This window comes from Periplaneta americana, chromosome 13, assembly GCF_040183065.1.
Source record: "Periplaneta americana isolate PAMFEO1 chromosome 13, P.americana_PAMFEO1_priV1, whole genome shotgun sequence".
In the NCBI taxonomy this organism is placed as follows: domain Eukaryota; kingdom Metazoa; phylum Arthropoda; class Insecta; order Blattodea; family Blattidae; genus Periplaneta; species Periplaneta americana.
In genome coordinates, this window is record NC_091129.1 from 148,513,264 (window position 1) to 148,581,114 (window position 67,851).

The 67,851-nt window shown below is 36.5% G+C and overlaps 3 protein-coding genes across 6 annotated transcripts in view; 2 read left to right on the forward strand and 1 right to left on the reverse strand.

Moving 5' to 3' along the window:
- Nucleotides 1–5,988, forward strand: part of Hr39 (Nuclear hormone receptor FTZ-F1 beta) — a 383,352-nt gene extending 377,364 nt beyond the window's left edge. For all 3 annotated transcript variants that reach the window (XM_069844467.1, XM_069844466.1, XM_069844465.1), the window contains one exon: nucleotides 1–5,988. This exon is cut by the window's left edge and continues 5,509 nt beyond it. The gene's annotated coding sequence lies outside the window, so the exon portion shown is untranslated.
- Nucleotides 5,989–13,613: 7,625 nt separating this feature from the next.
- On the reverse strand, nucleotides 13,614–15,523 carry Syx18 (syntaxin 18). 2 transcript variants are annotated; one of them, XM_069844476.1, is made up of 2 exons: nucleotides 15,393–15,523; nucleotides 13,614–15,082 (listed from the first exon to the last, which is right to left on the reverse strand). In XM_069844476.1, exon 2 carries the CDS (start codon nucleotides 15,058–15,060, stop codon nucleotides 14,074–14,076), a length of 987 nt encoding a protein of 328 aa, XP_069700577.1. In that variant the 5' UTR covers nucleotides 15,061–15,082; nucleotides 15,393–15,523; the 3' UTR covers nucleotides 13,614–14,073. The 2 variants fall into 2 exon arrangements, with proteins under 2 accessions (XP_069700577.1, XP_069700576.1); XM_069844475.1 differs by having other exon boundaries at nucleotides 15,236–15,412.
- A 77-nt stretch (nucleotides 15,524–15,600) lies between these two features.
- Nucleotides 15,601–43,668, forward strand: epsilonCOP (coatomer subunit epsilon). Its single transcript, XM_069844477.1, has 6 exons — nucleotides 15,601–15,760; nucleotides 16,203–16,366; nucleotides 20,186–20,338; nucleotides 24,355–24,490; nucleotides 39,776–40,000; nucleotides 43,437–43,668. The coding sequence occupies exons 1-6, from the start codon at nucleotides 15,659–15,661 to the stop codon at nucleotides 43,557–43,559; spliced, it is 903 nt and encodes a 300-aa protein (XP_069700578.1). The 5' UTR covers nucleotides 15,601–15,658; the 3' UTR covers nucleotides 43,560–43,668.
- The last annotated feature ends 24,183 nt before the right edge of the window (nucleotides 43,669–67,851 follow it).

Sequence of the window (67,851 nt, forward strand, 5' to 3'; positions counted from 1 at the left end):
ATGGCGGTAATAATTTCAGCTGAATTAAGGTCACAGACAAGTTACAGCAAATGACGAACATTTTTCCTTTTATAGTAATTTTACTATTCGCTACGACTAAGATCTAAGTTACGTAAAGTCGACCACATTCAGTTGGTGATGCCTGCTCGCTATACTGTAGATAGTACAAATAATTCGTACTGAAAAATAACAGATAGCGCTGTAACCTGTATAGTCGACATCTAGCAGCCTGCAGTGTCTATGCGAGAGCGGGAGAGAGGAGTCGGCTACATGACGCTACTCCCCGGTAACCATGACAACAGCAGTTCAACCAATAAGATAGCTGGTTAGAAGAGTGTTTAAACTTGACTAGAACGCGTGAGGGGAGCCGATTTGGAGACGTCCTACCCACCGCTGACAACTTACTGTAGCAGCCATGGCTGGTTTCGGCTGTATTGGGAAGCTCTCTCTCTTTCTCTCTTCTTGGTTTTAGAAAATTGAGTCACGTGTTGTTAGTTTTCCCTCCCTGCGTAAAAGTTTTCATTTATGTTGTTAGATTTTCTCTTGTTTGCGGGTGTTCCTACTATTTTATTCTTTTGTGTTACGAGATGTATTTAGTTATACAGTATTTTAAATATATCGAGAGTTTAGAAACAAATGCAGATTTGTCTCTAGCTTCTTCTAGTAGCAGTTATTCAGTATGTTGTGACCTAATTGATCGGTTTGTGAAGAAAGAGGATCGTCGAGTTAATTTGCTGTAAAATTAGACTGTGTAATGGTAATGAGCAAGCCTCGGATTCTTAGGTTCGAATAAATTTTGTTGCTATCTCGTTACTCTCGAAATATTGCTTTTCTTGTTCGTTTTATGTAGCAAAGAGTAACATTCTTAAATTCAGTATGACCTAAAAAGACTTAATTCGTAGGTTAGGACTTAGAGTGTCCTAAAGAGAGCCAATCTTTACCAAGCCGTTGTAATATATTATACCTGGTAAGGTTTATCTTGTCTCAGTAGCAATAAAACCAAGTCCCTTCAAATGAGGGTGGAGATTATAGGAGGGTTGTAAATTTTCAGGATTCCTTTCAAAACCTTGTTATTGTACAGGCTACCGGAACTCAATTTCTTGAAAGACAAGCTCAGTGACGGAACTACAAAGTACAAAGACAGATATTTTGTTATTTTATTTTGCGCTACAGAATGTATCAACTGGTCCCTTCCGCCACTGGATGGATGGACGGCATCGCTTCATTCCCCCATCGCCATAACAATACAGACGAAGTAAGACATATCTCCTTTCTCTCTCTTTTCACAGTGAGACAAGATACATCACACAAACTCTAACAGTATGTTTATTTTTATTTTTGTCCCGTAAAATCATATAAATTCCTAAACATAAGATTTAAAATCCTAAAACATAAATTGCAAAACCTAATTTTAGTTTCTTAATATCTATAAATTCTATAAATTAAGGTACGTCACAGGCCTTATATTTTTATATTCTCATCATTCACGTCTTGGCCTCCTCAACTTTCAAACCCACCGTCCGCTACTGTTAAAATCATCTGAGAAAGTTCTCTCCCTTTCCAGCCAGTACTGTGTCTGAGCAGACACTTGATCTGAGAACAAATTAGGAAAGAGAGAAAGAACTTGTACTATGTTCAATAATTTAAAATTGAATCTCGTTTCATATCAAAATTTTTTTATATGTAACCATTATGTTACGAGCCCCGGTATGTAATAAAGAATAAAGTTTTTATTTTTGACTCTTGGAAAATTAGGGTAGATCTTACATGCATTGGAATGGTGTATTTTATGAGTGAATACGGTATTTGACAAATATGGGATTACTGTGAAAAGAAACATGTAGGTATTGTATTGTATTGTAGTGAAACATACTCGTCATTAATGTTCAGGTTTTCAGCCCTGCACCAAATTCCAATATAGTATTTCGAAGTAGACATCTGTTTCCGAGTTGGTCCCACACACTATATCCTTCATAATTTAAATAATTTCAATGTTTGTTTACCTTTTCATAAATGGGATAACATGTGTATTAAGGATTCATCTCTCATGGTTCATTTGATGATTGTGTATGTAAATAATTTATTTGTTACACTATGAGGAAAATATGAAAGTTTAAGTTTTTTTCACGGTGTCTTCCCATTTCATCTTTCCAATTAAAATCTATATAAAATTAAATAATCTTTGTAATTCAATATTTTTAACTATATGATTTAAATCCAATGGAACAGGAAACCTATTTAGTGATATTCACTGCTACATCTTTTTCCTCATAGTTTAAGGAATAATTTTAATTTATACAATTAATGTATTCTGCAATTTTTTCATCAACAAATGTTGAATCTCCAAAGGAAGGTCAACAGTGATTAATTTCTACATAAGTAAGTGGAACAGAGCTTCATTTTATATTAAATATATTGTCATGAAAGATGAATTGGACTCTGCTTACAGCCCTCAGACAAATTCCTTTACAAAGTAGGTATATATGAATTTCAGTGCAATTGTAATATGTTATATTGAGAGAGTTTAAGTAACTATTTCACTTGTTTATACCTAAAAGCAAGAAACGCCATTGACTAATGGAAAAGTATTTTTTAAACATATCCACAGAAAGATATAAATTTATATGATAAAATAAAAATGATCAATAATATTTAGCCAGTATAGTAGGCTGACTATGTTATGTGCCACTTTTAATAGCACAAATGCATTTTTGTTATTTTTATCCATGTAATTGAAAATGTGTGAAATTAAAATAGCCACTCCTATCAGCATATAAACACTTGTCACTTGTCCAGATAAATGTGAACAAAAGGAATTAATGTAACGAGCAAATCGCCAACTCTATGTACGAGATATTGACCAATGAGGATTACAGTTTGGGTACAAGAACTGAGAAGCAGCAGTGCCACCGATTTTCTATGTAATAATATTAATATGTTCATATATGTATGATGTAAAATGTTGAAAACACAAGATCACGTTGAAGTATGTGGATGTTCAAAGGTGAAACACATGGCTACAGCAGAGAAGGTGTTGTCCATTGTTTGCTTCTCTGTCTCTTTCTTTTGCTTCACATAATGTATTTGTTTCCTTTTTAAATAAGATGATTCAGGCAGTGCTTTTTTTTCTGGTAATAGTGATGGTATAGGCATTTTTTGTGATAAATGTTGCAGGTAAAATTTAATTCAGCTACAATATCAGTGCATTATTCATTGTGCTCTTCAGTGTACTGTAATTTTATCCTTTACATAACTTTAAGATTAGTTGGAAGATCGCTATGTTCTTACTACATGAAACCATTTATGTATACTTGTCACACAAATGTCAAAGATTGCACTAAAATGCAGAGAAGGGAATTTTCATAATCATATACAATCTGTAAAAATTAAATATGAATTATTATGATGATATTTATTTTTTTAATGTATTGTAATGATTTCCCGTAAAATTTAAATCATGAAAATATCTTTAATAAAGATCAGTAGGTTGCCATTTACTGACATACATGGTGTGGACAAATTAATCTTTACAACTTCGACTCTAATTCATTTTTTTCTGATAAATAGATGACATATGTTTGTGCAATTCAAGGGAACTAGCTTAGTCTCCTAAGGCTAGCTCAGAACTTTATCAATTTTCTCGGTATTGTATATGGTTTTTTTCTAATAACATTTGGAAGTGCTGTGAAGTAATTAAAATAATACATTCCATTTTGAAAGTGTGTTTGCATTATCTATTCTTTTTAACAATTTTGTGCGATCAAAATATTACTCCTACATGTTTACATTAATATTTTAACACATTGTTTGCGTTGCTATCATTATCACAAACATGTTGCGTTGATCTGAGTATGTTAATAGATATCATTTTCTTCACCACTTCTAAAATGACTCAGTCACTGAATTTATTAAAAGTTCGTGTTCGTTTATTCAATAGTACGTGAAACTTTCTGAGGGATAGGAAGAAGGGGGGGACAAAGGAGAGGAAGTAAAAAAAAAATACTTGGGTACATGATCACTCAATCATCATTACATTCTATACATTTTTAAACTGACACACCAAATACCTCCTGTGACAGACAGAGATGGTGTTTGGGGCAGGTTTTCTCTTCGTATAATTCCACCTTTCACCCCTTAATCATCTCTAGATCATAATCTCTGTGTGTTGTTGATCCATCTCTATGTGGCATATAATGAGTAACATCTAAGACGGAGAAAAGTGATCTCTAGTTTCATGTAACTTGAATCAAGATTATCAGTAAAGTATTCACTATTGGATAGATAAAAAATAAATCCATTCATTTTGTAACTATCGATATACGATAATGTGTACACACTTGTTACATATTTGGTTCATAAACTGCATCTTGGAACCTGTTTCTAGGTTATCAGAGTTACTAGTTTGATGTATTCTGCTTCTATAATTGCAATATTTTATAGACTTTTTTTAATAATTCTAACCTTTTCTATGTGTGTTTTATCAGAGAACCAGAACTTTCTCCAGAAAAATAAGCACTCAACATAAGTTATTAGAGAGTTACCGTACGCTAAATGGTAACGCTGTGTTGACGTCATTGATGAAAGAGCCAATAAGAGCCATTCATCTCACGTTATTTCAATAGCAGACCCGCTATCTCTAGGCTGATAACGTGGACTTGAAGTTTACTGTAAGCCTAATTCGGTGTTAAAACATGGCATCTCATTTGAGATTTACCACTGTGAATGATATTCATCTACTTAGAACAGCTCAAAATGGATGAATTATTCAGGCTGAAGTAGAAGTAGGCTCAGAAAAGCATTTTTCGTTAAAATTTCAACAGATAAAAAGGTTCATTCATGAGTATGTCACCAAGCAAAAATGCTCCTTGCCGTAACTCTGAAACCAGTAAAGATTTCGAGTAACGACCACTTTTAAAAGTGACTTCCATTTTTTCTCAACATTTCTCTCATTTTGATTCCCCATGTAACGCAAAAAACAAAAAAGATTATCGCTTACCAACTTTTGAATGTGTAGATGTCTATTCTGAACAGATCACGTCGAACTTAGTATTCTTATTTTCTTATTCTTTAAAAAAAGATTTTCATCTCAAACTTTTTTTCTATGCCTATCAATTGAAAAAAAAATTACAGCGCGCTTGATTATCATAGGCGCTATGACATGATAAATGTTAATGGAGTGGGAAATATCGTATAACGATTCTTTCCAAAGTTCTACAAACGTCAACATACAGCGTTAACAGTTTAGCAGACCAAGAGGCTGCGAAAACACTCTAATGTCTTATTTATTTAAAATTATAACTTTATAAAGTAAATGCCATGAACGTTGTGTTTCATAATTAATGTGCTACTATTTCATGAACAGGACATGTAAGTAATGTAGTAACTGTATAATTTTACAATTCGATTGCTTTATATTGCTGGTCCTGCTCTTTATATTAATCTATTTACATATTTATGGACGGCTGATAACTTTTTTTTTTTTTTAGATTGTTAATGAGCCTATTTTGATGCTCAATGGTACTTAAAAATGTTGAAGTGACCGTGATAAATCTTCATGTTTGTCGAGAAATATGTATAATGTATCGCGTTCATTTTAATCATATTTCTGCCATATTCATGTGCTGACAATACCCCGACTGGTTTGGTTTCATTTTTCTCCCCTAAGAATGAATGATTTTGATACTTTATGTGCGAACCAATAATAATTATATTAAGGAGGCTGACAGGGCCTAATCAAACATCAATAGTCATCCAAAGCAGTATTTTGGAGATGTTTTGTAATATTAGGTGACATGACGATGCTGGCTCGGAGGAGGGGGGGGTACTTGCAGTAAGGAGAGAATTATTGTACTCCGTTAACTAATGATTTGAATATATTTCAACCCAACGAATAATGATTCTCTGTAATTTTGAAAAGACATTGCCATGATGCCCATGAGCTTGCAAAGGAAACATTGCTCTTATAACAGAAATAAAATGTTTTCAGCATTTTGTCTATTTGATGATTATTTTTGGTACCCAGTCTAATGATTTTCACGTGTTTTCCTCTCCTGTTTCCTTTTTCTGCTGTCATATACGAGGGGGATCCAGGAAATAACGACCGTTTTGTTGTAATAATTAAAAAAATATATATTTATTTGAAAAAACAAAGTCTGTTACATAACTGAAGCTTCCTTTACTTCTCTACATAATCACCACCTACATTTAAACATTTGTCGTATCTGTTCACTAGCTTTAGAATTCCCGTGTTATACTCCTCTGCCGCCAGTTCATTAAGCCAGATGTTCACTGTCTTCTTCAACTCTTCATCACTTCCAAAACACGTACCACCCAGATAGTCTTTCAGCTTAGTGAAAAGGTGAAAATCGCTAGGAGCAAGGTCTGGACTATAGAGCGGATGATCAAAGATTTCCCTACTGAATTGATCCAGCAATTCTCGAGTTGAAGCAGCAGTGTGCGGGCTGGCGTTGTCATGAAGAAGCACAACTCCTCTCGAAAGCATTCCTCTCCTCTTGTTTTGGATGGCTCGCCGTAGTTTTCGTAAAGTCTCACAATAACGATTTGCATTGATCGTAGTGCCTTTTGGCATGAAATCCAGCAAAAGAACACCTTTGCGATCCCAAAAGACAGTAGCCATGACTTTTTGTGTTGAGAGAGTCTGTTTGAATTTTCTCGGTTTCTTGGGTGATGAGGGATGATGCCACTGACGTGATTGGTGCTTGGTCTCTGGGGTGTTGTGAGACACCCAGGTCTCATCACCAATCACAATTTGATCAAGAAAGGCGTCTCCATCTGTGTGATATCGCATCAAGAATGTCAATGCTGAGGCCATTCTCTGAGTTTTGTGTTGGTCACTCAGTTGCTGTGGAACCCATCGTGCACAGATTTTGTGGTAGCCAAGATGTTGCGACACAATTTCACCAAGCAAAGAACGAGAAATGTCAGGAAAGGCAATATGCAATTCGTCGAGTGATGTGCGCCTGTCTTGCAAGATTCTGTCGTTCACTTTAGTCTTCAGGTCTTCTGTGATGAGTGATGGGCGTCCGGGTCGAGTTTCATCGTGGACATTTGTTCGCCCATTGTTGAACATTTCGCACCATTTTCTCACATTTCTTTCATTCATTACAGTATCACCATACACTTCTTTCAATTGCCGGTAAATGTCTGCAGGTTTCAAATGTCGGGCATTCAAAAATCGAATCACACTCCTCACCTCACAGTCGGCGGGATTATGAATCACGTCGTTCATTTTGAAGTAACACAAAATGCACAATGGCGACTTGTTGCAACCAGTACTCACAACATTATGAAAACACATGTTAAGGAAGCCAGTTGACCTTCAAACAAGGAAGGGGAGTCAGCTGCGCGGCGGGTATGCGCGAACGGTCGTTATTTCCTGGATCCCCCTCGTAGTTAATCAAGAGTGTTGAAAATGATTAATATAGCAATTGTTCTGTTCATATTTAGTAAAATCTCATTTTTAATTATTAACTGCGCAACTAGCTTTTTTCCTTCAGTGACCAGAACAAGATTTCAATAAAACTCCCCAATGAACTGAGTGCATTGCACACATTTAGCGCAATATTTTTATAGACTGGTGTTATTTTATTTACCAATTGTCTTACAAATGGCTTTTAGAGAACCCAGAGGTTCGTTGCCGCCCTCACATAAGCCAGCCATCAGTCCGTATTCTGAGCAAGATCAATCCAGTCCCTAGCATCACATCCCAACTCCCTCAAATCTATTTTAATATTATCCTCCCATCTACACCTCGGCCTCCCCAAAGGTCTTTTTCCCTCATATCTCCCAACTAACACACTATACTTTTCTTGATTCACCCATACATGCTACATGCCCTTCCCATCTCAAACGTCTGGATTTAATGTTCCTAAAAAGTATATAATTATGTCTCGTGACCAGATTATTGTACGAAATGGAAATATAAAAATTGGAGATTTATCCTTCGAAGAGGTGGAAAAATTCAAATATCTTGGAGCAACAGTAACAAATATAAATGACACTCGGGAGGAAATTAAATGCAGAATAAATATGGGAAATGCGTTTTATTATTCGGTTGAGAAGCTCTTATCATCCAGTCTGCTTTCCAAAAATCTGAAAGTTAGAATTTATAAAACAGTTATATTACCAGTTCTTCTGTATGGTTGTGAAACTTGGACTCTCACTCTGAGAGAGGAACATAGGTTAAGGGTGTTTGAGAATAAGGTGCTTAGGAAAATATTTGGGGCCAAGCGGGATGAAGTTACAGGAGAATGGAGAAAGTTACACAACACAGAACTGCACGCATTGTATTCTTCACCTGACATAATTAGGAACATTAAATCCAGACTTTGAGATGGGCAGGGCATGTAGCACGTATGGGCGAATCCAGAAATGCATATACAGTGTTAGTTGGGAGACCGGAGGGAAAAAGACCTTTAGGGAGGCCGAGACGTATATGGGAGGATAATATTAAAATGGATTTGAGGGAGGTGGGGTATGATGATAGAGACTGGATTAATCTTGCACAGGATAGGGACCGATGGCGGGCTTATGTGAGGGCGGCAATGAACCTTCGGGTTCCTTAAAAGCCATTTGTAAGTAAGTAAGTAATTATGTCAGGTGAAGAATACAATGCATGCAGTTACGGATTGTGTAACTTCCTCCATTCTTCTGTAACTTCATTCCTCTTAGCGTCAAATATTTTCCTAAGTACGGTACCTTATTCTCGAATACCCTTAACATCTGTGCCTCTCTCGAAGTAAGAGTCCAAGTTTCACAACCATACAGAACAACCGGTAATATAACTGTTTTATAAATTCCAACTTTCAGTTTTTTTAAAACGTAGTAATGACAAAAGCTGCTCAACCGAATAATAACAGGCATTACCAATATTTATTCTGCATTTAATTTCTTCTCGAGCGTCATTTATATTTGTTACTGTTGCTCCAAGATTTTTTAATTTTTTCACTTCTTCAAAGGATAAATATTAACTTTCAATTTTTTGAAAACATAGTAGGTGACAAAAGCTGCTCAACCGAATAATAACAGGCGTTTAATTTCCTCTCGAGCATCATTTATATTTGCTACTGTTGCTCCAAGATATCTGAATTTTCCCACCTCTTTAAAGGATAAATTTCCAATTTTTTACATTTCAATTTCGTACAATGTTCTTGTCATGAGACATCAGTGTCTATATGAAGCAACTGCTAAAATAAACAAAACTTTAAATTGTACAGCTAATAAGTCAGTTATAGATTCTAAGAGTAAAATATAATGCATCTATATTTTGCTACTCTAGTTCAGGCATGGGTAGGCTTTGCCCATAGAGCAATGAATCTATTGGCCTTCCTCTTCATCTCAGGCGAGCTTCAGGCTGGCAAGGAGATGGTTGTCTAGAATAGGTCAGTGGCATCTTAAGGGTATGCAGCAGTGAGTTTCGGTGAAATATTTCAATTTCTACCATTTTTTTCAATTTTCCCACAAAAAAAATAATTTGATCTATGAAAAATATTTGTGCAGTTTAATTTCATTATTCGAAATGTAGGTGACCTAAAATTATTTTAAAGGGCTGTAAGCTAACCAGACTGTGAGGTATTTACCTTTAAATGCAGTTTCGCAGATATGAATTTTTTTTACATTTTTTCAATTTAGGAAATCAGTTCTCAAAAGCTAAGCAAGATAATGCAATGACATTTTTACCATACATTTTAAACGCTGTATCCTATGGAAATGTGTATTTTTGTAGCCACTTGAAAATGTAGCCAGTATAGTTTTTATGCATGACCTTATGAAAAAAAAATTCAACAATAACATTTTTAATTGCAAAAAAAAAAAAAAAAATGTTCAATTACTCGATTCAGCTACATGTTAAGCCATGAAACTAGAGAAAGTCTTTATTCAGTCATAAGTAATCTAAAATTTTATTTATTGCTAAAATATGTATTTTCTGTTTAATTTTTATGGACCAAATTTACAAACAAAAAATCTGAAAAACATCACCTAATGTTAATGAAAGGAATTGATGATTAAAATTGCATCGAAATCAGATAAAAACTGTGGAAGTTTTAAAACTCTGTAACACATACCCTTAAAATCAACCAATACCCCTGCTGTCCTTCCCATGGGGGAAATTTCGGCCAGTGTATGAGACCGGTGCCCACCCAGCATCGTGATGCACTCTGGAAGCTATGCTTGGTAGCAAAAATCCGGTTTCACAAACCAGTTATAATGCCTGGTGAATCATTGTGCTAACCACACGATACCGCCAAACTGTTGGATGATCGTCCACCTCTGCTTCAGCATGTGGACGTGAAGCCAGCAGCTGGCTGGTGGGTCTTGGCACTTCAGGGCTGTAGCGCCATGGATTTACTTTACTTACCCCTGCTGTCTGAATTATGTCCATGTATAAAGGCTGACTCCAAGAAATCCGTCACTTGAATTCACATAACCTATATTCCATTGCGATGACAGCTGTAGACCAGTGGTTCTCAACCTTTCACAGACTGTGGCCCTGTAAATTCCTTTTCTAGAAGACGAGGCCTTGCTCACAACAAATTTACTGGAGTTTAGAGACAATGGAACTGTGCTTTTCGACATAACCACAAAAATGATTATCCTAAAATATTTCCACTATAAAATATTTATTCGTTAAAAGTGGTTAGAAAAGTAAAATGACAAATTCCAGAAGAATATATCGTAGCCCAGTATAATTGATGCCAGGACCAGTACTGGACCATGGCCTGGCGGTTGAGAAACACTACTGTAGACTTTACATTCAACTTCTTTCAAACAATTTCCTTCTTTCTTTTTACAAAATGGCATTCGCAAGAGAAAACTTTTGATGTTTTCTAATTTCATTATGTAAGAAGTTTCCGATAAGCAAGTTATCTTAAGAGTACTGAATAAATTAATACAGGTAATACAAAACCTACATTACGTACAACATATCTAATGGGAAATAATGCAACATATAGCATATATGAACATAAATGAACATTAATACTACTCAACTAGACTACAGTGTTTTATAGTGATTATCAGTGCAAGTTAATTTTAACATTTACCATTCTATTGGACATTTTATAATATTTAACCACGATGATCCACATTAAGAGAAGACTACTCTAACAACATGTCATCGATATGATCACGTGAACTATTGTTAACATACGTATTTTATATATTTTATCCTTAAGTTGTGTTATATGTAATTTTATTAACAGCAACCATAATGTTCATGAATGTTCCAATCCCACAGTTATGCAGACCTATTTAAATGTAACAGGCATTCGCATTTGAAAATGGTACACACATACTGAAAACGTTAATGCTATATATGTAATACTAGATAAGCACAGAGTGTTTAATTTATTCAATACTCTTTTGATGTTGTTTATAATTAATTTCTATATATTTGTACAGCATAATTTATAATAACTGAAATACATCAACACTTCTACTTAATTCGCAATAAACTTGCAACTTGGTTTTGTGGGCCCTTGCTAAGTAATTGCATTCAGCAGTTTGCAGTCCATCTACAATGGCTCATTTAAACTGTTTCAACGTATCTGGACAAAATTTTTCTGTCATTTCTTAATGACATCTTCTTCTAAGAGACCTCATAACATTTACAGAATTTCTATGCTAGCAACTGACTTATTTTTCATAATGTCTTTATAAAAAAAAAAATATATATATTTTTTTATATAAATTAATTGATACGTTTGTAGTTAAGATACTTTAATTTTGTATGCTTCCCAGTATTTTGATACAAAATCATGTGTATTTGAAGAGCCTGGCAGGTCTCTATGTGCCTCATATCCATCTCTACTTTTTGATAACATAGGGCACAATTCGGTGTGGTTGTTATATCAATTCTATAGAAATGTTTACCTAAGCAATCATGTCCAGTAATCAATCTAAACATAGCTAGCTACTGCTGATTTTCGCTGTGTTTCAGATATCAGTTCAGGATCTTTGAGAAGTTATAGGCAAAGCTATCCTGTGAGAGGCTCTTAAAGGGTGACAGGATGTTAAGGCTGCCAACTCATGACTTGAGACATTCAAGTGCTCAGTATTTCTATCTGCTGGCCACCTTTGCCTTCAAGGAAATACCTGTTTTAAATTTTATCGGATATCCATATTGAAAGATCCATCTAAATTCGTCCCCAGTTTTAGAGGAACTTCTGTTACCATACATGTTTTTTCTGATGTCAAAGATAAAATAAGACATGAAATTAATTTGACCTACAATTATTTTCCATGTACAATATATGATTAATGACAAATTCGTTTTTCTTGATTTCGATTCAGTTTGTAACACTTTCAGTATTTAAAATATGATGATAAACTCTTAAGTTTAAAAGCTTTAAAACTTCAATGTTAAAATGTATTATATTGAAATTGCAGATAAATAGGACAAACTTATGGCGGAGCTTTGGTGATGCATAGTTATGTGACTTATACAAATGTTCTTGCATCATATTTGAAGACTATCTTCGCATACTCTTATGCTCATGCTTTAAACCTGGGTTTACAGCAATAAGTGTGTCCAATTTTTTTTCAAATACTAAATGACATATTTTTTTACTTGGTTATTTAATGATGCTGTATCAACTATTGGGTTATTTAGTGTCGATGAAATTGGTGATAGCAAGACAAGGCCGAGAATTCGCCACAGATTACCTGACATTCACTTTACGGTTGGAGAAAACCTCAGAAAAAACCCAACCAGGCAATAGCTCAAGCGGGAATTGAGTGCAACTCCAGATCAGTAGGCGAACGTGCTACCGTGTAAGATACATTGGTGGCTTTGTTAATGTTGCAGAACATCCAGATAACTAGGACAGTGATGCAACAATAAAATTTCGTGGCAGTCTTTCTTTTAGTTTTTGTTTTCGAAGTTTTCAGTTACACTGATATATTGTAGTAATAAACTAGGAGACATTAAGTGATCAATTATTATCATGATAAATGATAGAGGACAATCATTTCCATTAATATGAGTCAGTGCTTTGACACAGAATAATAAGGGCCAACAAAGATCTAACAACTCTGCCCCAATGAGAATGAATTCTTTTTCATAATGAAAAGTTATTTGTTAAAATCAAATTTTTGCACATTTAAAGAACAAAATTAAAATTCTTTCAATTATTTATTATCATATCGCACTGCTCTCTTCAATTGATCGAGCATATTGAAAATTAAATCAATGACTTTCCCAAAACATGATATGAATTATTTCATATGAAACAATTTTTATCTTGAAAAGGAAGCAAAAACGAGCAAGATTGTATTTAACTTTTTTTGTTTGAAATATATAAAACAATAACCCCATGAAATTGATGACATTATGATTCACCCTGTGTAATTATTAGTCAATGCATGATAGTAAACTGATTTTGACTACATTGTATTTCTACATTAAGGGATATGCCATTACACAATATTATTCGTTTACAGACTAATGCTCGAAGATTAAGGAGTAATTAAACCATGTTTCTTGAGGACAGTACACACTTTATCTAATCTTTCTGTTAAGGAAGACATGGAGTATATTACAATTTAATCTCCATTGAAAACACTCTGGATAGGTACATTATGCGAGTAAACAATTTCTGTTAATCTTTTAATGAGACAATATTTGGTAAGGCGGTTTTACTGAGAATTTACTCTACAATCTGAATATCTTTCCTTTCGGTTAGCAAGTCTTGTGTTTTTCTTGCACAGAACCATTTATGCATTTGCCATGTGTAATGGAATGCTGAAATAACATTTTGAAAAAAAAACTGTTACCGTACATTCCTCATAAGAAGGTTACTAAGCACTTAATGAAGCTCTAATATAAACTAACAAAAGTAACAAATACTTATAGCAAAACTCATGATTTAAATGTAAATATAAAATCATTGTAGACTGCACAAATTTTTCATATTAAATTTTGCTATATGAGATGGCGTGCAATGTTCACAAGTGACTACCGACCGCAAGGTTTAAAGCCATTTTTGACAGAAATAAAACATTCATATTCTCACAACACATATTTCATATATATTAAAAATTTACACATACTCCTTAATCATTATACCAATCCAAGAACAGCAAAGCAAATGACATAACAAGTAAAAAGAATAGTATCCACACCCTAAGCCCAGCGTTCCTTTGTATGGCCTGTCGAATTTGTTCATTAGCATCCTTAACATTCTCGGTCGTTCCTATCACTGTACTTGCAATCCTGTCGACATCTTTTTCCTGCTGTAGGACTTTTTCTGTAAAAATCTCCTGAAGCTCAGCAATACGAACTACTTTACTTTCAATCTGTTTTACTTCCTCTGTCAAACTATTCAGTTCATTATATAATTGTGCATTTTCTGATTCGAACATCTGCATCTCCTCTGAAGATAATTGATCGTCATCGGTATAAAATGGTGAAACCTCAGTATTATGTCCCACTCCAAGCACTTTTCTTGGACTTGTATCTCTATTATTCTTGATTTCACCATCTTTAATTTCATCTGAAGCAACTTTTGAATTCAAAGCGTACACTGATGCACTATCAGAATTTCTCTTAGAATCAGTTTCTAACTTGAACATTTTTTGCAATTCTAGAGCCCTCTTCACTCTAATGGCTCTCTGTTCTGAGTAAATTTTGCACACTGACTTCAAATAACTTTCAACTAAATCCAGAACTGCTTGTCTATGTTCCAAAAGTTGTGGTGAGCCATCCAGTTTCTGAGAAGCTTTCTTAAATTCTTGAATTAGATGAGAACACGTATTCATTATTCGTTGTGCTCCAGAATCTATTTTGTCTCGTTCTATATCTGACATCTGAGGAGTATCTGACAAATGGCTCGCAAAATTTAAATAGGCTTTCCTATGCTCCAATATGAAATCTCTCAGACGTGTTATTTGTCCCAGCACTTCCTTTGCACGAATTGTAAATTCACTTTTCTGCGTTCTCGTTCCAAATATTCTGGATTTGTCGCCATCTCCTACTCCAAAAGCTTTGTTACGAGTGCGAATAGTCTTTACGCAGGCTTTAAATAATGTGGTTATATCCATTTTACTGCGAAGTATACCAACACTGTAACATAAAGAATAAAACCCATGAGTAATTCTGTTATAATTAGGTATAACTTAGTTGGATTAAAATAAAGTACTGTACGAACAAAACATGAAATTTACAGAATTAGGTTATACAATAATATTAATCAACCATAACCAAACTATGTCTAACCTCGACAGTGATTAATTAATAATGTTGACTGATTAATTTCGGTCGTTACGATGCTTTTTTACAACACTTAGAACATACTACTAGTGTTTTATACAATTCTTAGGCTTTTACTATCAATATTTATAAAGTGGTACGCAAACATACACACGTCACTTACTTCAACTTGTGCTCGAATAGGATATCTCAGTGTCGCCAACATATCTCTCCTGATTTTTTGTTTTATATATTTAATTGCTGTTATAGTTTGAAGTGTAAACGCAGAACCACGCTTCTTAAGAAATTTAATTTAGAAATTGAATTCATTTTTTTTGCGCTTTCTATCAAATTAACTAATTTTATAAATTTTATTGAGGGAAATTTACAATATCTGAACAGCAATAAACAGCACAGCAGCGTAGCCCGCACAGACAGTCATTCGTAAAGATGGCACGTCAGCAAGGTGAAGTTGACGAGTTATTTGACGTTAAAAATGCATTTTATATTGGAAATTATCAACAGTGCATCAATGAAGCCCAGAAACTCAAAGTAAGATTAAGATAATAAGTACTTTGACACATTTTTCTTTCATATAATTTACTGCTTTTGGAATGTTCTTAACGCAAGACGACAGCAATATCAATTAACCTCAAAAGATAGACTTATGTTTTTCAAAGTACATTAGATTTTATGTATGGTAATAATTCATCATTTATCTTCTCAGCTTTATTCCCTGACTATATACTGATTTAGTGTAAAATCAAGGGTGACTGAATATAGAAGGCGGGGCTTGTCATTGATTTGTAAAAATTAATGATTGTGTGGGCCTATTGTTATTTTAAAATATGTCGTATTCGGGTGCCCTTCCGAACAGGGGCAGCAGTATTTCCCCCTAAGGTTAGAGCCCAGTTTAGGTGTGTGTATTCATCTTTAATATGGATGTACGAATATTTACGTATTTGGCAATATATAGTATGTGATTGTGTTGCAGCCGAGCAGCCCAGCTCTCCAGACTGAAAGAGATGCATTCCTCTACAGGGCATATATCGCTCAGAGGAAGTATCGAGTAGTTCTTGATGAAATTGGTGGAGCTTCTCCCCCTGAATTGCAGCCCCTTAGACTCTTCGCCGAATATTTGTCTAATCCATCAAAAAGGTAAAACCCATTTTTATATTTATCTCGACAGGGTTCTTCTAGGCATTTTGATTTAGGGCAATTATCTAGATTACATAGCTCAATATGACTGACCTATAGCTAATAATGCCAGGGTTTATCTAGTCTAGATTGGATGGAATTCTTAGGTCAGTTCGGTAGTTTCTTGTTGTGTATAGTTAAAAGGGATTAAGCCTTCAAGATTTATCTATAAATTGGTCGGTCATATTAAGCCGCATATTTTGGGAATATAGAACATAATGCAATACGTTTTCCACCGTGGCATTCTGAAGCTGTTCTATGGAGCATTTTTATATTTCAATTGTCGTTTGGAATTTAAATACAGTAATCATGCAATAATTATGAATTTCTGCCAGTGAAATTTCGTTTAATTTGACTATGAGGATATTGAATGTGAGCAAAATCTGACAGTTGTATAGGTGCTAGTTTTGTGAATGTGTAGGGTATTGTATTTTTATATGTATACAAAAATTCATGTAAAGTTGCCTCTTCCGTTTGATTATAGTCCCGACGCTGTTATTTCCGGCGTGACTCCGCCCCTTTGCTTACGTCTTAGGGTACGTACACGTTGGAGCAACGATAAATGATAAAAGAAACGATCTAGCGACGCTTTGGTATTATCAAAGAATCAAGTGTTCATATCGGAGCAACGAGGACGCGGGAAGCAAACATCTTGATTTATCAGTAGAAGATATTCTATGCATTCACTTAATGAAAGAAGATACATAGGAAATATCAGCTGCTAAGTTCAAGGTTAATATAACTTAAATACGTACAAAATTCAACCAGTTTCTCATCCCAAAGATAGTATAAATTCGTTGTGTTGTGATTGGTTCTTGTGATCACATAACATATGACCAATAAATACACAACTGATCAATTTGCCAATATCTACAATAATTAATTTAATATGCCGAAATAATAATAAATCGATAAATATTCGGATATATTGACAACCACCGGTAATTATACAGATTAATATTATCTTAATCAGAGATCATATAAACGACAAGAGCGAAGAAAATGGTACTTTTCTTTTTTGTCGCTTTTATCGTGTATCTTCGCTTTTATCATTACTCCAATATGCATACCTCAATGACAATGCATACTTCAATTCTCCCTGATATAGCATCGCTGCTTCCTTTATCATTTATCGTCGCTCCAACATGTACATACCCTTAGAAAGTAAAGGCTCTATGAAGTCTAGGTAGGTAGTATCGTTCGCCATTTTTGTTCTCACATTGCCGAGCTACCATACGAGGAATCTATTTGCCACACCGTTAAACATTATCATGTCGTAGCTCCTATGATAATAAATCAAACTCAATGTAATTCAGCAAATAATTGAGCGGCAAATAACGTCTTCGTGTGTTTTCTGCGAACGCCAAAAAAAGAGCTAAAATGGCGGGCAATTATATTAAGTATTTATCCAGCCTTAAGAAATGAATCAGCGAATCACAACACACACACATTTAAATGTGGTCGACCTGCAACGCGATTGGCTGCCGGAAATTAGAGCGACGGGACTATACCAAGGAGTACTCATCAAAGTGATTGGAATATCTTTGAAGCATGCTACTGTACAATAAATTAATGAACTGTTGAAGGTTTGCTTATTGTTAGTATGTTGCCCAAAACAGCAATGCTGCAAAATGTATGCTCTTTGTTACTGCATTTTGGCTAATTGGGCAGTTCGTATGTGTATAGAAGTTCCTCCTCTTCTTACTTACAGCTTTCAGAGAACCTGGAGGTTCATTGCCGCCCTTACATGTGTCCACCATCAGTCCCTGCCCTGAGCAAGATTAATCGAGTCCCTACCATCATATCCCATCTCCCTCAAATCCATTTTAATATTTCCCTCCTATCTACTTCTTGGCCTCCTCAAAGGTCTTTTTCCCTCTGGCCTTCCAACTGACACTCTGTATGCATTCCTGGATTTGCCCATATGTGCTACATGCCCTGCCCATCTTAAACGTCTGGATTTAATGTTCCTAATTACGTAGGTGAAGTCGACCTGGTTGGCAAGTTGGTATAGCGCTGGCCTTCTATGCCCAAGGTTGCGAGTTCGATCCCAGGCCAGGTCGATGGCATTTAAGTGTGCTTAAATGGGACAGGCTCATGTCAGCAGATTTACTGGCATGTAAAAGAACTCCTGCGGGACAAAATTCCGGCACATCCGGCGACGCTGATATAACCTCTGCAGTTGCGAGCGTCGTTAAATAAAACATAACATTTTTTAACGTAGGTGAGGAATACAATGCATGGAGTTCTGTGTTGTGTAACTTTCTCCATCCTCCCGTGTAACTTCATCCCTCTTAGCCCCAAATATTTTCCTAAGCACCTTATTCTCAAACACCCTTAACCTATGTTCCTCTCTCAAAGTGAGAGTCCAAGCTTCACAGCCATACAGAACAACCGGTAATATAACTGTTTTATAAATTCTGACTTTCAGGTTTTTTGAGAGCAGACTAGATGATAAAAGCTTCTCAATCGAATAATAACAGAGGTTTCCCATATTTATTCTGCATTCAATTTCCTCCCGAGTGTCATTTATATTTGTTACTGTTGCTCCAAGATATTTAAATTTTTCCACCTCTTCAAAGGATAAATTTCCAATTTTTATATTTCCATTTCGTACAATATTCTGATCACGATTCATAATCATATACTTTGTCTTTTCGAGATTTACTTCCAAACCTATCTCTTTATTTGCTTCAAGTAAAATTCTTGTGTTTTCCTTAATATTTTGTGGATTTTCTCCTAACATATTCACGTCAGCTGCATAGACAAGCAGCTGATGTAACACATTCAATTCCTTACCCTCTCTGTTATCCTGGACTTTTCTAATCTTTTTTTCTACCTAGGATAATTACATCTTTGTGATATTATATAACCCTGTTAACACTCTCGTCATGGAGCTGGGGCTGTAGCCTTCAAGTGAAATGGCGCTATAGACGGAAAATTATTTATGTAATGGGGAAACATATTTTATTGTGCATTAGTTAGAGTGCCAAATGCAAATAAGATCTCATTTCGTATGAAAAAAAAATCTTTGATTGTTGTTTGCCGTATGTTTTTACTATTATTCTGAATCATAACATTTTCTGTATGGTTCAAGGAACTATGGTACAGATAACTTCACTTGATATATTGCTAGAAACAGCACAAATGTATTTTCGAAACACATTTACTGGAGATTCAATTTCCTATTCACTGTTTTCATCTTGGGTGTAGTGGCAGCATCGTCAACACTGGGGATTTTTGAGGTCACAAGACCATTGTCAACTGACATAAAATCCTCCATGTTAACTTCCGCCAACTTCTCGTGTATAGGAGCCCAATCCTCGTCATCATCCATTTTTAAAGGTGCACTCATTTCACAGATTCTTGTACCATTTTGCATTATGAAACTTACCGCACACTCCACGGAATTCAAAGGATGACTAAATTTTACGGGAATGCATTAAAAGGGAGACTTTTGAGTGTTAAAATACTTTCATACAAAGGAGAGTACCAATAAATGGAACTTCTACAGTGCCCATATGAGGGTTTTTTCAGGTAGAGGGTGAAATTTCTTTTGTGCACTCGTGATGCAATGATCCTCAGTATAGTCACAGCAACAAATTTTTTTCACCATGCTTTTATAATATTACAAGTTTGCAATTTACGAGTAATTATAAACAATTTTTTACTAAAACACTAGAAAGTAAAGCATTGAAACTTACTGAAAACTATGACAATATGACTTTGTGAGCATAACTGATAATAACATTTAGCTAATACTCGTTTTTTACTTTTCAGGGAAAATATTGTTTCAAACTTGGACCAGAAAGTATCTGGTAATGTGGATGTCAGCAATCATACCTTCATCATTGTTGCAGCATCTATCTATTACCTAGAACGTAATTACGATTCTGCGTTAAGAATTCTGAATGAAGGAGATCATCTTGAATGGTAAGAAGAATTATATTTTTCTGTATATGTGAGACATTATGAAAGATTTGTGCTTTCTGAAATTCCTTTATTGTGAAGTATCATGTAGGCTACATTTGTTTTTATAATTTCTTCTGTGACTGGTAACCAGTCTTGTGTTTTATATGCGGAGGGTACAGCATTGAGTGTCTTTTGTTTGCCATTGTGTCCTCAGGAAACAAGAGGCTGGAGCATAATAGCAAAATTGACTTGTTTATTTTATTTATACCGTAGCAGTAGCGGCTGGTGGTCAAAATAATGAGTGTGTTACAATCTCTATATCTGCCTATTATATACACTTATATGTATTTATCTTAATTTGAGACTCGCCTAGTGACAAAATATGAAGTCCATACGATGTTCCTTCCTACTGCAGAACTTGTCAGTTACCCTGGAGTTAAACCCCTCCATCTTGGACATCATACTCTTTTCTGTTGACAGTATTGTAAGAGCAGTGAGACAATCCTGGGACATAGTGTTCCTTTAAAACCGTTTTTATGCATTTCAAGCAAGAAAAACATCTTTCTGGCTCAGCAGTGGCCATTGGTGTTGTAACCAAAATATTTAACAACTTCGGTACTTCACAGAATGGATCCTGTAAATTGTTAGAGATGTATTGTAACAATTGAACAGACATCTATATTTGGAAGTCGGGTTTTCCGTATAGAACTCCAAGTTGTGTCTTTAACACTCTTTTGTTCAGTATAGTATAGCTGTTGACCAGGGGCGTGCGGTGTAATTTTTGTGTGGGTAAGCTCTGAAGTTTACTTAATGACATTTCTTTATACATATTAATCATGACTTATGAAACTTTCAGCTTTTCTCAAAACATATATATATATATATATATATATATATATATATATATATATATATATATATATATATATAGGGTGATTCACGAGAATTTACCGCCCCTTACGGAGCTTATTTTTAGCTTCACAAAAATAGCCAATTAAAGAAATGGCAGTTCTGAATAGTTCATTCTCTATTTGTAATATTTTTTACCCGTAAAACTAAAGAAAAAAGGTATTTTACTAAAAACTTCAAATGAATGTAACTCTGAAAATATTGCGAATAGAACAAACGTTTATATGACTTTTTTCTCAGAATGTCTTCGGAAATATGCTCCGTCATATTTTTCAAGGTAATTGAGCACACCTAAATATACTCCTTTGTTAACTGCCTCTTCTGACTCACAATGACCACGAAATGGCAATTAATGCATGGCTAGAAAACAGACGGTATCAATTAACCTCTCCAATATTTCCTGTTCTTTCGCACCATTTCATTGTGTTGCTCGACACTGACACGAAATTGTGAATCTAACTGTACGTCTATTCGAGATGATCCAAATTACTTAAATTGTAAAACACTAAAAATATGAGCCTGTGACTTTTCATGTTTATTAATGGCATTGTGCAGATTGTTCAGATTATCATAACCATTTTTAGACCAAACTGTTTCTTCTTTAGAAAACATAAGACAGGGCCAGCAAAAGAGTTTATTTAATTTCGCACTTCCTGAAACCTACTGAGTTTTCTGATATTGGGACGCTTGAAAATGTCGAGTATATTCTTTTCCTTTGTCTTTATGAGCTGCAAAAAGCGTTGGCATTTCAGGACATGGTCGATCACTTTGTATTATGTTTAATTTTTCTTGTAAAGAATGTAGTCGAAATGTGTGTTTCAATAATTGTTCGATAGGACATAACGAATAGCCCATTCTTAATCAATACCGTATTTAGTTTATACACAGAAAACTACGACATAAATTGAGGGGTTTGCCGGAAAAAAGGCGTATACGTCAATATGGCGAATTGTGATATATGCAATCTAAGATTTTAAAACGCACCTGAATAAAATGTTATACACGCACGCAGCCCTGTCCTGCAGGTATGTACAGTACAATCAAAACAAAATTTCGCTACTATAATTAGCGGATTATTCACTACATTTTAAACCGTTTTCCCGAAGAAGGGCGTAGAGGTCTATCCGCCTTTCTTCCGGCAAAATCCTCAATTGTCACTCACAAAGAAACAAAATCTTCAAATAACTGAGAGATCCTTAACACTATCTCAATTGACAAACAAATCGCATGTTTCATACACACTGCCAAATTCAACAATCAACACTGGTATTCTTCTGCAGGAACTTAACAAGCCAGGACAAGCGATAATTCTAGCGCTTATTCTTGCTGTGTACGTGCGTATAGGCAATACAGTCGTATACTAGGAAATTTTCCCTCCTTGTCTACTGTCCACGCATGCGCCAGCACTGTAAAATGAGGCTTTAGGCAAGCTGTGAACGAAGAGCTGCCTTACTGCAGAAATGTAGTTAATGCAGGACATTTATATATGAAGTGCAGAATACACTTCATTAAAAATGTTCATCTATAAGTTGAATGAGATAAAATTGATACATTAATTTGAAGTGTGTCTACTAGGGTATGCGGCGCTTACCCCGCTTGCCCTAAATGCACGCCCCTGCTGTTGACAGCAACTTCAAGTTCGCGTTCACGAAAATTATACGAAAAATTCTAAAAAATTTTGCTGTTTAACAATTTTGTTGTGTCTAGGTAGCTTAAAGACTGGAAACGGTGAGTAGTTTCCTGAATTATACAGTCACATATTTCCTTGGCTTCAATTTTCTAGGATTCCATTTTCCGTCGCTTGCTAGCTGATTCAGGAGGAACCTCATAGGCCTGCAGGTAGATGGCAGCAGCAGTCTGATATTTGAATTACCAAATACATTGTAAATAGTTCCGAGTTCTTCCACAAACAAGCATTCTTTCGTTACGCTTTACTTTTGCAATCTCCAAGCTGTGTTGTGCTGAAGCTGACTACAGCACTTTCCCGCGTAAAAATAGCCAATCAGAGCAGTGATTTCAGCTTCGTACATGCGCATAAATGTCTACATTCTCATATGAAGTTTAGAGTAGCACAACGAACCCCCTGAGGCACCAAAGAGCGAAGAGCAAAGACTAAACACTCGATAATGCGTCATGAATATAACCACGGGAAATTGTTAAATGATAGATCAGATACTGTGGTGTTACAAATACATTATTTGAGCAAAAATTATCACTGTACTGTAGCACATAGGGATGGGCCGCCCCTATACTGTAGTAACATGAAAAGAACAAAGGATAGATTCAATTATGAAGATGGAGGAAAATATGAATATGCAGAATAGACTTGCCTTGCAGATTCATTTTTCTTCTTCTTCTTCTTCTTCTTCTTCTTCTTCTTCTTCTTCCGCTCCTCCTCCTCCATCATCATCATCATCATCATCATCATCATCATCATCTTCAATCAGTTTACTGTTTTTTATTATTTTTTTTTTAAATTGAGTAAATAATCAAATGGGGGATGAAGTTACAGGAGAATGGAGAAAGTTACACAACGCAGAGCTGCACGCATTGTATCCTTCACCTGACATAATTAGGAACATTAAATCCAGGCGTTTGAGATGGGCAGGGCATGTAGCACATATGGGCGAATCCAGAAATGCATATAGAGTGTTAGTTGGGAGGCCAGAGGGGAAAAGACCTTTGGGGAGGCCGAGACGTAGATGGGAAGATAATATTAAAATGGATTTGAGGGAGGTGGGATATGATGGTAGGGACTGGATTAATCTTGCTCAGGATAGGGACCGATGGCGGGCTTATGTGAGGGCGGCAATGAACCTCCAGGTTCCTTAAAAGCCAGTAAGTAAGTAAATAATCAAATGAAACTGTTGTCAAGTCTACGAAAAGTGTTTCTTTGTTAAAAAGTTTGAAATTTTACTTGGTTGTAGGCTACCATGTTTTTATACCTGACACATCTTTATTATATTTTACAACAAAAAGAGTGCAGTGAAGATTTGCGGTAGTATTGCATAAATATGGATATGGGGCAATTTTTAATGAACCTGCATCTTAAACTTAGAGATTTTTGGAGGTTTTGTTTAGTGGTACCTCTTGTGAATTAATTCAACTTCGACATTTTTTCTCCCCAGTTCTGCTCTTTCGTTGCAAATCTACTTGAAAATGGACCGAGTAGACCTGGCTTGGAAGGAACTTAAGTCCATGCAGGAGAAGGATGATGATGCCACTCTGACGCAGCTTGCCCAAGCTTGGGTCAACATTATGATGGTATATATTTTTGGTAAAGTTATGTAGAAGATAGAGAATTTAGGATATAAAATTAAAATAGAGAAATTAGAATGCGAAATTAAAATATCGAAATACATCCATCACAAGGCTCTCTATGTGATCTAATTACATTACTTCAGGGTATATGTGTGTGACGACCATAAATATTATCAGAAAATGCAGGCTCTAAATTTCTAAAATTTTATAAGAAAATGAACTTATAATTGGACAAAACTTACTAGGTACCAAAACAAGACTTATTAGAACTTAAATATCTGATAAAAGTATTTAAAAAAGATTACTAATAATATTTTTCAAATCAGTTTTATCAAAGTATGAAAAAAAAAATCTGCAGTTACATCATTTGGTAACCATAACATTGTTACGGTGTATCTGACATCCTTAATATTTTTCCTGCATATAATAATCACTTATTTCTGAAAAGTAGACTACTCTCAGACATGTAGAGTTGTTTCTTTTAATACAATTAATTTTTGTTTGATATAGGACAAATATATTAAAATTTACATAATGATTTGTGACCTAATTTTTCTATTTTCAAAGAAATGGGCATTATTTTAGTCTACCTTTTGCATAAATGCATGTTAAATTAGTGTACAAAATTTCAGAATTCTATCTCTAATGGTTGTGGAGTTATGAAAAAATATATGTGGAAATTTTAAAATTTCTGATAATGTTTACAGTCGTTCACGTACATATACCCTTAAGCAAAATTTATGCCATATGCCCTTTTTTATATGTAATGGGCTCTTCCACTCACTGAATACAATTAACTCATTGTAGATAGATAGATAGATTTATTCGTTACATAATATTCTTACATTTACTTTATAGCATAGAATAAAGAACATGTCCAATTCTTACGTTTAACAATAAAATGCAATACATATAAAATGCAAATATGAAATATGTTCAGAATTAATACCTTAATAACAATAATATTTTATACAATGTAATATGTTTACCATTTAATAGTATTATATTATTTACACAGTACTGTGAAATGTCAAGAATTCATGTACAGAATAGAAAGTGTGAGATGTTAAGTAATTTTTTAGTTTTACCTTAAATAATGCAGGGTTTTGGCTATGATTCTTAATGTCTTCAGGGAGACTATTGAACATATTTATCGCCATGTAACATACTCCCCTTTGAAAGTATGATAAATTTGATGATGGCGTATGAAAACCATTCCTTCTGCAGGTATTTGTACTATGTATGGCTGAGTTGGAAAATTTTCTTTATTACGTAAGAGGAAATTTATTGTAGAGTATATGTATTGATCTGTTAAAGTTAGAATCTCTAATTTTTTAAAAAATAATCTACATGATTCTCTAGCCTTTGCTCCAACTATTATTCTAATGGCTCTTTTTTGTAATAAGAATATATTTTTACTATCTGCAGAATTTCCCCAAAATATTATTCCGTAGGACATAATGGAATGAAAATAGGCAAAATATATTGTCTTTAAGATACTGCTGTTTAGAAATTGTTGTAATGACCTAATTGCGAAGCATGCTGAGCTAAGTTTGGGGGTTATTTCTTTGATATGATTTTTCCAATTTATGTATTATTAATATGCAAACTAAGAAATTTGGTTGTTGATGTTTCTAGTAGAGGTATATTGTTGATAGTTGTGTCCAATGTTTCAGGGATTAAATTTGAAGTGGCTTTAAATTGAATTATGTTAGTTTTATTAATGTTTAATGCTAGTTTATTGGTTGTAAACCAGTCATAAATTTTAAGGAGAATTATTTCTGTTTTATATTTGAATGTGGCAAAGTTCTTGTCTGTAATTATGATACTTGTGTCATCTGCAAATAGTATAGGATAACCTATTCCTTTTATTATGGGGCCAAGGTCATTTGTAAAAATTAGAAAAGGAAGAGGCCTTTTAAAGGAGTTATTAAATGCATTGATTTCAACTTTTTGTGTTCTGTATAGGAGATATGACTCAAACACTGATATGCTATGCCTTAAATACCATAGTATTCTAATTTTTGTAGTAGAATTTTATGGTTAATACAATCAAAAGCTTTGGAGAGATCACAGAATATCCCTCCTATTTGTAATTTTTTATTAATAGCTTCCACATTCATACTGTTCTCACAAGTTATCTTGTACTTAACATTCCCTAGGTCTTTCTTTTGAACTGCTCGGTGCGGCATGCACTCATTAACGTAAGAGCATTGTATGAATTCCCCTCCCTCAGGTAATGCGACTCTTTTCAGAAAACATTGGTCCTGTCACTGCATGGCTCTCGACTGTAAAGGAACTTGGTTCAACTAGTGGCAGTATGAAATTAGGTACCTTGTCACTACATGATTTCGTAGTAGGTAACGAGTGGTTTTAGGTGTAATAGATCGACTATTGATCAGATTTTTTTGTATTCAACAGACATTGGAGGAAAAAATGGCAGTATAAGGGCTTCCTTCTCTCTGTTCCTCTGCCCTCACTCAGGAAGTTTAAGAAAACTTGTGACAACAATATTTTTTTTATTGTTTTTCGTGCTTTGTTCTTCAGAAGCCATACTTCATAAGAATATTTGGCGTAATAAGTCACTCTAATAAATACAATAATAGTCTAGAAACAGGAACAGAATAATAGTAACACAATTAGATAAAAAAGAAAATTAATCGAAATGTATTTGTACAGATTTCAATTTTTTAATTGAGTATAAAATTATGTGGTCACATTAAAACGAAGCCTACACTAGACTCACACTGTGCTGTAAGTTCGTAATAACTAGATTTTTACAGGTATGAATTGAAACAATATTACGAATTACAGTAGAGCATCGATTATCCGAATACCGATCAATCCAAATATTGGTTAACCGAAAGCATTTCAGTTGGCAAATTCAAATTTGCGCGCGCACCATGCAGAAGTTCTGCTAGCTCTGTTTGCGAGACTTAGCAGCAAAAAAAAAACGAGTCTCACACCTCTGAAAAAAAAAAAAAAACAACTTGGACTTCTTTTCCTAAACTGTAGACTACTTTAATGGCCATTTTGAACTTTTCCAGCTAGGCTAGTCAGTTCTTAATGTTATTTGTATGACGTGTGATGATAAGAAATATATATGTACAATTTTGTGGTCAATATCAGTGTTTCTTTGTTTCATACCGCTCCTATGACACTGGTACAATTTGTTTTCGTAAATGGTCGGTTAAGAGAGAAGTTTTATATGATATTCTTATTGAATTTGGTATTCCGAAGAAACTAGTTCCATTAATTAAAATGTGTCTCTGTGAAACGTACAGCAGAGTTCGTATAGGTCAGATTCTGTCAGATGCTTTTCCAATTCACTGTGGGCTAAAGCAGGGAGATGCACTATCACCTTTACTTTTTAACTTTGCTCTAGAGTATGCCATTAGGAAAGTTCAGGATAACAGAGAGGGTTTGGAATTGAATGGGTTACATCAGCTGCTTGGCTATTAATATTATGTTAGGAGAAAGTCCACAAACGATTAGGGAAAATACGGGAATTTTACTGGTAGCAAGTAAAGAGATAGGTTTGGAAGTAAATCCCGAAAAGACAAAGTATATGATTATGTCTCGTGACCAGAATATTGTACGAAATGGAAATATAAGAATTGGAAATTTATCTTTTGAAGAGGTGGAGAAGTTCAATTATCTTGGAGCAACAGTAACAAATATAAATGATACTCGGGAGGAAATTAAACACAGAATAAATATGGGAAATGCATGTTATTATTCAGTTGAAAAGCTTTTATCATCCAGTCTGCTGTCAAAAAATCTGAAAGTTAGAATTTATAAAACAGTTATATTACCGGTTGTTCTTTATGGTTGTGAAACTTGGACTCTCACTTTGAGAGAGGAACATAGGTTAAGGGTGTTTGAGAATAAGGTGCTTAGGAAAATATTTGGGGCTAAGAGGGATGACGTTACAGGAGAATGGAGAAAGTTACACAACTGAGAACTGCACGCATTGTATTCTTCACCTGATGTAATTAGGAACATTAAATCCAGACGTTTGAGATGGGCAGGGCATGTACCACGTATGGGCGAATCCAGAAATGCATATAGAGTGTTAGTTGGGAGGCTGGAGGGAAAAAGACCTTTGGGGAGGCCGAGACGTAGGTGGGAAGATAATATTAAAATGGATTTGAGGGAGGTGGGATATGATGATAGAGAATGGATTAATCTTGCTCAGGATAGGGACCAATGGCGGGCTTATGTGAGGGTGGCAGTGAACCTCCGGGTTCCTTAAAAGCCAGTAAGTAAGTAAGTAAATGGTCGGTTATCCGAACACCCCTGTCCCCAGTTGTTTCGAATAATCGATGCTCTACTGTATAAGATAAAAGCGGTAAACTTAATATTTTATTATTTTCTATACACGCATAATTTTGCCCGAGGTTTTTGTTCTTCACTTCATAGAGTAAGCTTGCAGCCTGTTTCATCTTCATTTCACTCACCTTTTCTGGTTCATCGCGAAATAAAGAGCACGAGCGAAAATGTACAGTTTTAATAGAGAAAAAACTAGACGAAATTGCTGCAGATCTTGAACATATGCCAATAAAACCACCAACTTCAGGAAACAAATCCTCAAACATTGGAAGAACTAAAGGAAAACATTGAAAATTAAATCAGAGACATTACAGTCGCAGAGCATAAATATTTCGCACTTTCCAGTACTTTTCATATTTTCTTCCTCACCTAGAATCATTTCTATGGTCCTTAATATTGTGTTTGGTGCATCATGTCAGTCAGAATTTGTTTTTCCAATACAATGATTGTTTAGTCGCGTGAGGACGACATTTCCAGCATCTTCTGTGAAGTAAGATTTTATACAAGTTTCAGGAAGCAGAGTTGAAGCTTAGTAGATGAGATGTTGTTGTTGTTTGTTGTTGTTGTTTTCTAATGCCAGGCGCTTGACAAAGTCATTTGACCTCTTGCACTCCAATATTTTTCAAAGATATTATCATGACCAGCCACTGAAGCACAGATTTTGAGGTGTTCCGAATCCATTTCTTGGTTTGAGTTGCACAATGGGCAGTTAGGGGACTGATATATTCCAATTCTATGCAGGTGTTTGGCCAAACAATCATGGCCTGTTGCCAATCTAAATGCAGCTATAGACGATTTTCGTGGTAAATCGGGAATTAACTGTGGATTTTGATGCAGTGAGTTCCATTTTTTCCCTTGGGATTGTGTTATCAAATTTTGTTTGTTGAAGTCTAAGTATGTAATACGTAGATTTAGTAACAGGTCTGTAAGTAGCAGTGCTGCCCTTCTTTGCTAAAGCATCCGCATTCTCGTTTCCCAGGATTCCACAATGGGATGGTATCCATTAGAATACAATTCTTTTATTGAGTGATATTAATTGAGAGAGCATTTTAGTTATTTCTGCTGTTTGAGATGAAGGTGTGTGTTTAGAGACGATTGATAGAATAGCTGCTTTGGAGTTTGACAATATAACTGCATTCCTAAATTTATTGATGTGGCATAGAAGATTCCTGAGACATTCACTTATTGCAATGATTTCACCATCAAAACTTGTTGTTCCATATCCAAGAGATCTATAAAGTGAGAAGAGACAGCACGTAACACCTGCGCCGGCACCTTGTTCTCTGGAGATCAAGGATCCGTCGGTGTATAAATGAAGCCAGTTTTGTGGAGGGTATCTAATATTAATTGTCTCTAAAGACAATTGTTTCCGTATTTCAGTGTTTACTTCTGATTTCAGTATTTCTTCTGTTAAATTTAGATTATATTCTATATTTAATAGAGTTAACGGGTTTGGTTTAATTTGTAAGTTTTCTTTTAAATTCGAGATATTGATTTTCTGTTTTAATTCCTGAACAATGGATATGAAACTTTTTTGAGTTTTCAATCTACAGAGAGGACTGTATGAATGCCAATTGTTTCCTGGTAATCTGATAAGTTTTTCATATTGAATCAGTGCTTTTTCTTCTATTGTCATTTTGATGCTGTTAATATTAGTGAGGAATCTCATAGAATCTATTGGAGTTGTTTTGATTCCACCAGTAATGAGTCTGAGAGCTTGGTTTTGTACATATTCTATGTCGTTTATGAAAGGTGAAGTAATTAAAATTTCTCCGCAGAGTAGATGAGATGTAAAACACTGTGTGAGCAGTGAAATATTATAAATAAAGCCCTGTACTTGAATTTCGTGTAAAAAGTTGGTGGACTGTTAGATAAAATAATTTCTCGGGGAGAAGGTCAACAATACAAGAATTATTTAAGAAAAAGCTTTACAAACCAAGAAAGAAAACAGTAACAGTAAGTATGATTGTCTTAGCTAACATTGGTACAAAATAATGTTGTGTTCTTCTGTATGTATCCTTGTAAGGAAGCCAATAGTCTGTAGAACATTCCATTGTATTTTTCTAATTTAGTTCTTCAATCACACTTGGAATAATTTGAGGAATTGCATATTCCATCTACATATGATATACAGAGTGAACTCTAAGTAATGTAATTAATTTCAGGAGACTATTCTTTGAGATATTTCAAACAAAATAGTGGAATAGAATTTTGCTTGTTTTTGCTTCCTTTTCAGGATAAAAATTGTTTTATATCCAACATTTCATAGCATGTTTTGGGAAAACCATTGATTTAATTCCAAATATTCTCAGTCAGTGTAAGAAAGCAGGGTATAATAATAATAATAATAATAATAATAATAATAATAATAATGATAATAATAATAATAATAAATTATTGAAAGAATTTTAGTTTTGTCCTTTAACTATGCAGTTATTTGATTTGAACAATTATAACTTTCTTTCTGCAAAGGAATTTTAAAATGTTACATTTACTCAGATCAAATTTCTGCACATTTAAAGGACAAAACTAAAATTCTTTCAATCAAATTAATTGAGCATATTGGAAATTAAATCAATGGCTTTTCCAAAACACGCAACACTCCACATCTTGGGATTCTGCCAACACAGAACTCTCATCCGGAATACTAGACACCATGCAATATGAGGACTTATTGCTAGAAGTCTTCCTTCCTTCTATGAGTTCACCAAGAAGTCTACTTTCTTGCAAAAGATGGAAGTTACCGTCGAGTTGACATCATTGCCATTGATAGAGGAAATGACAGAGCAATTATTATCATCGATCCCACTGTGCACTTTAAAACTACAGTTGAGCAACCTGTAGCGATACATGAAGAAAAGAAGACCATCTATGAGCCTACGATTGAATACTTTAGGGATTAATGTCATATACAAGGACAGATTGAAGTCTTTCGGCTATTGTTAGAAGCAAGGGATCAATTCCAAAATTCTCAGTTAAATGTTTTAAGTCTTTTGAAATATCTTTAAAAATTTCGAAAATTATTATTGTAGATGTAATGAAATATTCTGTTCAGATTTTATATAATCACCTGTACTCCTTAATTACTTTATATTGTATCAGATTATTAATAATTATTAATTAAACTTACCTTCCCAAGGGTAGCTTCCTTTGGAAATAATAATAATATTGATAATAGAACTTTTTATTTTTACTTGTTTGTTGTTGTTATCTAATGCCGGGCTTTGGCAACGAAGCCATTAGCGTTCTTGCTCTCCAATATTTCTCTGTGGTGGATCCATCAGGTAGAACTTCACAGGTTTGTAGATGATCTTCAGTCATTTCTTCTTCTTTGTTGCATAGAGGGCAATTTGGATTTGTGTAAATTCCTATTTTATTCAAGTGTTTGGCCAAATAATCGTGTTCTGTAAGCAGTCTGAATTTTGCTACTGCAGATTTACGTGGGATTTCTGGAATAATTTCTGGTTTTTTTATTAAAATGCTCCATTTTTTATCTTTGGCTTTGGTACATAGTGCTTGGTTTTGCTTGATTTTATATTTATTTTTAATTAGTCTTTTGATGGATGTAAAAGGTAGGCTTGTATTTGTATTCTGAATTAAATTGGATCCTTTTTTGGCAAGAAAGTCAGCAGTTTCATTTCCAGCAATTCCGCAATGTGCAGGTATCCATTGCAATTGAATTCTTTTCTGTGGTTTTTGAAGTTGTTGGATCATTTTGTGACATTCTTTAATTTGGATTGACATCATTTTATATGAATTTATTGCATATAATGCTGCTTTAGAATCAGAGAGAATGACAGCATTTTGAAATTTATCTATTCTGTATAGTAGGTGTTGGAGTGAGATATGAATAGCCATTTTTTTCCGCATCAAAATTTGTTGTATGATGTCCTGCCGGTTGATAAAATGAGAATAACGCATACGTAATTCCTGATCCTGAGTTGTTATCGATAGTAGACCTATCTGTGTAGATATGTAACCATTCTTCTGGTGGGTATCTATTGTTCACAGCTTCTAATGCCAGCGCTTTTTGTACAGGTTTGGAAGTTTCAGATTTTGTAACTGGTTCTTCTAAATCTAGTTGAATGTTAATTGGTTCGAAGGTTAGAGGGTTTTCTCTGCTTAAAATGTTTTCTTTAGATTTAGGGAGATTCGATTCTGTTTTTATTTCCGTGACTTTGGACAGGAAACTTGTTTGTGTTTTCAACTTGTTTAGTATGCAAATTAAATTAAATACACATTTTTATTTTTATTTGTTTAGTATGCTGTCTTGTGGCAACCCTTACTGAAGAGCAGCTACCCTTGTGGGATTTACATATAAATCAATTTTTACCTCGAAAAGAAAGCAAAACCGAGAAAAAATGTATTAAACATTTTTGTTTGATATTGTGACAGCGACGTGAGAATCGAACTCACGACCAGCGTCCCGCAAGAAAGCAGATCGCACAGGCTCCACGGAACATTGAGTGACGTCGCGCGGTGGAGAGAAGAGAGAGGGTGTATTACGTCAACGCAACGAGTCTGCGCGCAGCTGCTACTTGACGCAGTGGATGTGGAACGACCTTCTCGACTATTCCAGACGTCTGTCGATGTAGAGATATTGAGATAATTCTCTACACACCTGTAGAAGGTTCTCGCAACTATGATTTTGCTATAAAAGAGCAGGCGCCAGCGAACTAGAGCAGAGTTTTCAGTTATTCAGTCAGTGAGAAAGCCAGAGCAAGCAAGCCAACCGGAGTTCGACTCGAGTGTGCGTCCGCATCTGCGTCAGCATCCGAAGGCCTGAGTTCGAGTGCAGTGGACCGCAGTTGGAGGGACCTGAGTTCGAGTGCAGTGGACCGCAGTTGGAGGGACCCGAGTTCGAGTACAGTGAACTGTCTCTGAAGGTCTGTGGTTCGAGATACTGTGAACTCGAGTGACTGAGATAGAAGAACTGTGAACTGAGAACTGATAGTTCTGATTTGTAAATAGTACTGTGTAAATATTAGTTAAGATTAACAGTTCATTGTTGTGCGTAATAGTCCAAGTAAATTGTCATTGTCGTCGGTGGAGTGCTATAACGAATACTGTGTTGAGTGAAGATCCAATTGTTGACGAGAGCGTTAAGGTGAATTGTAGAAAGGAATTATTGTTGTGACGAATAAATTACATTGTTGTTACTAATTAAATTCACACTGGTGTCAGAATCGGGACATTATCGACAATGGAGAACCTACAGCAGATCCTGCAAGCCATCGCAGAAATGAAAGCAGAAATGAACATGCACATTAGTGAAGTAAAAGATAACATGAACAAGCACATCAGTGAGGTTAAGAACGACATAAGTGATGTGAAAACGGAGATGAAAAGCGACATAAGTGAAGTGAAGGGCGACATAAGTGAAGTGAAAACAGAGATGAAAAGTGACATAAGCGGAGTGAAAGATGACGTCACTACACAAATCGAAAGTGTTTCGGCCCACGTAGATGGAATTGTCGCCATTGTGAAAGACGAACTTAAGGCCGATCTGGATAAATTAAACCAGAATTTTACAACTATAAACGAGACAGTAGCCGAGTTGAGACAGGAGGTAGACCATTTCGACGGAAAAATCCGCGATCTCGAGCGTCGTCAAGAGCAGACGAGTGAGGTGATGGACCGACATGCTGAAGAAAACAAGCACATTCTCGCGTTGGTGGATCGCCAGGCTAGAGAACATAAACAGATAGTTGCCGAGGAAGTTCGACGTGCCATGCAAGAAGCGGCCACAGAGTTGAGGACTCCATATAGTGGCCCTGCGGAATCATCGCCTTCAGCCAGACATCACAACGTCAAGACGCCGAAGTTCGACGGTACGACGTCTTGGGCGATATTCCGTCGCCAGTTCGAGGCCACCGCAGCACATAATGGCTGGACCCCAGCGGAGAAGACTACTCAGTTGCTGACCGCGCTTCAAGGACAGGCGTCGGAGATTCTTCACAGCGTTCCAGAAGATGGGACAGCCGCTGAGATAATGGCGGCCCTGGAGGGACGTTATGGTGACCATCAACTTGCTGCAGCATTTAGGACCCAACTAAAAACGAGGGTCCAACAGTCAGGCGAGTCCCTGCAAGAATTCGCGATGGCGGTGGAACAACTGGCCCATAAGGCGCTCAGGGGCCTACCTAATGACTTCATCGCTGGAGAGGCGGCCTACACCTTCGGCAGCGGAGTTCGAGACCCAGAAATAAAGCAACAGCTACTCTTGGCAGAGCATCGCACCATCAATGCAGCTCTGGCGGCGGCCCTCAGGATGGAGGCAGCCAAGTTGACGGCGAACGTCTCGGCATCGCACCGGATTAGGAGCGTCGCGGCGGCCGACGTCGAGGAACGTCAACCGAAATCACCCGAGCGACGAAGACGAGGAGTGCCCACCTGCTGGTCCTGCGGCGAGCCTGGACACCTGAGGAGGGACTGTGACCGATCTGGTCACAAACAGGAAAACTAAAAGGGGCCGATGCGATGAGGGGCACGTCGGCGCCGTCATCACCATCCCCTCGGCTGATCTTGAAGACGGTTAACAGAAGATGTGACGATGGGCTGATTGCTGACGGATGGATAAGAGGCCGCCCATGCAGAGTACTGGTAGACACCGGGGCGTCGCTCACTATCGCCAGACCGGAAGTCGTGCGTGGACTACCTGGGAGGACGCCGCTGCGCCGGTATGAGCTACGTACTGCCTCAGGCGAGAACCTGCCCATCCAAAGAGAGGTTTTCCTGGACTTGACCTTGGGAAAGAGGAGACTGGAGATGTGGGTGTTCGTCGCCAACATCACTGAAGACGTCATCCTGGGACTCGACGCCATGCGGATCTTCGATGCAACGGTGGACGTCCGGCGCCGTATCCTCCGTTTTGGTCAGGATGAAGTGTTCCTGAGGGACGTCGAAGACCAACCCATGGCCAGCAGACTCACCTTGGAGAATCAAGTGACAATCCCAGCAGGCTGCGAGATGGTGGTGACGGCAAGACTGGACGGACAACCTAAGAGAAACCTGCTCCTCGATTCGCAAACAACTCCGATAGATGGGGTTTATGTGGCCAGATCCCTACTCCCGAATCAGAAGGTGGTACCGGTGAGGCTCCTGAATGTCACCAATCGGGACAAGGAGGTGCCTAGTGGAACTGTACTAGGTAACGTCGAGCCGGTGGTGTCTGTGACGTCGCTGGCAGAAAACGAGGAGTGTCACCGACCACGTCCAGATCTAGACCCATCACTGAAAGAGCTGGCTCGAGAATTGCCGGCGAATTTAAGCAAAAGAGAAAGAAGACAAGTCCACGATCTACTGACAGAGTTTCAGGACGTGTTCAGTCTGTCTGAAAACGACTACGGGAGAACGGAGAAAGTTCAGCACCGCATTGACACCGGAAATGCTCGCCCAATCAGACAGCCTCCTCGACGCGTCCCTCTAGCTAAACAGAGGCAGATTGACAGCCAACTGGAGGGCATGAAAGCAAGAGGGGTCATCGAGGAATCCGACAGCCCTTGGTCATCACCTGTGGTGCTGGTGAAGAAGAAGAATGGGGACCTGCGTTTCTGCGTGGACTACAGAAGACTGAATGACGTCACCAGGAAAGACTGCTTTCCCCTTCCACGAATTGACGACACCTTGGACACCCTGGCCGGAGCAGAGTGGTTCTCGACGTTGGATCTCAAGTCAGGATACTGGCAGGTGGCGCTACATCCTGAGGACGAGGAGAAAACGGCATTCTCTACAGGCCAGGGACTATGGCAGTTCACCGTTATGCCGTTCGGCCTCTGCAACGCCCCGGCTACATTCCAGAGACTAATGGAGTCTGTAATGAGAGGCCTGACATACGACACCTGTTTGCTGTACCTTGATGACGTCATCGTGGTGGGCAAGACTTTCGGCGAACAGCTGTTGAACCTGAGGAAAGTGTTCGAGAGACTGCGACAAGCCAGACTGAAGTTGAACCCGAAGAAATGTCATCTATTCCAGAAGAAGGTCAACTACTTGGGACACGTAGTAGGGACCAACGGAGTGGCCACGGACCCGGAGAAGCTACAAGCCGTCAGAGGATGGCCTAGACCGAGGGACAAGCAGGAGCTGCGCCGCTTTCTCGGCCTCTGCACTTATTACAGAAGGTTCGTAGCTGGGTACGCCAACATCGCTAAGCCTCTAACCCAGCTGACCGAGGAGAAACGACAATTCCAGTGGACAGACGAGGCGGAGTCATCCTTCCAGTCGCTGAAAGAGGCGCTCTGCACTGCTCCTGTACTGGGATATCCCATCCCTGGAAGGAAGTTCACGCTCGACACGGACGCTAGCAACGTAGGCATCGGCGGAGTACTCTCTCAGGAACAGGACGGGCAAGAGAGGGTGATTGCCTACTTCAGCCGAACATTGTCCAAGGCTGAGAGAAACTACTGCGTGACCCGTAGAGAACTTCTTGCTATTGTGGAAGCCCTGAAGCATTTCCACAAATATTTGTATGGCCAGGAGTTCCATCTGAGGACAGACCATTCTGCACTCACCTGGCTATTGGGCTTCAAGAATCTGGAGGGGCAGACCGCCCGTTGGGTTCAACGACTGCAGGAGTACAACTTCACCTCCGAACACCGACAAGGGAAGAAACATTCCAACGCTGATGCCTTATCACAACGCCCGTGCCCGGATGGCTGTAAACACTGCCTGAAAGTAGAAGAGCGGGATGGCGCCCACGCAGTCCGAGCAATTGCCGCCCAGCCGAGCCCAGGATGGGATAACGCCGCCATAAGGAGGGAGCAGCTGGAGGACCCAAACATTGGACAGCTACTACGTGATGTGGAGTCCGGCCAGAGACCAGTATGGGCCGATATCGCCAACCGTAGCACCACTTACAAGAGCTACTGGGCCCAGTGGGAATCCTTCACTGTCAAGGACGGTATCCTGAAGAGGATTTGGGAGTCGGCCGATGGAAGGACCCACATAGAACAACTTGTCCTGCCCAGGAGCAAGGTGAAGGAAGTGCTGGAGGAGACTCATGCTGGAGTGACTGGAGGCCACCTGGGAGCCAACAGGACGCTGGACAAGTTAAGGCAGAGGTTCTATTGGTTGCATCAGAGAACCGACACGGAACAATGGTGCCGAAGATGCGACACCTGTGCAGCCAGTCGCGGACCAAGGACCCGCAGCAGGGGAGCCATGCAGCAGTACAACGTGGGAGCCCCTTTTGAGAGGATCGCCATCGACGTTGCTGGACCGTTCCCGGTCACGGATCGCGGGAACCGCTACCTGCTAGTCGCCATGGATTACTTCACAAAATGGCCAGAGGTGTACGCGATTCCTAACCAAGAGGCTTCGACGGTGGCCGAAGCGCTGCTTGACAACTTCATCTGCCGATTCGGGGTGCCCCGGGAATTGCATAGCGATCAGGGGCGCAACTTCGAATCCAACCTGATGGGAGAATTGCTCGAGCGTCTGGGGGTGCATAAAACCAGGACCACTCCCCTCCACCCACAGTCCGATGGTATGGTGGAACGCTACATCAAAACCTTGGAAGAGCATCTGCGGAAGGTGGTGTCCAACCATCAACGAGACTGGGATGCCAGAGTCCCACTGTTCCTCTTGGCCTACAGAGCTTCGGTCCACGATACAACAGGGATGACACCGGCAAACATGGTCTTCGGGAGAGAGCTGCGCCTGCCCTGTGATCTGCTGTTTGGCACGCCACCCAGCGCCGACCAGCCAGCAACTGACTATGTGGCAGAACTCACCGAGAAGTTGAATGGAGTTCACCAACTGGCCAGAGAGCACCTCAAAATGGCCAGCGACAGGATGAAGGTGCGCTACGACAGATTAGCCAACTCTGCAGGATTCCAGGAGGGCGACCTGGTGTGGCTGTATCGACCTACCAGGACCAAAGGGAAATCACCAAAGCTGCAGCGTGCCTGGGATGGACCATACCGCGTGGTGACCCGGATCAACGACGTGGTGTACCGGATCCAGCGACAACCTCGAGGGAAGATGATGGTGGTGCATCTGGACCGATTAGCAGCCTACCAAGGGACTGCCCGGGACGAGCAGCCCTAAGGAGGGGGCAATGTGACAGCGACGTGAGAATCGAACTCACGACCAGCGTCCCGCAAGAAAGCAGATCGCACAGGCTCCACGGAACATTGAGTGACGTCGCGCGGTGGAGAGAAGAGAGAGGGTGTATTACGTCAACGCAACGAGTCTGCGCGCAGCTGCTACTTGACGCAGTGGATGTGGAACGACCTTCTCGACTATTCCAGACGTCTGTCGATGTAGAGATATTGAGATAATTCTCTACACACCTGTAGAAGGTTCTCGCAACTATGATTTTGCTATAAAAGAGCAGGCGCCAGCGAACTAGAGCAGAGTTTTCAGTTATTCAGTCAGTGAGAAAGCCAGAGCAAGCAAGCCAACCGGAGTTCGACTCGAGTGTGCGTCCGCATCTGCGTCAGCATCCGAAGGCCTGAGTTCGAGTGCAGTGGACCGCAGTTGGAGGGACCTGAGTTCGAGTGCAGTGGACCGCAGTTGGAGGGACCCGAGTTCGAGTACAGTGAACTGTCTCTGAAGGTCTGTGGTTCGAGATACTGTGAACTCGAGTGACTGAGATAGAAGAACTGTGAACTGAGAACTGATAGTTCTGATTTGTAAATAGTACTGTGTAAATATTAGTTAAGATTAACAGTTCATTGTTGTGCGTAATAGTCCAAGTAAATTGTCATTGTCGTCGGTGGAGTGCTATAACGAATACTGTGTTGAGTGAAGATCCAATTGTTGACGAGAGCGTTAAGGTGAATTGTAGAAAGGAATTATTGTTGTGACGAATAAATTACATTGTTGTTACTAATAAAATTCACAATATATTTCAAAGAATACCTCTCTGTAATTAATGACAATACTTACAGTTCACCTTGTATACATGGCATGCGCACACACATTAATTTAATATATATAAATGTGTTTTAGGGTGGTGAAAGGCTACAAGACGGCTACTACATATTCCAAGAGATGAGTGACAAGCACAGCAGCACGTCATTACTACTTAATGGGCAAGCAACTTGTTTCCTTGGGCAAGGGAAGTATGAGGAGGCAGAATCTTCCCTTCATGAGTCACTGGACAAAGACAGCAATAATCCAGACACTCTTATCAACATGATTGTGTTGTCTCAGCACACGGGAAAGCCACCAGAGGTACACTAATTTTCTTCAAAGCTTTTCCTTCTTTTTGGTTATGTTGTTGTTTTCTAATGCCAGGCGTTTGACAATAAAGTCATTTGACCTCTTGCACTCCAATATTTTTCAAAGATATTATCATGGCCAGCCACTGAAGCACAGATTTTGAGGTGTTCCGAATCCATTTCTTGGTTTGAGTTGCACAATGGGCAGTTAGGGGACTGATATATTCCAATTCTATGCAGGTGTTTGGCCAATCTAAATGCAGCTACAGACATTTTCGTGGTAATCGGGAATTAACTGTGGATTATGATGCAGAGAGTTCCATTTTTTCCCTTGAGATTGTGTTATCAAATTTTGTTTCTTGAAGTCTAAGTATGTAGATTTAATAAATCTCTTCACAGAGTAATACGTAGATTTAGTAACAGGTCTGTAACTAGCAGTGCTGCCCTTCTTTGCTAAAGCATCCGCATTCTCGTTTCCCAGGATTCCACAATGGGATGGTATCCATTGGAATACAATTCTTTTATTGAGTGATATTAATTGAGAGAGCATTTTAGTTATTTCTGCTGTTTGAGATGAAGGTGTGTGTTTAGAGACTATTGATAGAATAGCTGCTTTGGAGTCTGACAACATAACTGCATTCTTAAATTTATTGATGTGAAATAGAAGATTCCTGAGACTTTCACTTATTGCAATGATTTCTCCATCAAAACTTGTTGTTCCATATCCAAGAGATCTATAAAGTGAGAAGAGACTTTTTGGTTATGTATATGTGTCACTACTTTAAGTGGGTAATTTTAGTCGGACCTTCTCATTTCCCTGTTAAGTTCTTTTTTTTAAAGTTAACAGTTGATACCATCATCATCATACACCATGGACGAAACTAGGCCATGCTGACCCATTTTGTTCTCAGCTAAACAGGGTCTAGAAGTCTTTTCTGTGGACGTCCTTGTCTTCATCGTCCTTATGAGTGATACTGTAAGAGTACTTTTGGTATCCTGTTTCGTGACATTCTGGATACATGTTAGAGCCATCTTTCTCAATATGAAGATAGTTTGTCTTCCAGTGGTTGCATATGGGCTATTCCATATGAAATCGATCAGTAAAAAACCTCGCATTTTTTAATACTCTAATTTTTTCCCTATTTATACAAGGTGCTGAGGAGAGTGCATTTTCAAAAATATACTATCGAAAGTCAAACGGTTTTCGTACTATTGAGCGACAAATTTAGCGTATTTTATAAAAACAAGCCTCTTTCAGCGCTCAGAACTCTGGAACCATTCACTGCAGAACATTGAACGGGAGCTTATTTTGAAGCTGACATTTAGTAGGTTATGTTAAGAAGTAATACTTATTTTTATTGTATACAAAGAGACAGATAATCTGATTTTATTTACTTTTAGGCTTTTTGCCCATTTGTAAAAATGTAAAAAAATATTGAGAAAAACCTTGCATTATTAAGAGGGATTTGGCATTGTTTGCTAGTGGCTCGGCAAAACGTTTCGAGGGTATTAAATAAATTATTTTCACACGCCTAGACTTGAACGGCGCAGTACCCCACGCACTGGCCGAGAGCTGAAGATAAGCGAGCATTGGGCGTCATTTTACTCCTGTGGTTATGAAAACTTGTGATAAAGCTAGCCCAGCCATGACTGCTAGACGACACATCACATGTTTGTCTCCTGGCCTTGCTTGTCTCGACTACCTACAGTCAGCTGGTTCACGTGCATACTATTTATTTTCTTTATTTGATATTTTCAATACTTTCTTATCAACGGTGCACCAGTAAAAAATATGTGTTTATTTGTACTTTCAATTCGGAATCTAACCATATATTTTAAAAATATTTTTCGTGGGCAAAGGCGTCTTAAAGAAGAAAAATCTAAATTTCTCCATTTCCACAAAAAGTAAGAAAAACTGTTTACATGTCAATATAAACTATAATTTCTCAGCAACAAAATAAACCATGATTTTGATCATTGGGTGAAAGGGTTTCGGAGCCACAACAGTTTAAAGTTGCTAATTTTATGAAAATACGATAAATTTAAATATTTTTAATGTAAACACTATGAAGTTCTGATGCCTCAAACTTTGCACAAAGTATTGTATCACAGTTTTCAACGGACAAAAAAAGTTTCATTGCATTTAGAAATTGTAAGGTCAATTTTCTCTATATTTCGGTCGATTTGAGATGGAATAGCTCATATGGAGTTCGAAAATAATCTTTGTTCCTCCAGTGGTCGAACAAAGTACATCTGACATTTCGTCTCGTGTATCTCATTTCTACAACTCGTAATCTGCTGATTTCTCTTTGCTTAAGGATCCAAATTTCACTTCCGTACATGAGAGTTGGAAGAGTAAGAACACTATGTAATTTTAATCTGATATGTTTCTGTACTATCCTGTAATGCATCTGGTTTTTGCTTTGATTTCTTTTTATTTTAATGTCTGTGTTTGACATCCGTACATTAAAAGAGGTATATACAGTAGTGGCAAAAAAACTGGACCGATCCTTGTAGCTGATTTCAGAGCCTTGTTCACTCCATAGCACGATAGACTGGTAACTAAGACTTTCGTGGTTCGAATCCTGCCTGGGAAGGAAACTTTTTTTTTTTTTTGTTCCTTATTCAAATTTATTCCCAGAACATGAATTTTACCGGCAATCGAAAAGTATTGGGAATAAATTTGAATAAGGAACAAAAAAAAAAAGTTTCCTTCCCAGGCAGGATTCGAACCACGAAAGTCTTAGTTACCAGTCTATCGTGCTCTGGAGTGAACAAGGCTCTGAAATCAGCTACAAGGGTCGGTCCGGTTTTTTTTGCCACTACTGTACATTGTCTTATAGAATTTTCTTTTTTATATTTATTTCTTTTTTCGTTGCCTAATGATCTGTGAATTATACACACATTATTTGGTACTTTTTTCAGTTTATAAGTCACATTGTGTTCATATTCCTAGCTTGTATGTTCTTCTAGAAGTCATAACTATCGCTGTTCTGATAAGATTCCCCTGTATTAGATTCAACATTGTTAAATAAGACATTATCGGAAGCAGTGCAATACATTAATTAAATTATGTTGTACCTTGTTATTTTTTTTTTATTTTATTGGGTTATTTTATGACGCTGTATCAACATCTAGGTTATTTAGCGTCTGAATGATATGAAGGTGATAATGCCGGTGAAATGATTCCGGGGTCCAGCCCGAAAGTTACCCAGCATTTGCTCGTATTGGGTTGAGGGAAAACCCCGGAAAAAACCTCAACCAGGTAACTTGCCCCTACCGGGATTCGAACCCGGGCCACCTGGTTTCGCAGCCAGACGCGCTGACCGTTACTCTACAGGTGTGGACTGTACCTTGTTATGTTAGGATACATGTGATTATAAGAGATTAATTTAATTTCAGATTTGTCTTCTTTATAATAATTTATTGGTTGTGTTGTATTATTTCAGGTTGCAAACAGATATCTGAGTCAGCTGAAAGATTCACATCTTGATCATCCTTTCATAAAGGAGTACATGCAGAAGGAGGCAGAATTTGACCGCCTTGTAAAGCAGTATGCACCCTCTGCTTGAATATTGTAAAATCCAATATTATATATCTAAATAAATGTATATCAAGTTTCACTTAACACAAAATAAGTCTAACACTGTCGATTAAATAAACTTTTCAAATTATTCATAATATTATTTGTGGGTGTAACCTCCCATATTCTTTCCTTCCTTTCCTAGTATTTTTACTTGTTATTGCAGCAGAGAAAATCTTATTGGCTGTAACAAACCAAAGTTTGCTGCACATGCCGAGTTTAACCTGGCTAAATACTGGATTGTGAGAGCTTACAGACACATTGTTTTGTATATGGCTATCTTTGCTGTGTGACTTTCATTTCCTACTACAGGTGGTTATTTTGCATATGAGACAGACTGTAATAAAAGTAACTTTGGCTGTGTAATTGCTGTAAATCCCTGTAATTCAAACACTACAATTGTTCACTGCATTTATTCCTAATTTACAGTAATTCTATTTTCGTATCTTAATTTTACAGTGCAATGTTTGTCATTATAAGTAATGCTACATTGAATTATTATATTATTTATTATTTTATGTACATTATTATAATTAATTGATTAACTAGCGGACTTACTTGTGCTAATTATGTAAAATTTGTTGGCTTACAGCTGTTTCAGTGCTTCATGCACCATCCTCAGAGCCTACTAGATCTTGGCGTCATCTCGAACTTCTCTGCCTGTTATGTGGGTGTGTTTGATTGTTGAAAGGTGTTGAAGTGTGGAGTCAAATGCTCATAGAAAACAACACACCACAAGAATACATCGAAGAAATCATCGAAATCACAGACATCATAACAAAGCAAAACTATTTCACACACAACAACAAATACTACACCCAAACAGAAGGATTGCCAATGGGATCACCCATATCCAGCATACCAGCAGAGATATTTTTACACAACATAGAACAAACATACATACTCAACAATGAACATGACAAATATGCAGACAACATAACATACTGGCACAGATACGTAGACGACATACTCATACTATACAAAGAAAACAAAAGACAAATACACAAAATACACCAATACATAAATTACACCCAAAACTTCAATACACACTGGAACTTGAAAACAACAACTCCATAAATTTCCTAGACATCACCATAACAAAAATTGACAACAAACACACCTTCAAAATATACAGAAAACCAACCACCACCGCCACCGCCACACACATACACAACACATCTAATCACCCCACACAACACAAACATGCTGCATTCAGGACAATGGTACACAGATTACTCAACATACCCTTGAGCCAACAACACTACAATGAAGAAGTGAACACAATCAAATACATAGCACAAGAAAACGGTTACAACCCAAACATAATAGACAACATCATAAGAAAGACAAAACAAAAACTTAAACACAAAAACACGAAAAACACAACACAAACACAAGAAATACATCACACTAACATATGAAAACAAAAGCACACATAAGATCGCACCTTCATTCAGAAAGCAGAAATACAACATAGCATACAGAACAGAAAACACACTACAAAGACATCTCAACACACAAAAAACACAAACAAATAAATACGACCACACAGGTGTATACAAACTCACATGCAATAGTTGCGACAAGTTCTACATAGGACAGACAGGCAGATCATTCCAAACACGCTACAAAGAACACATTAAAGCAATAACCAGAGGACACAATACATCTACATATGCCGATCACATAACCAATGCTAACCATACATACAATAACATAAATGCAGACATGGAAATCCTACACATACAGCCCAAGAACCAAAAACTCAACACACTAGAACAATATGAAATATACAAACACACTAAAACACACCTCGATCAAATTCTCAACACACAGATCAATTTCAGTACACACACACTATTTGACTCCACTCTTCAACACCTTTCAACAATCAAACACACCCACATAACAGGCATTTCCCATATTTATTCTGCGTTTAATTTCCTCCCGAGTGTCATTTATATTTGTTACTGTTGCTCCTAGATATTTGAATTTTTCCACCTCTTCGAAGGATAAATCTCCAATTTTTATATTTCCATTTCGTACAATATTCTGGTCACGAGACATAATCATATACTTTGTCTTTTTGGGATTTACTTCCAAACCGATCGCTTTACTTGCTTCAAGTAACATTTCTGTGTTTTCCCTAATCGTTTGTGGATTTTCTCCTAACATATTCACGTCATCCGCATAGACAAGAAGCTGATGTAACCCGTTCAATTCCAAACCCTGCCTGTTATCCTGAACTTTCCTAATGGCATATTCTAAAGCGAAATTAAAAGGTAAAGGTGATAGTGCATCTCCCTGCTTTAGCCCGCAGTGAATTGGAAAAGCATCAGATAGAAACTGACCTATACGGACTCTGCTGTATGTTTCACTGAGACACATTTTAGTTAATGGAACTAGTTTCTTGGAAATACCAAATTCAATAAGAATATCATATAATACTTCCCTCTTAACCAAGTCATATGCCTTTTTGAAATCTATGAATAACTGATGTACTGTACCCTTATACTCCCATTTTTTCTCCATTATCTGTCAAATACAAAAAAATCTGATCAATAGTCGATCTATTTCGCCGAAAACCACACTGATGATCCCCAATAATTTCATCTACGTACCGAGTTAATCTTCTCAAAAGAATATTGGACAAAATTTTGTACGACGTCAACAAAAGTGATATTCCTCGAAAGTTACCACAGTTGGTTTTGTCCCCCTTTTTAAAAATAGGTACAATTATGGACTCCTTCCATTGTTCTGGTACAATTTCCTTTTCCCAAATAGCAAGTACAAGTTTATAAATTTCGCTATATAATGCACTTCCACCCTCTTGTATTAATTCTGCTGGAATTTGATCGATACCTGGAGACTTGTACTTTTTCAGATTTTCTATCACAATTTCGACTTTTGAAAGCGTGGGTTCGGGTATAAATGGCTCAGCAGTTTGTATTTCAGTTTCTTCCCGATCATTTCTATTTGGCCTATGTACATTTAGTAGTTGCGCAAAATAGTTTTTCCATCTGTTTAGGATTGATGGAGAGTCTGCAAGCAAGTCACCATTCTCATCCTTGATCACGTTTACCCTTGGCTGATATCCGTTCTTAAATTCCGTTATACCCTTATATAAATCTCGAATGTTTTTATTCTTACTATTTGTTTCTACCTCATTCAGTTTTTCCTTCAAGTAACCTCTCTTTTTATTCCTAAGTGTACGACTTGCTTCCCGTCTTTCATTGAAATAATTATCTCTCTTCTCCTCAACTGGATCCTGTAAGAATTTCAATTTTGCCTGTTTCCTTCTTTCTACTACCATGCAACAATCTTCATCAAACCACGGTTTCTTTTTCTTAGTTTCATAATAACCTATGCTCTGCTCAGCTGCAATTTTGATACTATCTCTGATATTTTCCCACACGCTGTTAACATCTAATTCTTTCTCAACTTCGTCTGAACTTTCTAAAGTGGCAAACCTATTCGAAATTTCGACCTGATAATTTTGCTTAGCTTCCTCGTCCTTTAATTTCAAAATATTGAATTTAGTAATATTAACTTGTTGCTCTACTCGCTTGGCTACTGATAATCTTTCTCTTAATTCTCCAATCACCAAATAATGGTCAGAATTACAGTCTGCACCCCTGAAAGTTCGAATATCTACTAAACTAGTATGTCTCCGTTTATCTATCAAGATGTGATCTATTTGGTTGTGTGTCAATCCATCTGGAGAAGTCCAAGTATATTTATGTATATCCTTATGGGGGAATGTTGTACTTTTGACAATTAAATTTTTCGATATGGCAAAGTTGACTAATCTAACTCCATTGTCACTACTAATTGCGTGTAGGCTCTCTTTTCCAATAGTTGGTCTAAAAATATCCTCCCGTCCTACTTTAGCGTTGAAATCCCCCATTAAAATTTTCATGTGATATCTAGGGAACTGATCAAAAGTATGTTCCAATACCTCATAGAAGCTATTCTTTATATGGTCGTCTTTCTCTTCTGTAGGGGTGTGAGCATTTATAACTATGATGTCGCACCATCTACCCTTAAGTACTAAATATGACAACCTGTCACTGATAAATTCGACCTTTTTTACTGCTGATTTTATTCTTTTATGAACAAAGAATCCTGTTCCTAATTGGTGATTATCGTTTCCTTCCCCATAATACAACAAATAATCTCCTATTTGTGATATTCCATTCCCATCTCACCTAACCTCTTGTACTCCCACGAAGTCTATTCTATATCTAGCTAGTTCTTTTGCTACTAATGTTACCCCGCCTGTTCTATAAAGACTAGTTACGTTCCAAGTGCCAAATCTCAAAACATTATTCCTTTGCTGTGGTCGTGCCAGAGAATCAGTCCCATTGCGAGGCTTATTGTAGGGATTCGTAACAAGCTGTTTTTTACGGTGATGGGTTGTTAGCCCTTCGCCCAACCCCCAAGCTGGAGGACCACCCCATATCGGCTGCCCACGACTACTTATTCAATATATTCGCAGCTACCCTCCATATCTGGAGGCTGCCTCCTCTATCCGCAACCTGAGGACGCGCCATGCCGTGGTGATCATGGAATTTGCTTTGTTTCGTAAATTGTTGGAGCTGCCAAGACGTTAACGAGGACAATTCAAAATGGCAGCTGCAATTTGTGCATTGATTTCTTTTAGAAGGGGGATTATAACGTAGTCTGAAGTACATAAATAAATAAACATATCTGATAAAATGACAATTGAATGAGTATAGCCATCTTAAACGAGTTTACTCGCATACGAAAAGGAAGTCCGCAAATATTATAGGCTACATAACATACTTGAAAGAGTTTATTATAATTCATGGAGGTTTCAATATAATTTAAAAAATAAAGTTATTCAGTTGTGCTTTGACATGGATGCAAAGCAGACAAGTGCACAATATAAGCATAACTATAGAGAGAGCGTAAGAGAATAATGTGAAAATGGTGAACTTGTGCAGACAAAACAATTGGCAAAAAGAAATATACTTAAGAGATGTAAAACGAAAACTAGTACCAAAAGCAAACAGGTACTGGAAAATTGTATTTATCCTAATTCCATTAATTTAATAGAATTTATTCCAGTGTAGACATTACTGGAAGCAAGTAAAGCGATCGGTTTGGAAGTAAATCCCGAAAAGACAAAGTATATGATTATGTCTCGTGACCAGAATATGGTACGAAATGGAAATATAAAAATTGGAGATTTATCCTTCGAAGGAGTGGAAAAATTCAAATATCTTGGAGCAACAGTAACAGATATAAATGACACTCGGGAGGAAATTAAACGCAGAATAAATATGGGAAATGCGTGTTATTATTCGGTTGAGAAGCTTTTATCATCCACTCTGCTGTCCAAAAATCTGAAAGTTAGAATTTATAAAACAGTTATATTACCGGTTGTTTTGTATGGTTTTGAAACTTGGACTCTCACTCTGAGAGAGGGACATAGGTTAAGGATGTTTGAGAATAAGGTGCTTAGGAAAATATTTGGAGCTAAGCGGGATGAAGTTACAGGAGAATGGAGAAAGTTACACAACACAGAACTGCTCGCATTGTATTCTTCACCTGACATAATTAGGAACTTAAGATCCAGACGTTTGAGATGGGCAGGGCATGTAGCACGTATGGGCGAATCCAGAAATGCATATAGAGTGTTAGTTGGGGGGATAGATGGGAGGATAATATTAAAATGGATTTGATGGAGGTGGGATATGATGATAGAGACTGGATTAATCTTGCACAGGATAGGGACCGATGGCGGGCTTATGTGAGGGCGGCAATGAACCTTCGGGTTCCTTAAAAGCCAGTAAGTAAGTAAGTAGACATTACACTCTATTATAGGGATTTCCTAAAACCCCTGTCACTTTTTTTTTCCATTTGAAGCTTACTAACTTTTCAAAATGTATAACTGAAAGCTTTATATTCCAATCCTCATCGTGTACCCTGAATATTTTTATTACATTTTCTCGGTGTTTATTTTTATTATATTATATTGGGTTATTTTACGACGCTGTATCAACATCTAGGTTATTTAGCATCTGAATGATATGAAGGTGATAATGCCGGTGAAATGAGTCCGGGGTCCAGCACCGAAAGTTACCCAGCATTTGCTCATATTGGGTTGAGGGAAAACCCCGGAAAAAACCACAACCAGATAAGTTGCCTCGACCGGGAATCGAACCCGGGCCACCTGGTTTCGCAGCCAGACGCGCTGACCGTTACTCCACAGGTGTGGACTCTCGGTGTTTATCTTTAAATCTAAACCATATTGTTCTGCAGTTGATTTCCATTGTTCAAGACTTCTTTCTAAGTTTTAGGTTCTATGGCCTTAACTCTGCCAGTATAAATAAATAAATAAATAATAATAATAATAATAATAATAATAATAATAATAATAATATAGCGCGTCTAGCCGCCAAACCAGATGGCCCGGGTTCGAGGTTACCTGGTTGAGGTTTTTCCGGGGTTTTCCCTCAACCCAATATGAGCAAATGCTGAGTAACTTTCGGGGTTGGACCCGGACTCATTTCACCGGCATTATCACCTTCTTCTCATTCGGACGCTAAATAACATAAGCTGTTGATAAAGCGTCGTAAAATAACCTACTAAAAATCTTGTCTTAATTGGAAAGAAGTTTAAAGATATCATAATAAATTCCTTCAATACAAGTTGAAACAGTGTCATATAAAGTTACAGGTGGGTCTGGTTGGCGCAGTTGGTATAGCGCTGGCCTTCTATGCCCGAGGTTGCGGGTTCGATTCCGGGCCAGGTCGATTGCATTTAAGTGTGCTTAAATGCGACAGGCTCATGGGCAGTAGATTTACTGGCATGTTAAAAACTCCTCCGGGACAAAATTCCGGCACACGGGCGACGCTGATATAACCTCGGCATTTGCGAGCGTCGTTAAATAAAACATAACATTTAACGATTTACAGCTCGGACTTATTGATCTTCAATGTGACCTAAGGGCTAAATATCGTTTGAATAATACTACTAGCCTGGTTGAGTTTTACAAGACTAAAGATTAGCAATAATATCCACGACTACACAGGCTGGCTGTGAAAATGATTGCTATGTTTGGCTCAACATTTATTGAGCAACTGTTTTCTATAATCAACATTAATAAAGGCAGGCATCGAACATCTGTATCTGATGTTTCATTACGATCAGTAGGCTACTGTTCCTTTCAGCTGTCAACAGTATAAAATCTCGTTTTCATGTACTGATAAATAAAAATATAACAAAATGATATTGTACATTTAAGTAGGTATAAAATTTCTATTATTTCTGTAAAATAAATATTCCAGTATTAATGAATAAGTCCAAGATAGTTTTGCAAGCACTGAACGAGAATTCATTTCATGAATCTCGTAATAGTACTTCCTTTTGTGTATATTTTGTACGAGATCACCCCTTCTTCCAGTCCACTCTTATACAGAGCGCAGCTAATATCTGCATTCCGCTCATGAACTGTGAGCCGGCTCGGAAAGCGCAAACCTTGTGCAGGCCTGGCTTAAATGATTTAGTCACTGGATTCGATAGTCTGATAATCTACACCTGACTTCCCCAATTTTCAGAGGTGTCGAGCTGCTGGCCAAACAGTAGATCAGGTTACAGTCTATACAAAACTAGAAAGGTATTGACAGTTCAGCGGCTTCTAAGCGTCACCATGGCAACCGCTCAAACTAGCCAATCAGAGACCATGACAACAGGCCGACGTTGCGGACTGTTTCGCAGCGAGCACGTGTTTTGTTCTGAAGTGTTGATTATTATTATTATTATTATTATTATTATTATTATTATTATTATTATTATTATTATATTAGTCTGGTCAGAGACTACCGTATGATACAAATTTATGAGTTTACGATTTCGTGTCAGCTGCTTACTGTAGTTCCGACACTGCAGACAAGTGGCGCAAAGAGACGCACTGCACTACCGCACAACTTCACAACGTCGCTCCCTTTCCGCGTGTGCGAGAGAGAACCGTCAATACCTCTCTAGTTTTGTACAGACTGTAATCCAGGGCCGGGCATGAGAGCGGCTCCATTTAGCCGGTCAGAGCTGCTCTCGCTCCGCAAGGCAAGCCGGAGCAGAACGCTCACGCAGTGGCGGACAAACATTACAGCTACCTTCCCTGCATTAATATAACAAGAGCCACGGTTGTTCTGTTCATTCAGTCTGTGGGTACCTAATAGTTTATAAGGATATTACATCAATCCATTGTACAGTATAGACTTTTATAACACTCTTTTTAATTTAATGAAATAAACTTCGCTCTATGCACACACACAAATCATTAGGCTTATTTACATAACCCATACGCACATATTGCAATCTCCTCACCACGGTTCTACGAGAAGGCGTATGGCTTCCACTTCCCCTACTTACTGTGGACAGATTTATTTTGCCAATATAATTAAACATCGCTTGATGAATTCATCTTCGTTGAATGTTTTCCATTCCTTTGCAATTTCGTGGCAAATTTTTGTAGCTAATTCTCATAGCCGATTCACTAAGTGCATTATTGTCATCCTGTTAATACATAATATAATATAATATAATATAATATAATATAATATAATATAATATAATATAATATAATATAATATAATATAATATAATATAATATAATATAATACAATATAATATAATATAACATGAACTGTAGTATACTATACTATGATATAACATAATACTTGTATAATTTAAAATTATATATTACTAAATGTATAATAACTTATAATGCAATATAATGTACCTGAGAAACATTTTCTTTAAGTTGTATTAATTTATGGCGTTCATTACCAACATATTTGTCATAATCAGTAGCATGTTGTAAGGAATAATGCCGTTGGATATTGAACTTCTTAATCAGTTGGAGTGTTTTATGACAAATTAAACACTTTGCTAATCCACTGCTCTCTACGAAAAAAGAACTCCTCCTCCCATGATACATTAAAAAGAACGGGAGTAGCGGGCCGCTTTACTGTATGAGCGGAAGCTCCGTCTTCATAGTTCGCTATTATACTGCAGAGTCACCACTGCACCAACACTGAATGAGTCGACCTGGTTGGCGAGTTGGTATAGCGCTGGCCTTCTATGCCCAAGGTTGCGGATTCGATCCCGGGCCAGGTCGATGGCATTTAAGTGTGCTTAAATGCGACAGGCTCACGTCAGTAGATTTACTGGCATGTAAAAGAACTCCTGCGGGACAAAATTCCGGCACATCCGGCGACGCTGATATAACCTCTGCAGTTGCGAGCGTCGTTAAATAAAACATAACATTTTAACACTGAATGACGTATAATATGCATACGTCACAGCGCTCGCAAGATCCGCTCTTTAAAGCACACAGCGCTCATTTCTCAGAATCACGTAATGTGCCCAGCCCTGCTGTAATCTGTGATGTCAACGGGAGCGCAAGCGTGCCTCATCGCCCGTATGCGCCGTTCAGAGCACGTACGGCACGCAGGTACAAGTCGCTGTTGAACTCAAGGGTTATACATAAGAAGTCGTTCAGTAAGTTTCAGCCTGACTGGACTCTTGACTGCTTATGTAGTGAAGGAGGAGTTAATGTTCTTTGTCTGATAGGTGGAAAGCATTTAGTTAGAAAGAGAAGCAATGTGAAATGCTTGAAATTATTAATTGATATACATAATGATGTATTGAAATGTTTTATTGATATTAAATGGTAACCTAATAAGTATATGTTTAGATGTACTGTAGAGGTTCTTCCTCACTGCATTGCATTTAAGTTTGTGCGAGATCGTGCGTATTTGCTTGTTTTCCGCACAGAACCAATAAGCGGTAAGTGTGAAATACCACATTCAGTATTCCCAACGTAACACACATAACAATTTCCCTCTTCTTACCGCTTAAGCGCGACATTCATTTTACTGCTTTAGGCTTTTAACATATTATTTTTAGAGACGTTTAACATAGTAATAATTATAAATTGGAAACTTACCACTGCAATTTCACCTAAATTGCAATGTTAATTATCGTTTTTAAATATTTGCAAAAATTAAGTAAAGTCTACTACTCCACGAAACTTATTGCATTCCTGATACAAGTAACATTAAGGAAGCCGTGAAAAAATCAACAAGATTCCAGATGCCGATGTTATTACTGCAATATGTTATATAAATAATATTGTTAAAATATTAAAATGAAAAATAAATCATTACATAACCTTACCGTTTGTTTTAAGTTCGCATTTATAGACTGGGGGGAAAAAGAGACAGACGTATATCACGGCCTGCTGGAGTATAGTAAACACAGAAAACATTTTATAGCAACAATGTTGAAGAAAGATATTTTGGTTTTCCGAAGTTGTTGTCATTAAACAGAAACCAAGATGGAGATTTCATTGGAACTAATTAGAAATTCGTCTTTCAGGTATGTAATAAACGATCTTCGCACAAAATAATGTACGATACACGAGCGGTATGTTTGTTTTCATGTTCTCGGAAATTAAAAAAGCTCAACTACGTTTCGCTTTTTCAATCTTTTCCTCGAACATGAAAACGTCAACATACCGCTCTTGTAACGTATATTACTATTACAGAATGAAGTACAAGAAGAGTATGATGCTAATAGCGAAGACTCGTTACGAATTCTATCCAAAAAATTGCCAAGGTATGTCGTCTATAGATTTTCAGTTTGACAATGTTTCTTACCATTGTGATGTCCTTTGGTTAAACCGAGGAAAAGTTCTCGCGGGGTTCTTTGAATTGCGTGAACAGGGCCAAGTTGGAAGTTCGCTTTGACGGGTAATATATCCCAGGGTACGAATATTTGCGGCGCAAATGATTTCTATATTTGCCAGTAAGCACATATGTGAGCAATTTTCCTCACTTATGAACCTCACAAAATCAAGACTAATATCAAGATTATCAGATGATAAAATTAAGCGTGCTATGCTACGTCATGCTGCAGGAAACATGATTTCACCGAACATAAGATTGGTGTCGGCAAAAACAAGAAATAACGCTTCTGTATTAGACGAGAAGTTTCTAGAAATGCGATGTTCATATAATAAGTACATCATTAAGTGTGTAACAGTTACATATCTATTAATTAGGTAGGCCTCATTATCTAAAACCGCTAAAATAAAGAAAACATTATATGTTTATTATTGTTGCAGACCTACTTCATTTTTCAATATGCATAATCTTAATATATAAAATTGAATGTGGGTATGGTATGTATGTGTGTGTGTATGTTCTCTATACAAATCTACACGATTTGACCGATATGTGCCAAAGTTTGCACATTTAACCTTCACAACCAGGAGAAGAACATAGGCTACATTAAAATTGTGCAAATGGAAGTTAAATTAATTAAATATATAAAAAATAAAAATAAATGGATCAAATATTCATGTATTACATTAAAATACAAAATCTTCTACAGTCAATTGTTCTTTATTATTGTCTGTTGTATTCAACATAGACTTTCACGAGGCCTTGGAAATTTTAACACGAAATTAAATTACATTGTTGTTACACATCATGAAGGCTAAAAACTAGATAATTCATGCAATAAGTATCTTTACGCAGTCCAGGACCGTATTATGAATTCCTCGATGCAGTTTTGTAGATAGTGAGCAGACTGTTTTATCCAATTAAATTCTAGAATTCTTTCAAACTACAAGGATTGCTACCACATAATTTACTTAATATTGAATAGCCATAGTAGAGCTACTATTGCGAAATATTGACTCACCAAAATTATGCACTAACAAGAATTTGTGTCAAAAATTCATGCGAAACGTAATATGAGTGGCAATATTAACTGGAAAAACGAAAGAAGATGATGTTTTTATCCCACGTATTGCTATTATAGCCATTCGATTTTAAGCAATTATTATAAGTTATAGTAATATTTGTGATAATATTATAATATTGCAATAATAATATAGAGCCTATTTCACTGTTACTGTTAACCCGTCTCTTATTAATAAATTACGGTCACTAATGACTTGGCCGTTTATAGAAAAATATGATTTTCTGTTGTGGTAGTGTTCTACATTGCCTTCTCCAGGAAAGTGAATTCTGATGAGTATAGTCTCCGTTACTGCAAAACACACTGAAATCCATGTATTTGATAGAATCCATCCGTTACAGATTGTAGTTTGGCCTTGAAGGAAATTAAATATATTGTGGGCAGAAAGGCTTAATAATGCATAATGCCGTGGTACGATAAATATTATCATCAATCACAATGTTAAATATCTTAAATATCCCTGCAGCATAAGGTCTTAATGTTGTTAAAACTCTATTCATAGGTGAGATGGAATTATTTCGATTAGTCAGTTTCTTTGGATATTAGTGGCACTTTCTTTAATTAATATTCGTCACTAAGGAGGAGAAAACATAAGTAAATATGGTTCGTTTTGGTTTTATATAGTTCCCTTGCCGAGGTCTCCGATAAGTCTAACAAACAGTTTATTTAGAAATAGACCAAAATTTAAAACCCGGGCAACGCTGGGTAATTTAAGCTAGTGTCCTGTAATTTCTTTCACTTTTGTATTCATAAAAATTTAAAAAAGGAAAACAGTGTTTTATACTAGTTGGATTATTAGATAATTAGATAAAAATTAATAAATACTCTAGCTATTATCTGAAACTATATAAGTTATGGAGAAGCTATGTTTATTATTTATTGTAGCCTACTATTTTATAATTCATTGCATTTATTAGACATGTACACTCTACAAAACATGTCCTGATTTCTTGTTGTCTTGTATGACTGTAACACATTATCCATTATTTAAAAGCAGTTTAATTCATCTTGCAATGACAGGCCAATAGAGTTCGCTTTGCTCACTCCTTCTTATTCTCTGTTGCTGCCTGCAGAATAGATTCATTGCAACCAGTGAGCGCTTGATCGCAGGCACAACCGTCTACGTGCTCTTGACCTTGACATCGCTGGGTTAAATCGATGTAGATTAACCCAAACTACATTATCCTGAAGTACTTTAAATTCCTCCAGAGGCACTCTGTACAATAATTCTTTGTTTTCCTGGCTATATAATGTATATAACCTTTAGGTTTCTAGTAAATTAAAGCGATTACTTAATTACTGCTATAGATGTGATCCGCAGAAAATTTGCAAAATTGACGGAAAAGATTCACAATAAACCGGGAACGAGAACCAGAATGAAAACGAGAAGTAGAGGACGTGAATATGAAAATTTTTGATTCACAATAAACCGAGAACGTAGACGATTATGCATATCGGTATGCATGTCAATAACGATATGTAAAGTCGATATTACGCATTCTGATGTTATTTGTGTATAATTGACCACTGGCATTCTCTCATGTGTACAAGGCAGCCAACATAAACACAGGTTAACACCAACTTCGAAATTTCAACTGAAACATTTCATTAGGTACGGTACTATAAATATGCCCATGCATCTTTACTATCACAACCTATTTTAAGTCTACCATAAACGTAAAATAATTAGAGAAGGGGAAAATTTTAGAACACGGACTGCACCTACCAAATTAAGTCTTAAAATACTAAAAAGAGCAGATTTGTCTGCGTTTGTCGAATGCGCCTCATTACATTTACGAAAAGGCACTTTTCAGTGCCAATAATTCATTTTTTAAGTAAGAGGGGAAGGTTGCAGTCCGTGTTCTGGAGTTTATCCTTGAGAAGAAACATTTGTAATAGAACAAAAATGAACACAAAAGTAGTTATTGAATTGAAGCATGAATATGTAGTCTGTAATACAACCAATACAGTAATAAAATATGATTCACTTACGATCAGGGTTCAAAGATGCAGCTACTGAAAGCCACGTATTCTCCTTCATTTTCTCATCTTTATACGAGGTGCGCCGCTTATCGTAAACGTGAGGATTTTCCTCAACACTCATAATCTCGTAAGCAACGCACAGAACAATGCTTGAATGCACAGCACAAAATAATGCATAGGTTATGTCACGGTCTCCTTGCTACAAAATATACGACAAAATAGCTTTTAGATGGCAATAGCACAGTCTACTATATACAGTCGCGAAGATTGAGGTGTTTTTTTGCAAATCTCGTGATAAAGCGCTCCAAGCGGTTAGCAACTAGAAACAATAGACTGTCCATGGTCGACTTTGGACTGTGTCGTATTTCTATCGAGTGCTAGCTCTTTGCGTATTTCACATTGATGCTTGTGAAATGTTCGTTATTGGTTATAATGAAAATGTTAATGGCTAAAATATAATAATTGGAATAATAATATGGGACAAGGAGGAGACGTTTGTAGTGCTATAAATTGTAGCAACAGCAAGAGAAAGAGGCCAGAGTTATCCTTTTTCCGATTTCCGAAAGATTCAGAAAGGTTCCTGGGTTTCCACAAGAATGCTGTGCAGAAACAAAACGGTTAATTTGAAGTTCTTTGTGACTGTTAGAATACATTATATCCTTAAATTTCACAATGAAATATTTCAGTCTAACCGAAAGGACATTAGATACCGGTTAAAGTTCTGTCACTTAGGCTGCTAAATTTCCAGAGAAATAAAGGTTAGGTCTACTTTTTTTTTAGAGGATATATTTTTAATTCTAGCTATTAATTTTGTTATTATTTTTATGTGTTATTTTACTAAAGACGTAGAAAAATTAAGTTTGTTTTTATGAAATTTATTGATCACGTTTTATTTTCAATTCTGGTGGGATTATTATTGCTTAGGCTACTTTTTTCTTCAAAGGACATGTTTTTAATTATAGCTGTTAATTTGGTGTTATTTTTATTTGTTGCTTTACTAGAGACGTAGAGAAAGTCTGTTACAATAAAATTTATTGATCACGTTTTATTTCCAATTCTGGTGTGATTATTATTGCTTAACCTCATCCCACTTTGTTAACTACGTAAGCCTACACTACAAGTACCGGTACACGTAAGTTACTCCATTAATTCATATTTCCATTATTATTGTTGTAAAGAGAAATGCAAATTAATATTTATTGGTTTCATAGTTAATTATCTCTATAATCTTGAATGAGTGAAGCTATTATAGTAAATTTCAGTTCGTTTTGCACAAACAAAAATTATATTAACTTATTTCTTGCAGGTATCTTCGAGTTTATGGTGGAATTTAATATACTTCATTATCATAATAAATTAACTTTATGCATTTAATATTTCAATAATGGAAGGAAGGTGTTAATTTTTCTAAAAGAACACGACAACGAAAGTGTAACATATTTTGTCGGCTGCTAGGAGAGAGATCTGCGATGATGAGGCGATAGTAGCGATCCTAGTGGTGGGCAACTACCCATGTTTGCATTTTTACTACATATTGAGCTTCGCGACTGTATATAGTAGACTGTGGCAATAGAATGAGTCTAGTGGGCTGTGATCGGAAACGTGAACGCCAAAGTTGAAACTTGGCCAACTCTCCGTTCCCGATCCCGGGCTCGGCAAGCTTTTTGTTAATTGTGAATGCTCACATTTAAATGTACACATTTTAATAATTTTACCGTTTTCGTTTTCGTTCCGATTCTCGTTTCCGGTTTATTGTGAACCAGCCTTCAGTCTCATCGTTTAAAATTCAGTGTTTTCCCACAGGTTCCTGCTTTTCTGGGCGTACTGTTCTGTGATAATATGAATCCCTATTTAGGAAATCAATGGGCAAGTACTTAATAGCTTAAGAACTGCATAAATGTTACAGAATATCATAAACTTAACTTTTTGTTACCCTATTGCTTCCATTGAGAATCCCGGCAGAAATTGTCAGAGGGTGATAAGATTATATGGAATGGAGGATCAGGAAAAGACAAAAAGGCGAGAGGGGAGAGAGAAAGGAGGCATTTTTCTTGATTTTGGAGTGGATCTCGCTAACTCCTGCTACATATACACATTTAAAGCGAGTTCTTCACGCTAGGGGCGTTGCATTTTGAGGATCATTTATCTACATTTCGCAGCCGGAGTTTCTAGAATGTTGGTTATCTCCGCTCACAATTAGACTGGAGGTGTCTGGCTCTCTTGTGTCATTAAATGAGATTGGGTTCGTTTTTCATCAGTAAGAATAAAAGGGAATTACGGCGAATGATGTGCTAAGAGGATAGAATGATCTCCAAGACGGAAAGAAAAAGAGTGTGGACGAATGAAATAAAAACATTTTAATTCTCATATGAACTGCAAGGTTCCATGCTAAGCCATCACGGCATTCATGTAATTAAATCAATATGAAGCACTGGAATGTCTCTCAAACTGTGTCTGGCTATTCCTATTGCAGATTTTTTCTCTGTTCATAAAATAGTACATTATGCAACGAGCCTATAATGGTAGCAATTAAGACGCAAGTATGATTGTTTATGAAACGAGCGCAAGCGAGTTTCATAATTTTCATACGAGCGTCTTAATTACCATTATAGGCAAGTTTCATACGACTTTTTATGCTCCACCATATTTCTAACTTGAAAGTATTCAAAATTATGGTTATGTGCGAACTGACCTGAATTGTGAGATGTGCGCAGACGCGAAAGTATTGATTTTTTCCGAGGCCGAATTTCATTGACCTTGGCAAAGAATAAGATGAACATTACTCTGGTGTAACCTGAAAATTGATTTAGAATTGAAAAACGAGATGACAAATTGAATTTATTTGAATATTATTTACAATTAACTCTAATTATTATAGTAGCAGAACATAACCTTCTGCGACAGTATTGGATTTCCGGCCTCCGTGACTTTTCGCTAATTCTCTTTCGATTGCATATCCGAGAATAATCGATACTTGCGGTTTTATAACGGTACAAAGCTGACTTGTCATTGGCTGAACACCTGTAAGCTGAGTTGTCATTGGTTGAACACCTGTACTTTAATGAGTAGGTGCACTTTAATGACATGCATTAAAGGACTGCTACCAGGTGTATAATTACTACATTTCGGCATGGTCGAGCATAAACAATTTTAGTGAATTCAGGAATTCTAATTCTTCTTCTTCTTCTCCCTTCAAGGTTTAGGTGATATCACCTGTTCCGGTCTCTATCGTCCAGCCACCTCTTGCGAGGTCTACCCAGATCCCTTTTCCCGATCGGGCGATAATTCATTATCTTCTTTGGTAGCCTATTCTCTGCCATTCTGTCAACATGATCTTTCCATTTTGTTTTATTTTCTTCTACCATGTCGTGTACTGAGAAAATATTTAAATCTGATCTTATTGTTTCATTTTTTATTTTATCGGCTTTAGTGCATCTTCTTACGTATCTCATAAATTTCATCTCTGCTGATTGTATACGTGATTCTTCTTTTTTTGTTATTGTCCATGATTCAGAGCCATATATAAGAGTAGGTACAGCCATAACTTTATAAAATTTCATTTGAGTTTCTTTTCTCGCTTTTCTTCCTAAAGTTCTTCCAATTGTTCCACATATCATCTGAAATCTATTAACTTTCTTCTCAATATCTTTCTCATATTTCTATGGAATTCTAATTATGTGAATATATATTTAATAAATTTTAATTTTTGCTGATGGTGCGTCGTTAGTATAATGGCTAAAGCGTTGACATTTCACACTGGGGACAGGAGTTCAAGTATCGGTGATTGGAGTGGAATTTGTAGTGGCAAAGCATTGTGCTGTTGGGATAGGTTTTCATGAGATAATCCCATTTCCTCTCATTATTCTACCATTTATTCATTTTAAATCTTCAATAAAATGTAATGAAAGTCAATCTGCCACTGCTAGGTGCTCACGGATCTGACGATCGAGTCAGGGTGCGGTACAGTGAGAAAAAATAATTACACCAGTTAAATGAGATTTGCCAAACGTAATATAAAATATGAATACACAAAACTAATTAAGAATTTTAATACTGCAGATGCAGAACTGTGAAGAATACTAGCCAATGATTACATTAGAGCAGCGACTTTCAACTTTTTTTAATGGCGTACCACCATTCTTAACTTAGTAAATTTGCTGTACCAATAACCAAATTTATTATGGGGAAACGTCATGTATCGCCCTCAGGATCTGTTTAATTAAGAAACAGTTACTTCTTCAGCGACAAGGATTAGATGTACTGGCCTGTTTCGTCTTCAAAGCTGATGCCTTCCAACCATCTTAATCTGGGTCTTGCAGTATTTCTCTTCCTCACTGGTGTATAATTTAGTAACAGTTTAAGTAGTATATTATTTTCCATTCTTGTTATATGTTGGTGCCAATTTTGTTTTGATTTGAAATTCTTTCCGTAAGATTAAAAATGTTTAGTTCTTGTCTAATATTCTCATTTCTCTGATGTCTGAAAGAGTGTAGCCAGCAACAAATCGAAGGAACTTCATTTCACTCCATTAATTTTAATTTTTGCTGTTCGATTTAGTGACCAGTTTTCACAACCGTAATAATAATAATAATAATAATAATAATAATAATAATAACAATAATAATTATAATAATAGTTTTTATTTTCCCTGGCAGAGTTAAGACCATCAGGCCTTCTCTTCCACTCAATCAGGATCAAATCACATAAGAAAAATACATAACGGTATACAAATATTAACTTATAAATAATAATAAACATAATAAAGTAAAAAAGAGAGATTGAATACATATACACAATCAGTATTAACTTTAAAATAATAATAATAATACTAATAATAATAATAATAATAATAATAAATATATATATATATATATATATAATAAAAAAAAGACTCAATACATAATCACAAACAGGAAAATACATTCTAGTGTACAAGTATTAACTTAAAAAAAAAGAATTAATACATATGAATATAATCTCATATTATATTGGTATGATCAGCATAGCACGTGTTACATTGAGTCAATGATAATTACCTAGATATTAGTGTTAATGGAAAAATAAAGTAATGACTGTGTAAAATAATAATAATAATAATAATAATAATAATAATAATAATAATAATAATAATAATAATAATAATAACAATAATAATTATAATAATAGTTTTTATTTTCCCTGGCAGAGTTAAGACCATCAGGCCTTCTCTTCCACTGAACCAGGATCAAATCACATACAGAAAAATACATAACGGTATACAAATATTAACTTATAAATAATAATAAACATAATAAAGTAAAAAAGAGAGATTGAATACATATACACAATCAGTATTAACTTTAAAATAATAATAATAATAATAATAATAATAATAATAATAATAATAATAATAATAATAATAATAAATATATATATATATAATAAAAAAAGAGACTCAATACATAATCACAAACAGGAAAATACATTCTAGTGTACAAGTATTAACTTAAAAAAAAAAGAATTAATACATATGAATATAATCTCACAACTAAAGGAATATTATAATTGGTATGATCAGCATAGCACGTGTTACATTGAGTCAATGATAATTACCTAGATATTAGTGTTAATGGAAAAATAAAGTAATGACTGTGTAAAATAATAATAATAATAATAATAATAATAATAATAATAATAATAATAATAATAATAATAACATGATCATGTCGGCGGATATTGAAAATAAATCGGACGCAGACATTATGTACACGTTGAAGTTTTTGAGAAAGTTCAGCACTTAGATCGCTATATATCACATCACAATAGTCAAAGTGAGGCATTACAAGGGTCTGTACTAGAATTTGTTTGAGTTTAGCAGGAAGGAAATTTTTCAGGCGCTTCAAAGAATGCATGATAGAGAAAACTTTCCTACAGATATATCTGATTTGCGTATTCCAGTTCATATTAGAGTCGAAATAGATGCCGAGGTTTTTTACAGTAGCACTGAAAGGAATTATTTTGTTGCTGAGAGAGACAGGCTGAAGGGTGTATGTTAAAAAATGAAACAGTTTACGTTTTGTAAAATTTTAATTGTGTTTCATATCTTAGAGTTCGTCGAATATTTCCGCACATTTGTTGAAATCTGCTGAATTTTATATTTAAGTCTGATTCTCTCATGTACGAAATGTTGCAGCCCAAGTAATTGAATGAAGATACTTGTTCTAGAATATTATTTTTATTTTATTTTAGTAGGTTATTTTGCAACGCTTTATCAATATCTTAGGTTATTTAGCGTCTGAATGAGATGAACATGATAATGCCAGTGCTCATATTGGGTTGGGGGAAAACCGGGAAAAAACCTCAATCAGGTAACTTGTCCCGACCGGAAATCGAACCCATGCCACCTGGTTTCGCAAGTCTGTAGATAGTTGCTCTGTCAACTGAGCTACATGCATAACAGTACTGTTATATTTTTTCTTGGAAATTTACTGAAGAAATAGAGTATTTAATCAGAAATTTCATTAGACTATACATTGCAGTTGTTTTTAGATACCGGTGTACTGTACGATATGCAGAAGTGGGCCATCAAACAAGCATTGGGAAACACCATATCAGAGTATAGTCAGCGAATAGGGATTATAAAAAATGGACACTTCGCGTCGGTACCTTTGATGTAGCCGGACTGATTTCAATGACCTTCGAGCCAGCTAGAGCGTGAGATTCTGGTTTCTCCCTAGAGTTGGCGCTGACATCACACCAGCTAGCAGTCGACACAGCGGAAATATAACACATATAATTAATACATCTAGGTACATTATGTACTCAAATAAAATAAATTGGATCCATAAAATAATAAATCCGTCATTAACTGTAATGTCTAGACTCTAGAGTTCCTTTATAATGAGAGTTGAGACGTTGACTCCAACAACAATTAAAATATGTAATGATTTGATAGCACTGAAAATGGAAAAACGAAACTCTTATGAGAAGTAAAAACCATATACCTATATTATATTATATACAAATATTAAACGAATTTGATACATAGTTTTATAATGTATTATATTATTTTATAATAGTACATTATGCAACTAGCCTATAATGAAGGTAATTAAGAAGCGAGTAGGGGCTCGCTTGCGCTCGTTTCATAATTTTCATACGAGCTTCTTAATTACCATTATAGGCGAGTTTCATACGACTTTTTATGCTCGACCATATTTCTAACTTGATATTATTAATTTTCTTTGTATCTGACCTTGACCAATGTCCCGTATGTTGTGAGATGTGCGCAGACGCGAAAGTATTGATTTTTTCCGAGGAACAGATGTTCACATTGACCTTGCTAGGCTATAAGAACCTACAGAGATAACATTGAAATTAAATTAGACATTGAAAAACGAGATGACAAATTGAATTTATTTACAATTAACGCTAATTATTATAGTAACAGAACATAACCTTCTGCGACAGTATTGGATTTCCAGCCTCCGTGACTTTTCGCTAATTCTCTTTCGATTGCATATCCGAGAATAATCGATACTTGCGGTTTTATAACGGCTGAACAGTTGTAACCTGAGTCGTCATTGGCTGAAAGACCTGACCTTTAATGAGTAGGTGACTTTAATGACATGCATTAAAAGTCTGCTACCAGGTGTATAATTACTACATTTCGGCATGGTCGAGCATAATATAATTTATTATATCTCGAATATAAAAAATTATTATTAGAACTAGTTCGTCACTGAGAAATAAGGAAAAACTGTTAGCTTGAATTTATTTGAAGCAAAGCGTTATTGGATTATGCAATAAGGTAGGCGATGTTTGAATCCTGTGTCTCAACTCTATTCTCAATTATTATCTTAGCCTATGCTCGATTACACTAACCTCTAGCGCTTGAAAGTAGAACTAAACTCTGGCTCACAGAGAAACAAAACACAGGAAAATTCGCTCAGTGTCCATTCTTTATAATCCCTATTCGCTGGTATAGTTATCGCTTGAATTGTAGACTACAATTACACGAAACAGGCTGTACTATTCTTGTTCGCCCGTATAAATACAATGCACAATCGCCCGTTTTCTGAGTAAAATAGATAGGGATTTTATAGGGGCTCGTAATAAAAGTTATTCCAATTAAGATAGAGCCAGGTGGGTTTGTTTACAACAATTTGTATCTAGAAACAGCGCCAACAAATTAAAGTGTCATTCTTTTAGATAAGAATACGCTCGAATGAGGTTGGCATTTTGTGCCAAGTTTTATTTTTCAATAAAAATTAACGTCCGAAGAAAGAGAGGAAAAATCTTCAATAAAGTCGGCGGTCATGCGAGATCCGTGACGCCGATCTTTTTCATTCCGCAGCGCAGAGATAAATAAACAAAACTAAAAAAAAAAAAAAAAAGCGAAGCATTTAATTGCATGTTGTGTCGTAGCTATCGACTTCCAGATGAAATCTCAATCCGAATAGTAGCAGGCTTTGGAAAGGAGTTACCAACAGCGATTCTTTCACAACGCCGAGTAGGGTTGACGAATTGGTGTGTACCACCAGGGGCTTGATATCTTAATAGACGCGCTTTTGTTTGCCCTCGTCAAAAAAAAAAAAAAAGAAGAAAAACCTGCTAAAAGGAGATCTGAAATCTCTGGAGACCCTACAGAATGAGAAGAAACAGACACATATGTAAGAATATAATAGAAGTTGAAGGAGGTGTTACATTTGGAATAATGAAGGCGTGAAAGTAATGAGGATGAAGAGAAAAATAGATCAATGTGGGAGGGGATGCAGAGAAACAGATGCGAGATAAACCTGTAAGGAACGGAGTAGAGGGGGAAATAATGGGATTCATTGTGTCGAAAGAAATTTAAATCAAGGGGTTCCTTTGCCTCATATTTTATTTTGTGTAGATTTACCATTACTTCATGCCATTTATTCATGTGGGATAGTTGTTATTCAGTGGCGTAGCATGAAATTTTGAGCAGGGGAAGGTAATTCAAGTTGTCTTCCATGCAATATGAGAAAAAGTATTACAAAAATATAGTCTTAAAATAAATAGTAGTCAATGTCAAGTCAGCAATCGAAGATTGGTTGGAATCTCGTAAGTAACACCAATAAGGCATGACCTCAAATGGTACGTAGTAAAATATGATTTCACCGTTTACACATCAAATAGACACGTACAGTGTAACACTAGCTCACTCCGTCTTACTTAGAGAAATCACAATATTAATGGTCAATAGATACAGCATTAGTATCATTACGTAAGTATGCGTCTGTCTTTTGGTTGTGTCCTTCATAGACAGCAAGGGAGTCTGTCATTTGCTTTTTAGATCACACTTTTGTTCGTAAGTCAGTCTTGATAATAGAATTGTCCTAAAAAATTCAAGTAAATTGGTGTCAGGAACTGTTATTTCACTCATTATTTATTATATCAGCCACGATGCACACTAACACTTCAACTGAACACAACTGACGAAAAGGGATAACTCGGAAAATACTTATTTTCAATGTCAAAGCTAGCTTCCTGCGAGCCTTGTTTAGTTAGAAAGGGATGGAAAATCTGCGGGGTGGGTTACACAGAAAAATGAGTGTAAGAAACCAGGCTTCTGTGTGCAGGCTTCTTGTTTTCTGCTGCATCACAAATCATCCTGGGCTGCCGCATCACAATATTTAACGCGTAAATATAAATTCTATTAAAATTAATGAATAATTTTGTCCATAGACTGCAGGTTTATTATGAAATTATTATTAACTGGGGAAGCTGAGCTTTTTACCTTACATTGACGCTACGCCACTGTTGTTATTTCAGTAGCTATTTGTTAATGTTACTCTTATATCAGTATAAAATTATTCTCTTTTAATAGACATTTGTCTTGCGAGGAACTCTCGGTTTTGCACGTGAAGAAACAGAAGTACGTAAGAAAGGATCGTTACTTCATCATTATAGGCCTAAACATCATAATAAATATGGTTTGGACCTAATTTTCTTTTGTGAGCCTTCAATACTGTTCTCCCCATCTTTTTGCTATTGCCCGAATCTTATTTTTCCTTCCGTTTTGCAATGCATTGCCTTTTCTGTAGGTCTTGTGCTTGCCATGCATTCAATATGGTTTTGTCAGTTTGTTGTCTATATTTTAACCTCTCTGACTTAGTTGCCTCATGATTGATGCCTCTTTGGTGTCACTTATTAAGTTATAACGGTGGAAGTTTCTAAATAGTCTTAAATAACCAAGTTGTTATTTTTTTTCTCCTCTCTCTTCTTCTTTTTTTTCTTTTCTTTTTTTATTATCTTGATATATTACTTAATCATTTGTATTTGTATGCCGTTTAGTACGACTTTGCTAATCAACATTTTATGTCTTGTAACCCACATGTATTCTCATATTAGTATATTAACTGTATAATATATCTCAAGTGAATTAATCCTCGAATTTATCTCGAGCATTTTAGGTCTTATAAATTGTGTGTTTGTGTGTGTGAGTGTGTGTATATTCCCCTTATGTTATGTAGCTGATTTTGATTATGTGTACT

What these genes read in the sequence shown, in the direction of transcription:
- Syx18 (XM_069844476.1), bottom strand. Translation starts at nt 15,060, where the DNA reads ATGGATATAACCACATTATTTAAAGCCTGCGTAAAGACTATTCGCACT.
- epsilonCOP (XM_069844477.1), top strand. Translation starts at nt 15,659, where the DNA reads ATGGCACGTCAGCAAGGTGAAGTTGACGAGTTATTTGACGTTAAAAAT. An exon ending in TTGTCTAATCCATCAAAAAG is followed by an intron (nt 16,367 to 20,185) that starts GTAAAACCCATT and finishes TTTACTTTTCAG; the next exon opens with GGAAAATATTGTTTCAAACT. An exon ending in GAAGGAGATCATCTTGAATG is followed by an intron (nt 20,339 to 24,354) that starts GTAAGAAGAATT and finishes TTTTCTCCCCAG; the next exon opens with TTCTGCTCTTTCGTTGCAAA.